This window comes from Cinclus cinclus, chromosome 1, assembly GCF_963662255.1.
Source record: "Cinclus cinclus chromosome 1, bCinCin1.1, whole genome shotgun sequence".
Lineage (NCBI taxonomy): Eukaryota > Metazoa > Chordata > Aves > Passeriformes > Cinclidae > Cinclus > Cinclus cinclus.
The window spans coordinates 123,602,282-123,674,370 of NC_085046.1; the positions used below are offsets into that span (position 1 = coordinate 123,602,282).

The 72,089-nt window shown below is 40.5% G+C and overlaps 1 protein-coding gene across 1 annotated transcript; it reads right to left on the reverse strand.

Annotated features, from left to right (window-relative positions):
• Positions 1-2,424: 2,424 nt before the first annotated feature.
• Positions 2,425-16,132, reverse strand: PAG1 (phosphoprotein membrane anchor with glycosphingolipid microdomains 1). Its single transcript, XM_062502646.1, has 6 exons — positions 16,008-16,132; positions 13,287-13,338; positions 12,662-12,758; positions 9,362-9,951; positions 4,830-4,889; positions 2,425-2,775 (listed from the first exon to the last, which is right to left on the reverse strand). Exons 1-6 carry the CDS (start codon positions 16,130-16,132, stop codon positions 2,425-2,427), a joined length of 1,275 nt encoding a protein of 424 aa, XP_062358630.1.
• Positions 16,133-72,089: the final 55,957 nt, after the last annotated feature.

The following is a 72,089-nucleotide window of genomic DNA, read 5'->3' on the forward strand; positions in this document are numbered from 1 at the left end:
ATTTGGGAATTTCAGGAGTTGAGGTACGCCTGCCACTAAGCTGCAGGAGTCAGACTGAGGACTGCACATACAAACTGGTACCCCTGAGCAAGGAACAGACTGCAAACACATTCTTAAAAGACAAAAGAAATTCTCCAGACTTAGCACAACAAATCTTCTGAAAAATGGTGTATCTTATCTTTGGCCTTAGTGTGAAGTAGGAGAGAACATTCAAAGGTGAACTTTAAGAATTCACATTGGAGGAAACAGAAACAAAAACTTTTATAAAGGAAAACTCCAGAAAGCAAAACCACAGTCATCCTTAAAAAGCGTGAAGTGGAAGCAAAGGGTTTGCTGCAGCTGTCAGAACATGGCAGCATGGCCAAGACCACGATGGATGTAGAGTGGTCTGAACTGCTTCTCCTCCAAGGAAGAGTTATAGACCGAGCGTGCTGCACGGTTGCACAAGGTCAGGATCCACCAAGTTTGAACCACCCCATGGGCAGAGGCTGACTGCACAATTGCACTGCTCGTCAGAGCTGTACTACTTACAGGTAAAGCCTGTAAATCAGTAACTTCTTTCAGTTACGAAGCTATTTCTAATAAATGTGTGTAACCAGATCTGTATTTGCTCTTCATAGTACCAAGTCATATTGAGCAATGAACAAGGATCCAAGTAGGGCTCAACTGTCAAAACCCAGTACCAATTGAGCTGAAAGTAAACCTGTTTTGTTTACTGCAGAATAAGCCAACCTCAGTTTATGTACTGTTTATTTTGAATTAAAAATAAACTGTTCTTCAAGCACATGCCAGATATTATGTATGTGAATGTTGCCAAGTTTGAACTATAACTCACACTTGTGTCCAAATTACAAGTGTATGGTTATATACATGGGGGCTATGTGCACATGCATGTCACACAATGCTAGTTCTTTACTGTTGGACTATTCTTGTACCATTGTACTATTTATTGTATTATTGTTGAAGAAAAAAGTACCAATCCAGTACCTGCTCATTTCATACAAGCACACTGTTTTTCACAGTAACAGATTAACTCACCATTTTTGAAAAGCCAGTGGCTTTCAAACTGTTTGTCAGAGGCCTGAGAAGGTCTTGGTTGCTCTCCTGCTCCTTTTAGCAGAAGAACAAGGAGGACCAGTGGCTATGCCTGACTAAATCCCACTATCTCTTGCCTCTTTTTTGCCCTTTGGCAGTGTTCTTTTACATAGACTCCACGGTTTTAGCTTAAAAACTGCAAAGCATGTTCCATATCCCTGCTAAAGGAGGCAGAAAAAGCCAACAAAACAACCCCAAAGCAATTCTCATGTATCTACTTTTGAAGTAGGAAAAAAAAAATAAAAAAATAAAGCCCAAATAAAGAATGGGATTCTTCCTGTTACAAACCCCAGTAAGTTAATCTACAAAAACACCGATGATGAAAAATATGTTGTAAAAAATAAAAATATTATCCATTCAACACAGTACATATTTTTTCCCATATAAGAAACTAGACAAACGTATTCTGTAAGTCTTTAAAAAGGGCAAAGTTCTGCTAAAAAATTACTCAGCATTACTAAGGTTAGACTACACATTATGCCAATGCATTCATTTGCACAACTTTTTGCAACAGGACAATGGTCTGGGGTGTGTATATGTAGGTGTTTATGTCCATTTGAGGGAAACAGTGCAAGAATGCTAGGAGTGACTGTTGCCATTTTAAAGGGACATTTCAGAAATAATCAAACAAAACCCCTACAAATACCAGTACACATCTGAAATACTGCAAATCATACTCTACAGCCCTTGACATTAAAAAAAAACAAACAAACAAAAAAACCCCCAAAAATCCAGCAGAATTAATTCAAGTACATTTGGAGTCGGTCCCTTGCAAATACTGTTGTTTTGCACTTGAGTTGCAGTGAATGTGGACAGAGCTCCCCAAAAGATGCAGAAGTGAGTGCATCTTCCCCAGCCCTGCAGAGTAAGTCTGAGTTGAGGTACAATTACCCATTGTTTGCTCAACATTGCAGACGCCAAAACTTGAATGAAAAATGATGCTTGAAAACACTTTGAAGAAAGTTACATAAAATAATATCTTAAAATGAGAAGCTAGTTTTGTGTAAAGGTAGTCTTTTTGGTACTTAATCCTATCAGGACAACAAGCATGGCGCTCCTTCCCAAATTATGTTTGCCTTGGAGTTAATAATAATAAAGAAACCTCTACGTTGTCCGTGTCATCATTCTGACCTGGCGTACCCTCTCCCATGAGCCTTGATCCACCACCCAGAAAAACCAGTGGGTATCACACCCTGGCTCAAATGTACATTGCTTCTTCTCAATTTGTGTTCCATACTTAGCTTTGTTCCTCAAAAGGAAAAGCACTTCCATCTCCATCTTTCACTTGTCCTTTGAAAATAACAATGGGGAAATCTGCTGCCACAGTGGTTAAAGTCTAGTGAATTCCCTGTGATGCTGCAAGTCCCCTATGCTCTCATAGTCATTCTCTCCTGAAAGAGCAGTGTGGTTTGTATGAGGCACGGACAAGGTCCTGTCTTCTTCTTGGCTCACTGACTGGATAGCTTCATAGTCCGGCTCCAGCTCCCCGTTTGGTCTGTCTGCTGGCTGAGGCACAGTGGTAGAATTTAGGGTGTTTTCAAAGTCCTTCACACTTGCATAGAGGCCACTGCAAATAGATGGGGACCTCTGAGATGCAATTTCTTGAATGCAGGTGTAAGGAGAATCCAGTGCCTTGACGGCCTGTCCTGGCTTGCTCACTGATGAGTACATGGCTGAGATCTAGGAAAAGGAGACACCTGCTGAGTATGAAGCATGGCATAAAGCTTGTGCACCAGTCTGTACCCTTATACTACAAGGATGGTGGTTATTTAAGAAGAGGCAGGATCTTCTGATAAAAGATATCCTTTCTAAAAGGATATGATTTTTTCCTTGAAAAAAACATAAAAATGACTTCTTACAAATCCTTCCTTTTCTGGCATGCATTTATAAATCGGGTTTTCTTTCAAGAAAAGAATGCTATAATGTTATAAAATAAGTTTAAAAATGTAAAACCTCCTTGAATATAAAACCCTGGCAAGAAAGTTAGAACTGGGCAAAAGGGAATTGCTTTGTGAGCAGGAGCTCTTGCAAGTTTTGCTGTGGTCCTGGAGAAAATTTGGACTCAACAGGGAGAGAAGAATCAAAGGGCGGATCAGACTGAACTGCTGTAATGTTGTAGAAGGATGCTGTCTGATCCTTAGGGCATTTAAAATTATTATTGTTACTATTTTTAATGGTAGTGGCTACTTTTCTGCTTTTAGAGACACTGCAAAAGAAAAAAAAAGTGAATTGTTTTTACAGGCAGAACTAAATAAGCACCAACACATGTAAAGACAACATTAAAAATCTGAAGGTAAGTTACACCAGATAACAGCAAATAGTGCCAAAACTGATATGCAAAGTCTGCTCTGTTGACTATACTCTGCCTACAAAGAGCTGCTTCTCAGGCATTGACTGTGTGAACTTTGGACTGGAAACTGAAACCTCTCAGCTGTAAATAGCAGAAAAGGGGCCAGCATTTCATTCCTAACTAAAAATTCCCTCTGGTGAGGTGGTACGCTTCAACAAGTTCATGGAAGTGGCCCTTCATGAAAAAGTGAGGAGAAGCCCACATCCACACGTCTCTCTGCTCAAGGATTACCTGGGCTGATGCCAAGCACAGGAATCAAATCTTAATTCCCCCTCCCAGGCCAAATGGATACTAGCCCTTGCACAGGACAGATGGCTGAATTGCCCTGCAGGGCTTCTCTGGTACAATATAACACAGTGCAACATTGCTCTTCTATTACATTTAAAGTCTTTCCCAAGCATGCAACACCACTCTGGGTTTGTATAAATCCAGTTGAAAGACTACACTGACATGAAAATGTCCATTACCATTAGGCAACACAGACTGAAGCAGATGAACCAGGTCACTTCTGATAATTCTGGGATTTTTCTGGGGGGCTGTGGATGGGGGTGGAGTTGGTTGGTTGGTTGGGGTTTTTTTGGTTTTGGTTTGGTTTGGGTTTTTTGGGGATGGTTGGTTGGTTGGTTGTTTGTTTTAGAGGAACATCGACTTGGAGATGTCAATACTTCCTACTTTTTACTGATCCCAGCTAACCAAACAAAAAATGGCTTTTCTTCTCATTTATACTTCAACTCTTCTCAGTATTAGATTACATCAACCCAGTTCAAGATCAGGTTATTCATTAATGTCTGGGAATGCTTCTCCCAGCAGAAAGCAGTAGCTCACTTAGCTCATTGCCAAGTTTGGGTTTACTTAGATCCAGAGAACGTATTTATAAATGGCATGGGTGTATGGAGATGATCACAAACAGCCTTATTTATGTTTAACTTCTGTCTTTGTTTAACTCTCATCCATTTATCTGTCCAACATTTTAAAAAAACAGTTTATGTTCCAGTGCTTTTATTGAGCTTCAGTTTACTTACCAGGGCCCCAAACACTTTGCATAGGGAAGGTGGAGCATATATTTCAAAAAGCTGATGTTTATTCTTCTTGAGAAGGTCTTGTCATCCAAATCAAGAAATTACCCTAACAATCAACTAATTGTGGCCTCCTATTATTTTCTGTCACAATTTTTAATCTATGGGCCTGATACAGCCATATATTAGAATACTTCTGATTTTAGGAACGTGGCAATAGAAACTATGTGCAGAGAATCTTGGGCTTTCATTTTCCTTTCACACAAGTTTCACTTTTTTAGATTTTGCTTAATCACACAGATCTTATGCTAATTTCTGCCTAAAAATTGGTCTCTAGTTATTTACTGAATTTCATGCAAGAAACCTACCTCATCTTCTGTAAGAGATGGATCTTCCTCTCGAGACTTGTAAGACACTGAACTAAGCCTCTGTAATAAAGGAAGAAAGAAAGAAAATAGAAGGCTCATTACCCATCAACAGTGTGAAATCTATAACAAAACCCTCCCATTATAATCAATATATTAAATTTTATGGTCATTTGCTCTCAAATTCCATTATACATAGCTAATATCCCCACTATTCAGAGTACTTCTCTGGAGGTAACAGCCCTGAGGTTAGTAAAGCTTTTTAATGTATCTGCTCTTGTCCTGAGCTGAAAAGGGTAAAAATAATGTAATGGTTAAAACAAACTCTGCACCACTGGATCCCTGCCTTTACACTTCTTATGAAGTGTCTGCAGAAGCTTCTGAACAATCTGAAGTCAGCTGTTGTGATACACCATTTGCCCTTTCACAGGATTTTCAGATACGCTTGTAGGTGACAAAAGAACAGTACTCAGCTGACACCTTCTGGATGATTGTTATCCTTCATTCTGTAGATCCTGGACCTGCTGCATGGGAGAGCTGTGTCCTCCACCCCCGGAAAGGAGCCCCTGTGCAGAGGTGCTCAGCAGCCTGGTCTCACAACCACTCAGACCTACTGCAGCCCACCCAGAGCTGGAGCCAGGTGACACAGCAGAGTCACTGAAGGATGGAGGGCTGGGTTTGGTATCAAGTCAAATTTCAAGCATCTGCTCTGTGTAAAACAGGTCATGAAACATTGGGGGAAAAGCATTTTGCTCTTATGATTGTTGTAAATGCCTGTGGACATTTACAACAACAAAGATCCTGCTGCTACACAGCAGCTGTGGGACGCCTCCTCCCTGGGGAGGAGGGCTTTGCTGGACTCCTGCTCCACAGGGATTCAGAGGGAGACTTCTAGCACTGTGTAAGGCTGTATTTTGAACTTTCACACTTCAACTAAAAATACTTCATACCACCTCCAGTGCAAGCCACCATGGAAGACTAGAACTACTTTTAGCACAGCCAATAAAATACCACTTCCAGGCACACAGAACTTGGGTTTTGTTTGTTTGTTTTTGTCTGTTTTTTTTCCCTTCAGAGGCTCACTGTGATTCTTTCCTCCTTCCATTTTCTTGTGGTTTTTACTTCTTGTAAATACCAAACTTCAGGTTCCTGGGCACTACTGGCAGACCCTGGCCCAAAGCACACCAAAGTTCTGCCTGTTGCTCCTGAAGTGCTTCCCTCACACTGCCAAACTCTCTCACTTCTTTCTCACAGACTGGAGAACAGTGCTCTTTAACCTGTGGCTTGTTTACTTAAAAAAAAAAAAAAAAAAAGAAAAAGTTCAAATACATTTTGGTTTTGTTAGATCTGCTTCATTACAGCAACTTAGTTTAGTCTTAGTCCTATATGCCACATTATTTTTTGTGCTGGGAGTAAGCTACTAATTTCATGTTCACACATTAAAACAAGCATGTGCTCATAAAATTCTTCAGTGATTTTTCTGTCATCAGTGTGTCTATAAGCACCATGTGTCAGGACCCCTTCTACAGTTTCCCACTCAAGTACTGATAAATACCCCAGGGTGTTTGACATACTGTGCTGTTCCCCTGGATACAGCATTCTTTCTTCTAAATGTGAAGCTTGTGGTGCATCAGTTTTTGGAGGATATTGTTATAGAGGAAACTTAAAAAATCCCACTTGCCCTAAACATTTTGCACCTAGCAACATTTTAAACTATGCAGAAACCTCAACAGTAGCAACACAAAAGTGTTCTTATTTGCCTTCCCCTTTCCTTTCCTTCCTTGACAGCACTTGATTTTTTTGCTCTTTGGCTCAGCTGCTGCTCCTGACTTGGGCACAAGAACAAGAAGAACATTGTCCTCTGGTGCATTAGTAAGAGATGCTTTGCCTATCCTCAAGGCTGAAATCAGATGGCAGCAGCCAGATGGAGACACAGAGAGCATTTCTACCGGTGCTTACTCTGGAAAGATCTGGGTCAAAAAGGACATACACACTTCCTTTTTAAAATAAAAGAAAGAACTAAAGAAATATTTTCTGCTTATCCAGTATTATTAGAAGAACTATTCTCAAGGTATTGCAGGTGACAGAGGCCTGTAAGAGGCCTTGTGCTATTAAAGGTGTCTTTACTTCAGCAAGTCTTTCCAAAGGATTTGGCTGGTTCGCAGCCAAAAAACAGTTTAGGTAAATTTTCATCCATTATTGCACATCTGGCTCTTAAAAGGATGCTCTGTCATTTTCATGCTGTTATGTATGGGAATGGTCACCAAATTGGTCCACCTAGTTGTCTCCCAAACTTGAGTGCTTCAGGAACTGGCAATGGGCTGGCGACCACCCTGACTGCCTTCTTTTAGACAGTGAGACTCAAACAGCTGGGAGACACTCTGCACCTGTTGGCAGGTACAAGCCTTGGTTACAGAGGTGCCTCCCTGCCTGTCCCTTCTTTGTGTTCTCATTACAGTGAGGGACACTTGCATGATGTACACACATCTTCTGTCTTCATCAGGGCCAGGGAAGAAGGTTGAAGAATTTGGAAGATCCAGATGTCATGCTAAACACAGTAGCTAAGTAGACTCAGAGAAGAGGAAACAAAACCAGAAACAGCTATGGGGCTCTACTAAAAGAGTTATCAGTGTAACATACATTTCCATTAACATCTTGGATTCCACTGCCACATTGAAAAAAACCAGGCACTGCTCTGCATTGCTTGAAGCAGCAAAATAAAGAGAAAAATTATCATCATCACAACAGAAAAACAATAGCACAGCCACCTCCCCACACAATGCCAACAATAATGACATTTATATATTCCATCAATTACCATCTCCAGCTCTGCTGCGGCTGTAGCTCCCAAGGACAGGACAGGCACACACCTCGATGCATAATGCATGTACCCAGCAGCGAGCACGGGAATGATCCGATGCTGCCCAAGATTTAACTCGGGGCGGCTTCAGCTCCGAATACATTTTAATTAGACAAATACCTTTTTTCCTGGCACTTAGGGGACTGCATGTGTCATCTCTTGATTAATCCTTCAAAACCTGAACCATTTTAATCAATTCCCACTCCTTGCAGTTACTGACACTGCATACACAGTCTGCTAGGGAGCTACAGAGCAGCAAAGGCTTTTCCTTTGTATTGGTGCCTGGGAAATACAATTACTTACTGCTAGTCTTTTCACACCTGGTAGGAAAACTGTCACTGTTACACAAAGCTGTTTATCTAAAAGTTTAATTAGAAATTACTTACGGCTGGAATGTGGGAGGGGGGAATGTTGCTGGATTATTGTTGACAATCACATCTTAGTTTTTTACTTAACGAGCTCATTATTTGTAAAAATGTGCACTGAAGAGTCTAGGTAAACAATTTTTATACTGCAAGAAGTTTATTCATTTGGACTATACTGTGCTTTACAAGTTACATGGTTAGTTATTTATTTAACAAGATACTCTTCTTCCTTCTTCCTGGATTACTGAAATTCTTCAAATAAGAGAACAACCAGAAACAATAACAATACTTCAGCTCAGCTGTGATTTGTCATGTAAATGTTTACATTAAAAAGTCACATTCCATCTTAAGAATTTTTTAAAAATTTTCATCAATACCTATGTAATATTATTTGATGATTCAAACACCAAAAATCTGCTAAACCTACAGTTCTTTCATTCACAATTAACAGGAAGATATAAAAAAATTCTGAAAAATGCAAATTCAACAGTTTATGAAAAGTCTCTGCTATGATCTGAAAGCATCCTTATAATGACTTCTGATAAAAAACTAGAAATGGGAAAATAAACTGTTGAAAATGTCATAATTCTATTTTTCAAGGAATTCACCACAACTCATTCCTAGGGAAGAAGCATAAGCTGCTGAGAAAACTTAACATTTGGCTGTGATTTCGGCACTCAGAAATTCCTTAAGCTCTGTTTATATGTGACATATGAAATTTGACAAATATAAAAGCTGCAATCAGCTTTACAGATGCAATCTCTCTTTCTTTCCATCCCTCTCTCCTACAGCAAAAGACAAAGTGAGTCATTTTGAGCAGGTGCCTAACATTTGCTCAGCTAAGTCAAGGTGGCCCAACCTTGAGGCACATCTAAAGTAAGGACACCCACCAAGGATGGATCCCCCCCTCTTTTTTGTGAGTTGGAGTTTCATTAGAAAAAGAGGGGGCATCAGAACAAGATATAAATGCTGATAGAGACACTGGATGCCTTTTGTAATAGCTTCCACAAGTGTAATACCTTCAAACAAAGAAGCAGAGGCCTCCTATGCAATTCCTGGGTTGGGAATATGGGAAAAACCTTTTGTAGTGTATAGCTGCAACAATCAAAAATACAGGTGGGAACAGAATGAGCCTATGCCTGTAATGCAAAGATCATACCATACATTATCATATGTCCATTTACAGTCTTGCTTCATCTTGAATGGTGGGGTTTTTTTTGTTATTTTTTGATACTGTTACCTCTCCCACCCCCCTATGTTCTCTATCATTATTTGGCTGTTTGGTGAGGACAAATATTTGCAGTATTTACCTTTTCTGGTTTACTTGCTCCCTCTGTCACTTCTTCCACTTCTTTTTCTTGCACATTCTCATTTTCATCAAGAAGTTTTATGGGTACTGGAGGGGGAAGCTCATCTTCTACATCTGGTATATTGTCAAGAGGACTTTCTGAATTCGCACTTTGGCGACTTTTCTTATTTCGATCAACAGATGCATATTCTGCTGACTCAATTCTGCACTCAGGAATTTGATTCTGACCTTCAGAAACTGTCAGTGAAGCCTTTGATTTGCTGTTAGAATTCCTTTCCATGATGATTACTGCTCCAACATCTTTAATTTCCTTCACAGTTTCATACAAGCAGTCTTCCACTATGTTCTCCTGAGAGGAGCTGTCTTTCAAGACTTCATAAGGCCCTTCCATTCCAAGACCTTGATAATTTTCTGCATTTCTAGATGAGATGATAGTTTCCATGGGGTTGTTAGGGGGAATACTGGGTAGTTCCCGGCTCTGGTGACATTTTATAGACTTTCCAAGACTATCCTGTTGATCTAGAAGATCAGTAGATGTCTGTACTTCTTCGTAAGGCTGGATACAGGCAGCTGTACTGTCCTCAGAAAGAACTAAAGAAAAGGACAGAGAAGTATTACAAACAATGGCATAACTAAAAGGTGTGCTCTGGTACTCTCTACATCACTTTGCTTTTGTGACATGCTGAAAAGGATAAATGATACTAACGCCTGGAAATGCCTAGTGATTAGCATGCTTTTTGCTTATCAAAAGGTTTCAGTTACAGATATTTCTGCACTCTACTAGTAAAATATCTTTCTCACAGCATCTAAAATAGTCTGTACACCCCCAAGTCACATTATATGGCAACAGCATTCACTGTCAGAACAGGGGGTGGGAGGTTAGTTGTGCATGGATATTCAGCTACTTTGTACTCAGTTTCACTCAATGATTACAGAGTGCTCAGTAGTCTCAGATGGGAAGCAGGTGGGAGGCCACAAACCAAGTGCCTTAAAAATCCTTGTTAGATTTCCCTCTTTGCATTTCCTCATTCTTTGGAATCAAAAGGAAAGCGTTCCTTCTTCCTCCCTACCATGCCTCAGCTTGTTTAACATGCTGGCCAGATTCTCGTTGGAACTGCACTTCACTGAGCCCTCCCTGCACACTACACCATAAGCTCCTCACCGAAGGCTGAGCCATACTTCTCTTAGTCTAGCAGCACATAATGTAGGCTGACAACCTACTAACGAGCTGGCCATATGCACAAGAGAGAAGACTAGACTTCAGAAGGTAGTGTTAGGCAGAACATGTTGTTTTAGGTCCCAGAAGTGGGCCACATGCCATTGTCACTGGAGGGTATTAGGGACTGGAATGTCTGGGGCTGCTCATCTTAGGCCCCTTGCCCCTTGTGTGACACTTGCATGCATTCATGGGCATATACAAGCATGTTTCAAGCATGGTAGGTAACTTTACCTCACACTACTTCTTTAAAAAATCACTTCTGAACAGCTTTACTTTTCCTAGTACAGTTCCTAAAACACTATCTCAACAAAAACAACCCATTCTTCTGTGTCCTTCAGTGTGTTTGGCATTGTGAGAGAAGTGTTGCCAAAACAGTCAATGCTTCATAGTGGTTGCCATGGACATTGCTTTCTCTTGTGTTCAGGGCATGCAAACACAGTCAGCACCTGCAGGGAGACATACCCTGACTGCAAAACTCAGGACAGAACTGGAGGTGTAAGATGGTAATCACTGTCTGAACAAGAGATGGGAGTTCTGCCTTTCTGGTCCTTGATTCTAGGGATTTCTGTGCTGTGCTGATCACCCTTACAGAACCCAGGAAGCACACATCCCACTCAGGCTGGAGGGGATAATAAAAAACAATGAGAGCTCAAGTTTTTGTGCTTCTGTAGTTATGGGTGCTAGCACAGAAGGGTTCAGTGTAGCTGAAGGGTTGGCATAGAGAAGACAATGCCTGCAGGTTGGGTGAATGAAAAAAACACAGCATTTGATGATTCTGCTTCCATAGCCTTGTCTCTGCTAAAAAAGCTAGCAGAAACAGTAATAAAAAGAACTATTAACAAAAGTGCATACAGTATAAGCAAGAAATTAAAGCACAGGGGGTTTCTGTTATTCAGAAGGGTTGTTATGCAGAGTGTAAGCTGAGTATAATATCAGCAATCTGAAAACTGTCTGCTGGTTGACAGCACACCTTTTAGCAGCAGCTCTGACAGCTGCACGTGTGGTGACTCATGGCAGAGAGAAATCCTTCCATTCTGCAGGGCCTTGCTCTGCACATCGAGTCCCTCAGGGAACCACACTCCTACATACACAACAAGGCAATGGATGAGAACAGCAATTAGCTGCAAAAACAAAGTTTAAAAATTACTTTGGATACTTGTCTCTAAGAGGTAAAGTCTGAATAGCTTAGCCTCTGGTTGCAGGGATGAGGAGAGAGATTAAGCTGGAGTGGAGCCCCTGGTGTTGGTGTTAGTGTGAAGACAACAGTTGGCTCCCAGTGGCTCTGAGCTGAGAGTAAGTTTATTTTTAGTGCAGAGGAGTAAAATATTTTCCAGTGATACTTCAGGGTGAATCATTTTGAGTGTTCAGCAAAGCAAAGACTAAGGGAAAAAAAGGAAGCCTATTTATGTTGCCTATTTTCTAAAATACAAAAATATAAGTGACAGGACAGCACAGGACTGCGATCCAAAGTTGTAATCCCTGGAGGAGGACCTGAAATACTTCCACAGCCTCCTGGAGCACTTTTGAAACTCTAAGGTGCAACTTCACTTTCTGGTTTTATCCCAGTTCCATAGTTTACCAAGATTAGGGGAAGTGCCATTCTCTGCCTGATGACCTGGTCAATCTGCAGGTATGGCTTTGAGACCCAGACCTGGCAGCCCAGGAGAGGACCTCAGCACCTCCCAGTGCTGTCTGGCATGGAGAACTCGGAGCAGGGGCATAGGGTTGTGCCAGAGCACACCCAGTAGTGGAGATGCAGCCTAAACCACCTGAATCTCCATGAGATTATCATGTCCATTGACTTCCCAGCAAGGCAAAGGACTTTGTGGCATTTTTTGGACTTGGTTTTAAGTTCTGTGTTATCTGGTGTCAGACCTGCAGAGGTGTGCAGAGCATTCTGACAAATGCTTGCATGTGTTCTTGGAAAGCTGATGGCTGGAAACCTGACACCTGAGGGATCACCAGCCCGGGACACCCAGGGACACCAGGATCACTGGAGGGATCCCACCTAAGGTGGGACCTGAGTACTGGGATGGTGCTGCCTGCTCATCCCACCTGCAGGAAGGGGCTGTCACTACTCACCATCACCATTGCTGAGGGCTCCGTTCTGTTCACTGTTTGGGGGAGGCTCTGTAGCTGAACTTGTGATGGAATGGCTGAAAACCTCCTTCTCGGAAGGCTGCAACACAAATTGGTGACCACTGGATCAGAATAAATGTTCACATGAATACACATGCAACAAATTTCATTCTCATCTCCAGAGCTCTGACCCACAGGTATTACTGCCAGGAGAACCAAACCATGCCAACTAGATTCAAAGATTTAAGTGCCTGTATTTACAGATGTTAAAAAGAAATAACTGCAAAGATGTCCGGAGTGACATCCTTTTCAAGCTTTATGGTAACAGATATTACTATGGCTTTAACCTGTGAGAAGACAGCAGATGGCAAAGGGCACACTGCCCTTGGGCTGCAGATGGAGTGAAGGAAAAGCTGGAGTACAGCTGTGGCAGAAAGGGCTCTGAAAAAGTGCAGGTTATCAGGATCTACACAAGTTTTCCTCCTCTTCCTGTTCTGCAACTTTTAAAGTTTCCCTTGCTCAACCATTTCAAAATTACTGAGCTATTTTCTAATCTGTTATATTTTGCAAGGAGCTTGGTACAAACCAACCACAAGACAGACACAAGCTGCCAGAAATAAATACTTACCACATTCATCAGATTTTCATGGTCTCCATTCTGATTTTTGGCCTTCTTTTCCCTTAATGAAAAAGGCACATAAATTGTTACTAAAAATTATGCTAATATACAAATGCTAATCATTCATAGACCTTACACTCCTGCAGGGAACAGAACTATGATCCAAAATAATACTGAAAACTGAATAACTGAAAATTATTACAGGAATTGGTATGACCTCTGTGTAAAAACATCATTAAGGCAGAATGGTGATAAACATAACTGAAGAGGTACAACAAACATACAAAACCCTTCTACTCACTCATTGGAAATTCACAGTGAGAAGTGACTGATGGTAATTACAATATAATGTAAATAATTATGTAGAGGCAGGACATGGGGGAATGGCATCAACTGAAAGGGAGTAGGTTTAGGTTAAATATTAGGAAAAAATTCTTTACTGTGAGGGTGATGAGACAGTGGAACAAGGTGCTCTAAGAAGCAACTCCTTGTGGATGCTGCATCCCTGGCAGTGTTCAAGGCCAGGCTGGATGGGGCTCTGAGCAACCTAGTCTAGTGTCCCTGCCCATGACAGGGAACTAGATGATCTTTAAAGTCTCTTCCAACCCAGGCCATTCTATAATTCTATGATGATAAAAATACTACTCTTCAATTTAATTGTATCTGAAATTCTCAGATATACATTGTGGTGACAGACTACTTAGGAAGTCCCTTGAAATGTGTCCGTAAAAAATGTGTATCCCATGGGGAATTAAAGAAGGCCAACAAAATCCAGATAACTTCCACTAAAAATGCTAGTAAAATTGATAATAAGCACGAGCAGTTCAAAAAGATGTACAAATTTCATAGCAGCAGGGGCCTGCATTTTTTAAGGAATCCTGCTTCCTTGGGTCCTTCAAAGGAGTCTAAGCACAGATCACATTTCTAGTTTTTTACCATTTGGGAAATACAGCTCTTATTTAGAAAAACTGCAATAAACTATGAGCTTAAAATAATGTTAGTTCTTCCCCTAGATGAAAAGTCAAATAAAAAGGTGAGAAAATATTGACAATATGAAATTTTTGCTTCTTCTAAAGTCTGCAGTGAACTGTACTTCCAAATTAGCAACTGCTAAAATTCTGTCTAATTGGGAAATAACAAAACAGCAAGTGAACATGCACCAATGCAGAGCAGAGAAAGCTAAAAGCTAAAGTTCCTCTCTGGAAGTTTTTCTGACTCTGATATTTTAGAAAGAGCAAATTTTATTCAGTTTTCTATGTCCTCATTCATTTTTGAAGAGTAAGCCAGGAAGAAATTCTGCACAATTGCTTTATGCATAAACAACCTGCCCTACAGAATGACCTGGAACAAAAGATACTACGTCCAAACCAGCAACACAAGAATTTATTAAAAAAATTACCAGAATATTTCAGGCAATGTATCTCTGTAACTGCAAAGATTACTCAGTGGTTTGACCCACCTTTCTAGAGAAGTTTCAAGGATTGTTGTGTTATAAAACAAAACACAGAATTATAGAACCATTTGGGTTGGAAAAGGCCTCAAAGACGATACAAAAAGTACCTAAAAGTACCATGTTTGTGGGCTACAGAATATTTAAAATAGGCTTTTTACTTTTAAATATTTTTTTAAAAAATTCTACTGTTTTTTACACAGATATCACAGGAAACTGTGAAAATAAGAAGATACTGAAGTGTCAACTTACAGTTCACAAAAATGTTTTTCCTGAATCACATGAAATTGCATGTTCCAACTTAGGCTTCTTAGGGTTTCAATCAACTTTGGGACCTCTTTTTGCCCACAACTGTTTTTTGCATGGTGGGCATTAGATAAATCCTGCTGAAAAACAGGGCCTTCCACCACAGACACATCTTGTGCCAATACAGTGCATTTTATGGTTGCACAATTCCCTCAATGTTCTCAGAGCTGAAGGGGTGAAAGCACATGCTCCTTATAGGCACATTCATCCAAACTGAAGATTGTGCTGGATTTTTTTTCCCCCATAGACTTGGCTGATTCAGCTGTGCTTGCAAAATATAGCAACAGCAGTATGGACCACAGCAGTGCCACTCCTCACAGCAAAGGGTCTGACTGGTCTGGCTGGGGAAGGGCACCATGGACAGACTGCAGGCTGCCCAGCTTCCCTGTGCAGTCAGCAGGGCTCAGCTCACATGCCACGAAGGAGCCTTGAAACATGCATAAACAAAGCCAGTAGAAGTGCCTGTACTGATGAAATTGAATCCTCTTCTGGAGAAGAAAATAAGGATGAAGTATAAGGCATTAATTAGTACCACTATTTGATCCTTACTCATTTTTGCTTGAAAGTTAGGATCAATACTATATTCCCTATACCTCAAGAATGGCCACAGCAAAGCTCAAGTACATAATCACTTCCCTTTCCTTTTACCTGTACTTTTTTTTGTCCTGTTTAGCCCACCTAATGTTCTCAGTTTCAGCTTAGGGGTGTGATCTGCTAACACTCAGTGTCTGCCTGTGCTCCAGGGGAAACCACGGAACAAGCACAACTGTGTACTTCCTTCACAGCAAAAGAAAAATACAATTAGATTTTAGAATGAATAGAACTGTTCAAATGGAAGTTTGCTCTGAAGACCGTACCTTTTTTTAAATTTTTTAAAAATTTCTGTACCTCAGTCTTCAGTATTTCCTGCTAAATACTTTTACATGAAGCCATATCCAAAGTGAATCAAGAACCATTAAGCCTTGGAGCCTTACCCATTGCAGCTGGAGCAAAGGAAGATGAGGAAGGTAAGGAACAAGAGCGTTGTCATGGCTGCCAAACTTCCCCACAGGATTACATGGATCTGCCCACTGCCTAAAAAAACCCCCTCTAGCCCCATGGTACTAGCAGGAGCTGGTATCACTTGGGATGGAAGAAGTTACTCCTTGAAGAAGACTGACATCTGTGCTGCACGCACCTTTTGTTTCTGCGGAAGGAAAAACACTGTCAGAGGTTAAGAGAAATTTTGAAGATAATGAATCTGACAGCTAAAAGTCTGGCAGGAGAGATTTTCAAGTCCAGATCTTATGAAAAGCAGTTTCAAGTACAAGCCAGACAGCCAAAGGGATTTTCAGCTACATTTCTGACAGTAACATAGAACACATTTGTCAAATATTAACGCAAGCTGTTACCTATCTACAATCTCAATGTGAATAAAAGGTAGTACAGCATCTCTGTGCTTGTATTTTCAGGAAAAGATATAAAAATGCACTTTGAGGGACAGAGTAATCTATTTTGTGGTTATGTATGTAAATTTCATTGAAAAGTGAGCTTTTGAAAGCAGCTATAACTTCTGCAAAGTTAACAAGCCAAAAAGGGAGCTGCAGCAAGTGTTCACCTCCTTCTATCTCAGTCTCTCTGGCCTGCACGTGATTTGAGGCTTAAAGTGCAGTGACAAGTAAGCTAGGAAAGTCTTTGAAAGGAATACCACAAAAGCCTTTCTCACAGCAGACAAGATCCAGCCTTATTTCTGTGTGACAGGCTTATTTTCTTAGTAGTGTGCCTGGAGAGCAACAATACATAACTTTCTTTTTTAGCTTCTCCCCACCTGAGTCTGAGAAAACAACAGAGCAAAGTAAACAAGGTGTTTTTTTTAAGAACTTGAATAAACACAACTTTTGCTGCAGCACAGCAGCCCATGGGGAAGACTCCTGGGTAAATCATATTTGTGACATGTGTTTTGGTATACAATTCATTTAATGCAACACATTGTTGACATAGCAAAATTAAAAAGAATTTATTAATTCTTCACTGCTGAAGGTATCAATTCCTCCAAAATTTGGGAACAGGTTATGAAAAGCCTATTCACAGGCCTTCAGCCTGACTTGATTGATAAAAACTGAAATAGAATACAATGGCTAAGAAATGTGCAGATACATTTTGGGAACAAAAAAGTAGCAGAAATGTAAGTTTGACAATGTCTAAAGACACTAATGACTTACTTTAATGCATATAATTTCATAGATTTTTTTTTTTTGTATAGAAAATATGTACGTACATATATTTATTTATTTGCAACAGAAGCACCCTTTGTAAAAACAAATTCATTTAGGTACTAATATCATACTTTATACAAAAACATATCACCATTTTGTTATTAAAATCTTACAAGAAAAGAAGATTTATTTCCAGAAAAAGGCCTTTCAGATCAAAGAAAATCTGGTGAATTAGAGAGGTACTTAGTTACACATAACAATTAAATTATGTGACTGGGTAGCTCTTACAAATAACATTTTTGTTCCTGCATAAAACAGACTCATTAATTTCAACCATGCAGGATCAGACTTCTGAACACCTTCCAAGAACCTCCCTTCTTTATCCACAGTGGATGAAAGCTTTTTCAAAAACCATTTTCCTTTAGATAATAATGGCATTGATATAAATTGAAATGGGAAGAAACAAACAAAAGATGGAAAAAGTTGGTTATCCTGAAAAAACCAGTTTCAAGGTGTAGTTAAATATTTTGAGTTTGGGCAAGAAAGAAGAAAGCCAGACATTATCTAACTTCTCCAAACTCCTAAATCCACAGGAAGAACAGGTGCCACACACCTTGGCAAAGCACATACATCTTACTGGTATTCTTGAGCATTGACACCCCAGAGCCACCACTCCTCAGCAATGACCATTGCCAAGCAGTGTGCCTCTCTGGTTACCTTGGCAGAGCCTGAAAAATTAAACGTTTAAAAGCAGTGTCACACCACTCTAAAAAATTACGTACACAGCAGATGACACAGCCCTGCCTCATCCCTATTTTAAAGCCCAGGTTGGTTTACTTCTACACTGAGTCACAGTCATTGCACTGACTGTGAAATGGAGAGACCTGAAGGGAAACTGAATCAGATTTACTCAGGAGACAACTTGGTGTAATGCCCACAGAGACCTCCACAGTGTCATGCAAAGGCACTGTGCAATGGTGTGGATTCCTGTAAAGGTGATGGACTGTCCTCATCTAGAAAACATTACAAAACACACTGTGCTGGCTGCCTTAACTAGCTCCAAACACTTGTTAAGACAGTTGAATAGAAAGTATTTCCCTTTAAAACTTTCCTTTTCTTTCTTTCTTTCTTTCTTTGTGGATTTTCAGACATTTTCTGCCCTGCTAAAAATTAGAAAAAAAAATCTTAAAAAATATTTTAGTTTCTTTTGTGCAATCCTTTTGCCTTCAAAACAACGTAATTTTCTTTTTTCCTTTGAAAAAATGATGAAATGAAAATGGAATGCATAAACAAAGGAAACTGAACAAAATCTTTTTTCAGCATTCCGTTGGCTTTTCTTCCTTGGTTTTCCCAAGAAATAAAAAGAATGCAAATGAAAAAAAAAATTTTTTTCAAATATTGAAATAATGAGGAAGGAAGGAAGGAAGGAAGGAAGGAAGGAAGGAAGGAAGGAAGGAAGGAAGGAAGGAAGGAAGGAAGGAAGGAAGGAAGGAAGGAAGGAAGGAAGGAAGGAAAAAAGAAAGAAAGAAAGAAAGAAAGAAAGAAAGAAACAAACAAACAAACAGAGAGAGAGAAAAGGGATTTAAAATATTTTTCTTAAAACAGAAACACATTTTTATTTTCTTTTAGAGCAGACACAGACCTGTCTTGAAAGACATTTAAATTATTTCTACTACCAAATTCATAATTTTGTATCTACTTTGAAGAAGGATACCATACTCTCAGAAGACTAAGTAATGTAACTTGAGCTAATACTGTAAGAAAAGAGTGGGTTCTTTTTTCCTCTAAATATATATTCTTAAGGTTCCAGGACTTTAAATAAAGATAATATTTGACTAAGGAAAGCTAATGATACATGGGGAGCAGCCCCATGGAAAAGCTGTGTCTTTGAAGGCTTCTGCACAGAGTTAGGAAGTGCTGGGATGAGTTCAGACTGAACTTCAAAAGGAGGGAGATTAGAAACAGTCAGACAAGGAAGAATTCTACGTGTGATGTCAGGAGTGAAGCACAAGACTGATGCTACACATGAGGCAGACCACCTCAGGCAGAAATCAAAACAGCAAAGGGAATGACCAAGGCCAGAAGATGTAGTTAATTTACAGGAAAACAGCACAAAATGCTTTGACTATATGCTGAGAGAAAGAGGTCAGAGGAGGACAGAAAAGCACAGTGACACTTGAACCAGGGGAGGTGACTGCTGCAGACGCCTGTGCATGCAGAACAGAGAAATAACTAGGAACAGACTGACAACAGGGGAAGCCCTGAATGAAGGAAGCTGAACAGGCAAAATGTGACCAGTGATTCCTCCTAGCTCCTTGAATGGCAGTTTAGCATGACTGCTAAAGGACCTAGAATCTGCTCAGCACACATGACAGCCAAAAGAAAATACAGTTATAACCCAAAACATCTCAGCCTTCCAGTACCTAAAGGGCATCTACAAGAAAACTAGTGAGGGGCTTTTTTAAAGGGCAAGTAGTGATAGAACAAGGGTGAGTGGCTTTAAACTGAGAGTACATTTAGATTAGATCTCAGGATGAATTTTTTTTTTACCCACAGTGAGGGTGGTGAGTCACTGGAGCAGAGAAGTTGTGGATGTCCTGTCCCTGGAAGTGTTCAACACCAGCCTGGATGGAGCTCTGAGCAACCTTGTCTAGTGAAGAGTCCCTGCTCTGGCAGGTTGGTTGGAACTGGATGACCTTTAATATCCTTTCCAACCAAAGCCATTCTATGATTCTGTGGTTCACCCTCTGTGAACCCTTATCATGTAGTGACATCAGACAGCTTACTCCTTCTGTTTAATGCCTCCCAAAAAAGGAGGCTGAAATAATATTCACCCAGGCTGGTGCCTTTAACACGGGAGAGTTTCTGGAATGCTTGAAGCTGGATCAGCACCCATCAGCTGCCCCTACCAGCCCGGGACAGAAATCTGGCAAAGACATACATTGAAAACTCAACTGCCTGGACTCCCTCTGCTTCCACTATATGAATCCCTGGACATTAAAACATCAATACCTTGGATTTAGAAGATGCTCCAGAGGCTAGCTTTAAAGAGAAACTTATTTGAAATCATAACAATGGAACAATAAGCACCTAATTTCTACGAGCTCTCTTGACAGCTGAAATGATGAACTCCTGCTTTTACAATAGAAAGTGATATTGTGCTGCCCTCTGGTGCATCTCTCCATTTGGGGACTGGGATTTGTGGCTCTTAAGAGGGAACTTCAGAGCTCAGTGCAAACTCTGCTGCTACAGAAGGAGTTCACATGGGACTCTTTATCTGTCAGGCTCAAAACAGTTCTACCTGTACCCCTGGAAGTCTGTCAGACACTGGCTGAAACATAATAGTGGTCAATGAACTGTTCAGGGTTTTAGAAATTGTGAAACTCCTTTGAAGATGAAGATTTCTTCCACTGTACCCTTTCCACAGAACTCTCCACACAAGTTGTTTGGGATGCTGAACTCTGTCAGAGAGTAACAGGGAAAGGCCTGGAACTCGCTGGTAAGAAGGCTGGTTATTTCATCTGTGGCAAAATTTAAACAAGTCTGCATTCACATTTCAAAGTCAATACCAGTTCAGAAAACCAATCTTTACACTATACTGGATGAAATTTCTTCTTCTTCTTGTGGGAACTTCTTGCTTTTTAGACATCAATATTTACCATTACAGAAATCCATATGATAAATGATACCTGTAGCCATTCCTCAAAATTGCACTTAAATGCCCAATGATATTTGTGGTTTCAGAATGACAGATATTTTGTTGCATAACCCACACTTTTATGGTGAATAATGTGTTATTTCTGCTTGTGGCTGTTTCAGGGATAAAACAGAGCTGAGGCAGTTCAGCCTGATGTGATGATGAGGAGAATGCAATTTTGGTTCCAAAGGACCTGTATCTGGAGTGAAGCAGACAGACAGACAGACTGCAACTCTGGGAGCACACGAAGCATACATTTTAACTGGTGGGGAAGCTGCTGCAGAAGTTTGGAGTGAGACCCGAACACCTTTGAAGACTAGCATCCAAAAGACCCAGTGCAGCTCAGGTCCAGGATCTGGACAGGATTTTCTGAGCAAAGTCCTGCCTGAGCTTATGGTGGTACATGTAAAGGCAGATGCCACGCTTCGGTGTCCCTGGCAGGAGATGGCAGCGTGTCCCTCTCCCACCCCTTCCCCTTGGCTTCTGGGTTTAGAGCAGTTTCATTCATGTCCTGCTGCAAACAACGCTCAGCTCACGCCTTCCAGAAGGAAAAGAGTGGGAAATGTCAACAGCATCACCTCTCTGGATTTCTTAATGAATTATAGATGGAGCCTAGGCAAGAGATGAAATTGTTCTGACAGCTGAACGACTTTGAACGTGAGAAGGCAAACGCGACAGGACAGGAGGGACTCACAGAGGCTGTGGGGATTGTGGCTCCCTGTCCGGGGCTGTCAGGCTGTGTCGGGCTAAAGGGGGCACTGCTCAGGTGCTTCATGTGCTCACCCCAAGCTCTGTCACAGGACTCCTTGTGAACTGCTCAGTCTCCTACTGCTCTCTTCCCCCTGCCACCCCTCTGGCTCCAGTGCTTTCAGTTATCCACCGTTAAACTGCAAACCAGATCAGGGTGATGAGACGGTTCGGAAGATCCCCTCCACCCCATGGCACAGCCTGGCAAGGAGTGGGGAGAGTGGGAGAGAAGGTTAGAATTTGTATATGAGACTTTTATTACTCTGGAAGCAATCCCCCAGAGAGCTGTATTAAACCAGAAAATAGGGAGGTACAAACTGAGACAGGAGCTGAGAAGTATGAAGCAAATGTCCTCTTGTCAACATCCAGCTGCAAATGCTGTCATTCAGCCACAAAACCAGACCAGAAACCTGGGCTGCAACAAATAGGCAACAGCAGAAATTGTTCTCCATGTGTGACTAACACCTTTCAATGTTTTCATCTTCTGTCCTCCAAATCCTGAAAATACACTTTCTCTATGAAGATAGCATCCTGTAGGAGATCTGAGGACTCACCCTACTCTTGCTCCAGAAAATTCCCTCTGCAACTTCATACCCAGCTCAGGCACCAGCAGGCAGAGTGTATCTCCAAGGGCCCAAACACTGAGCACACCTCTTGTATATGACACCCTCAAGGCTACCCTAAAGAAAGCATCTGAAGTCAGGCAATCCATGACTCCTGTACCCACAACAGCTCACACCAAACTAAGCACCTCATTTAGAGAAGGGGAAGGACATGGCAGATGCACTTTGTTGAATCCATAACCATTTCCATGTCAGGACTGTTCTCTGCATGCAAATACCATGGCACTGGCAGGAAAATGCCATTCTTGCTCCTGAAATGACCCTTAAGTGTAGCACTATGCTGACATATGTTAAAATGAAATCAAAGCACCCTTCCTTCACCCAAAAAAACCTTCCTTTAAACATCTTGATTTAAAATTAAATGTGTTTTCTGACTTTTTCCACTATGTGGCCTAACCAGGCTTTAATTGCAGAATAGCTGAGAGTCTTCTTCCTGTAACTTGCCACAGTTGGTGGATTCCTGACAGCATAATCCAATAAGGCATTACACACCTATTTTATGACATCATCAGGGCTGCATTTGTTCTTGTGTGGGCAAAATCCTTGGGTCAAACTTTTCATAGGTATCTCCTACTGCAAGTCCTGCTTTGGAGCCTGTCTGCAGAACCTGGTGGGAGTTGTGCTTTGAACATGAAGGTTGGGTCCATTGCAGTAAACTAAACATTTTGGAGATAATTGTCTTGTACAGCCCACGCCCACAATCTTATATTTTCTTCTTCTCCACAGAATGGTGGTTGTATTATCTTCCAGAAGTGGTCCCTGACCAGAGCTAACTCCTGAGAGGTACATGGGATTGGTTTTGGGAAAGAGCCTTTTGACTGCAGCCAAAATTATGCTTCAGGTTGTTCTAACTTGGTAAAACCCCATCTTTTTTGTTTTAGACTGGGCATGATGACAGTGGGTCCTTTGGACCTTAATCCCCCTGTACTAGAGATCTCTCCTCTCCTCTCCTCTCCTCTCCTCTCCTCTCCTCTCCTCTCCTCTCCTCTCCTCTCCTCTCCTCTCCTCTCCTCTCCTCTCCTCTCCTCTCCTCTCCTCTCCTCTCCTCTCCTCTCCTCTCCTCTCCTCTCCTCTCCTCTCCTCTCCTCTCCTCTCCTCTCCTCTCCTCTCCTCTCCTCTCTCTCTTCTCTTTTCTCGACTTCTCCACCACAGGACATCTTTGCCTCTCAGTTCCCAGTCCTGTTTGCTGCCTGAGGCAACCACCTCTGCTACAGGTGACAAAGACTTACATTAAGATATAAAAATAGGAAGAAGTGTGTATGAGAACCTAATAAAATAAATACAAATATGGCAAAATTTTATCAAAATGAGACATTTCAGATAATTCTCAGGTATTGCCACATTAAAACAGACGATACTGTGGAACAGCCCGAATACACAAACATGATCCTTGCTTTACATTCCTATTAAGTGAATAAGAGCAATTGCAATTAAATGCTTCTGGAGACAGTATGTGACAGGATTGCTATTTGGACTGAGGTGCTGCTTGGCAGAACGTCTCCTAACACTGCAGTGTTACTGGAGTCAAGATTGTGAAGTTTCTTTAAAGGCACTTAAGAAAGTTCTAAAACATATTTGTAATTGATGAAATTGCTGTTTCTTCATCTACAATTTTAGCTTCTAGCTGTCTAAATGTAGATCCAATACTGAACTACACAAACCTTAAGACCAAGATTGCTGTTCTCATGCAGTACCTAGTGCATTTTGCTTTTAGGGTTCCCATGCACTAAATCAGGACAAATCTTCTCCTACAACAGATTAAAGCTCTTCTGGTGCAGTTGTGTTTTGACCTGCTTGGCTTGGCAGCACCCATTTATGAGAACAGCTCAAGACAGACACATCTTATTCCAAGCAGTGAAGACCAGATGTGCACATAATTAAGGCCCGGTCCTGAAAGCCTGATGCTGGAAGGAATTACTGACATGGACGGAGCTGCTCTCGCAGGCTGTCAGATGAGCTTTGCACAGACTGTGCATGCTATAAGCCTTCAAAATAGTTCATGTTTCTGCTTTGCAAAGCAGCAGAATAATGAGGTTCTGATCTAATGTGCCTTCTTCAGAAATCATGGCTGGTTTATCAAAGAATGTGTGTGCTCTGTAATGCAAAAACAGATCTAAGACAAAATTGAACAGTGCCAAAACCAGTGGTCACATTTATGCTTTAACATCTTCTAGAGAGAAATAAAGTCTCTCTGAACCCATCCATCTGTGGCACTGCAGAAAAATTAAAAAGCCTCTTGCAGCAGTAAAGGCTGATCTATGCCTCAATCTGCATTCATAGTCCAAGCAACTCATTCATGCCTTGTCAGACCACGTCACCTCAAGGTTAACATATTCAAAGTTGACCTGACTTCTCCTGCCACTTTTTCCTTTCTATTCCTACTAGAATTCTAGTAAGTCTATACAAGCCTGCATTGCAGGGCCTCTCCTCAGAAAGAATGAAATTTCGGCAAGTGGAAAGAGTCAGAAGAGTTGTATGAACAATTAAGCATGTGAATTTGAGAGCCTGCTTCAAGACAGTGGAATAGTTTTCTTAAAATGGTGGAGAATTTCAGAAGATAAGAGATGTCACTAGAATGGTTTCATAGCAGGCTGTAAAACAAGATTTTCAAAGGAAGGTGAGCTTAATTGCATGTGAACGTGATTATGTCCTCATGAAACACAGTCTGCATCGTGGGGTTAATACACATGCATAATTATGCACCTAACCTGTCACAGAGCTATCACATTTACTTCCCACATTCACAAGGTCTTTCTGTGTATAAACCATACACTCACAAATCTCTGCCAAATGCAGCTTCCATTATAAATCAGGCCCTGAGCAAAGAGGTTTGTAACCAAAAACTTAAAGCTCACAAATTCATTCCAGAGTGGCTATTAAGGCCATTACACTGCCAGCAGAACAAACCTTCCCAAGCACAAATAGGGAGAAGGGGAGTGCTGAGGCCACAGCTCTCAAATGCAGAGAGCACTGGCTGGGCTTGGCCAGCTGCTGAGGAAGAAATCCATAATGAAGCCTCTGTGCAACAGCTCCTAAGAACAGCACCACATATTTTCCCCAGGTTTTAGGAGCCAAATAATGACAGTCTCGAATGCGACAGCAGAAAAGCTTTATCTGCTGAGTGACCATGCCAAAGATTACAGCTTAATTGCAGCATTATTATGTTCTTTCCCACACCCCCACAATATCCCATATTGCTTTCTGGCTGCAGTGAGGTAATTAGACCACGATTACTGCATACTTTAGAGCATATAGAAATGAAAGCTGTCTTTGTGCTTTCCAGTTCTGACACAACTACTCCTGATAGCTTTGCTTTTCCTGGAACTAGATGCTCTTTCATATTAAAAAATGTCTGCTTATAATTGCACTTTGCTGTTTATGTAATTCTACCATGCCAAATCCCCTTTCAGTTTTTGCAGTGCAGCCACATTTCGGGCAACCCTTTTGCAAACTCTGGTAATGCTAACGGAAACTGAGAAATTCCCCCTAACCTGGGAAGTAGGCACACACAGAGTTTGTCTCAGTCATCTGACCTAAAAGACCTCTGAAATCCATGGCAATTGTACTTGTTCTCAAACTGGTGCTTGAATCAGGCCCATGAAACACAACAAATAGATGGTGCTTTTCCAGAGCCTATTTCCAATCTCCAAAGCACCCTAACCATATAAAATCAGAAAAGACTGCAAAATATGCAGCAGCAAAACACAATGCTTTGATTGTCCCCAATGAAATATAGCTTTATTTATTTATTTTTTTAAAAAAAAGAGACTCCTACTTAGAATGAGATTCTACTTCTGTCTGTTTACACTTCTACAACAGGGTTTGGTTTACTCAGATGCTATCTACAGGGTCCTACCTGTGAGATCTCACCCTTGTTGCCATTACAGGAGAAGACTAAATGACTTTTACTAATACTAAACTTTCAGATTGTTCAAATTTTATTACTTATGGTAAGAACAACTCTACCTGAAATGAGAAATTAAAAAAAATGTCTTGTATTCAACTGTCAGGATGCTACAGCCTTCTAATGTGCCTTGAGTGAGATGCATCTCCAAAATTAAGCACATGAAGATCATCCCATTAAAAAAGAAATATTAAATCGAAACCAGTCCAGATTACTGAGTACCAATGCTATCATAAAATCTATGGATACAAATGTCTGGAAGACAGGAATGTTCCAGGGAAGCTAAGTGATGGTCCTTGGAGGTAGAATACAAATTAAATTAGAAGGGCCTCTATAATGTTGTATTTGACAGTAAGTAATCTTGAAACAAAAGGAATTAGTGAGAATTGAGGTGTGATATCCCACAGCAAGAGAGGCAGCAGTGATTGAACTTGGTGACAGATCCATCTGAAGACAACAGTGTTCACCTTACAATGTGCTTTGCATAGGCATAGAGCTGCTTCAAGCCCAAATTTCATTTCACTTTAATTGATTCAAGAAAATAATTTTTAACTTGTATCTTATTAGGAATGCCAGCTTTTCTTAAGTATTTGGTGCATATATTCATTGCTGGAGATGGTCCCTGTCTTGAAGAGTTTACTTTTTGTCAAGATAAGACCAAGACAGCACAAGGGAGAAGCCCTGTCTAAACAACTTCCTTTTCATGAAAGAATGTCCAAGAAAAAGATGAATTTGGTGTGTTTTGAAGAGTTCTTGCTTATCTTATCCTAATACCTGGTGTCCCCATCAGTGCTGCCTCTCCATGATCTTTGTTTTCTCTGAGTTGGAAACACAGCCATGTGTTCCTTGAGGGAAGGTGCCACCTTAACTTCAATCTTGTAAAAATAATCTAAACTGGCTGCCTGTATGATCTGCATGATCAATAGACTCCTTCCTGTGGAGAGAGGGGTACCTTCAAAGTTAGCTGTAAAGGTCATTCCTCATCTCCTCTGACACACCAGTGAACTTCCAGACACCTAGAATTAGGAGAGGAGATATCTATAAATCACGGACAAAACCAGGGGAGGTTAAAGTGTGCTGAGCCACTGGGAAGGGCCCCAGATGTACTGGTCTGAGCTGACCTCCTTGGCTGACCCATCAGACCAGACAATGTGGATAACTAAGCCTTGGGCAGCAGGAGCAGCCCTGACAGACCACACCTTTTCACAGCCTCACACTGTGGCACAACTTCATTGCAATTTCTCCCTGAGACCAGCATAATGACATCATCATGCCCTTTCAATTGGAAGCAGAGCTGGGGTAAATGAAAACATCACTTGCTTCTGACAGTCCAGAATATCCTGTGGCTCCACCCCCCCACTGAGCCACAGGCAGTGTCCTGCTTGGCACCTGCAGCAGCGTGGAGCAGGGAGGCAAAATAAACCCAACTCTGTCCTCCCCTCCCACCAAGGTTGTGACATGTGGAGCATTTTATCTACTTTCTCTCCTGGAGAAAGGAAATATAAAACCCTGGGCTTGATCCTAACAGACCTAGGCAGCAGAAATCAATCATGAGTCCTGCAGGAGTGATCTACGAGCTAGGTACCACCCTCTGCAACACACCCAAACCCTTTACTGCCTCATGCTGACACACAGCAAATACAATTATAAGATCTAATCAACTGCAACTAATGTAATTCTGAAAGTCTTCACAGCCAATGAAAACCAGGTCTTTCCCTTCTCGATTTAATTGAGTTGTTTGGTTCACACACCGTGGAAAAGAAACCCTTCATAAAGCTATGCATGAATATTGCATTTACATATCCAGCCCGTCACAGTACTGGGCTCTTTTTCCTATCTGTTGGATATTACATGGTAGGAAACTATCTATGTAGGGAAATGGACTTCAGAAAATAAACAGTTTCTCCTGTTGTTTCAAGGGAAATCTCCAGTCTGAATGTCATCTACAATCTACCACTCTGTAGTCTGAGCTTGGCATAAAAAAAGCATTTCCTTTACATTAATAAATCCTGATCCCTAGTAAAAATACCCTCCTTTTGCATTAAAGCAAGAATCAGAATACAGAATTCGGCCTATAGCTTGTAAACTCAAATTTGTTGAATAACAAATGACTATAGAAAATCCCTCCTCAAGTGTATTCTTCTTATTGCCTGCTGGCATCAGTTTTTTTGCAGTTTAAGCACCACTAATGTTTTGAGACTTCCCCTGCCTCTGTGCTTTCCTGTGTTATCATTAGCATTATTTTCACAGGAAGCTCTACAATATGGGCAGCACTGCAGAGAGAAAGATAAATACATCACGCCTCCTGTAAAGAGTTTTGCTACTACCTTGAGTTACGAGCTGCCAAAGCATGGTGACAGAGAAGCAATGGCTGGTAGGCAGGATAAGAAGAGCATCACATCACTTCATGCAATCAATAATCAGCTGAGCTTTGCTTCTTCCAGGTTTCTCTTCTGTGCTGGCCCAAATCATTACTTTTTCCCCATAGAATGTAGTCTTGCTAAGGTTTTGAAAGAGAAGACTGAGATTTGATGATAGCCTGTCAGGATACAGGATAACTGCTCTCCAGGGACAGGAGAGACAGTCAAGACAGAGCAGGTAAGAACAGTCTTTCACCAGTGATGTACAAGGGAAGAGCAGATAGCAAGCTCAAAACCTCTGTAGGACTAACCAGCAAGCAGTAAGCACGTGTCATTCCCACAGAAGCTGGGAGACTCTTCCAGCTGTGCAGATGTGACCACTGCAGGGACGTGCACATGCACTGGAGACGTGGGTCCACATCCACATGCACGCTCACTACAAAAGCAGGTGCTGCCTCCACTCCTGCATGGCCAGGAAGCCTCCACCTCTGTTATCCTGCACCTTCACCCACCCTCTGCAATCCACGGAACCTTGTTCTTCCTCCACAACTGCCTCCTCTTTTCAACAGGCCACACCAGTATTGCCACAGGTTTTCCAATGAAACCATTTATAAGTCAAGAGAGTGACCATTACTTATTGAAAGCTGAAACATTTACAGGTTGATTTGATGGCAGTAGCAGTAAATTAATTTTTCCTTTTGCTGAAAATTTTTCTTTACTGCAATGAATGCCTGGAAAAGTGCCTGAAGAACAAAGGTCATCTAGCTCTGCATTTACTTAGATTCAATATCAAATTTATGTGCTACTTTCAGAAAAATAACCATGTCATCCTTTTAGAGGGTCCTTTTTGAATTTTTATCTGACTTGAAACATATGATTGCAGACGTTAGTTTGGGGCAGCTGCTAAACTACTAAATACATGCTTTGCTATGTATTTCCATGAGTTATTCAACCAACAGGAGAATTGCAAGACTTAGCTCATCTGGAAGAAAGCAAAAAAAAAAACAACAGAAAGACTCATCACGCTACCCCAGTTTCACAAGTATAAAAATAGCAGAAGGTGCTAACAGATATTATGTGGGTAAGAATGAGAACTAGATTGGCGTTGGAGAATTTATTCTTAGAAAACCCCTCCTTTTGGAATTGTTACAGGAGTGCACTGACCCAAATAGATCATGGCTCCTATCATTCCCTAGTGCTTGTGAACAGATAAAATGCTGACATGCATCAAAAAGGTTTGGGGCAAAAAAAAGCAAGCACAATCTGCACAGAAACTGCCAGAAAAAGAAAAAGCACAGCAGCTGGTACACAATTGCTAATAGGCAAAGACAGCACTGCTGGCAAATGCAGGTGAAGCAAAGGAAAGGAAAAGGCAAAATTATGTTGGGAAATGATGTCAGCCCAAAGAGATGGAGAAAACAAGCCAGTTTCCACTGGGTGCCTTCTGCTGTCTCAGAGGGACAGTCATTTCAGCCATTTCAGGATACACAAGTTATTCCACTGAGCTGGTGCTGCCCAGTGATCAAGCCTCGAGGCCACTGACGTCCCCCTAGTGCAGCTTTCTGACTTGGTTTGCCTGCCCAGTGGCTGTTTTGTGGCTATGCAGATAAGGCAGGAGGACTGGGAGACCAAAGATCAAGTCCACAGTGGGTCTCACCAGCTGAGTTACAGAGCACAGCACAGCAGCAACATGTGCAGAACTACAGTCTTCTCTTCTTCCTTCCTCAGCCCTTCCATAGTTTCTTTATTTTCTCCCAACAAAGTCCCGGGCAGCTGTGCAGGCTCAGTGAGGTGTCACACTTGTGACAGGATGTGTGGGACTCAGCCACTGTGAGATGCCCAAATGTGTCTATGTGTGACTGATGTGTCTGAGCTCCTGTGTTTCCAGGAGCACATTCCAGGCAATAGACCCTCACAAAAAATGCAGATAACCGACCCAGGGGGATGCCATTTAGTTGTCTAAACACTGGCAGCTAGAAGCACCTGAGATGCCCAAAGGCATCCAGGATGTCTGGATGTTTATGCAGATAAGTCCACAGAGATTAACAACTTGATGTATGAACTGCAGGAGATCTGTATCCCTCTGGAGTGGACAGATGGAGGCCAAAGGGCACAGTTTATGGCATTTCAAACACCATTGAATTCCTTCTCTTTAGGCAGATGAAACCTGCACCTGGATGAGGTCAGCAGACATGGCACAGGACCAGCTCTCACGCTTCTCATATAGATATTAAGAAACTACAAAAAATGTACCAGGGCACCTCATATGGCACTAGCTGCTTCTGCATGAGCGGCTGAAGGGGGCTCTGATTGCCACTGACTATAAAGGGGCCTGAAGGTGCCTTGCAGATACTTGCCTAAATTTAGTAGGAGTTTTCAGTTGCACTTGAATCTCACACCAGTAATGCCATGCTTTACTATTACACAGGCACAAACATCTTCCTCTAAAATAATTTCCTACATAAAGCTGAATGCCCTTAGCGCCAAATCCTTCTCAAAAAGCCATAAGGATTTATTCAGGGATGAAACGTTTTAGTGTAGTATCAGAAAAACACTTTTCTCCAAGTAAAACAATGCCAGAGTGTCACACTCCTTCCAGCTGGCAGGACACAAAATTAATGTCCAGACTTTCAGAAACATTCACTATCACAGACCCTGTAATGTTTAGTTATCTGATGGTGCCTAGGACTTTGGGTCCTAGAAAAGAAAAGAAGCAAATAAACCAACACAAATCTAGTCATCATATGAATATTTAAGACCCCTCTGCTGGAGCATCAATGTGTGGGCTCATATCTACATTGTGTTTAATGTCCCTATGCAGCTACTGAACACATGTGTAAGCATAAAATTAGCAAACAACTATCAAAAGACATCTATTCAGGCAAAAAAAGAAGTTCTTTTCCCTTTATGAACATTTTTAAACAAAGTATTTTTTTTTCCTGTAATTTTTACCCATTAAAATTTTATGGTACTGCGAAGAGATAGAAGACGGGAAACTTCTAGCCCAATTTTGTTCCCAATTGCTTTTGTATGGTAACTGGAGGCAGAATTTTGTTCTCTCTGTAGAATTACATGCAACTGTAGATTTCCTTTTATTTACTGCAACATTAGCATACAGATATACAGACTCAAATACTGAAACTAAATAGCAGGCAACACTTTTCCAATTAGCTCATATAAAAGTAGAATATATAATTAAGCCTCTTACTCTCCAGTTAAAGAGACCAGCAACAATTCTAAAGATACAGGAAAATGCAGAGATGTTAAGGAAAAGAAAATTATTTATGCTGCAACAGAAATTTTCCAGGAATCTCAAAAATTTGAAGTCCAGTCACGGATTTCTTTCATAGGCTACTCTTGCTTTGTGTTTAATACTCGTGTGCTGTTACTAACGAAATAGCCAAGTGTCCTGCAGTTAGTGCTGAGGACTAGTTACTATTTTCTGGAAATGAGTTACAACTGGAAATGTCATCCTTCAAAGTAAATCCGCCAAGATCTAGTCTCTTCCCAGAGTAAATCTATTACATGTCAGTAAATAGATGAGATATAAATAACGCAGGAGCTCTGTGGAGTGTAAATCAGGCACTGCCACCATATTAAGAGGCTTATGGCAATGTTACTTAGCAGTATTTGTTTTAAAGTCTCAGCAGGCTTGTCCTGCTGAATGCTTTGTGTAAAACCATCTGCTGAACAGACAGAATCGATCTCCAAGTGTATCCTGCTTGGTTTGTAAATTTACCTACTGTGACTAAGTACATAACTCATTATTAAAAACAGTCAGACCTGGTCTTTCCTGAGGGTAAACTAATGTTTCTCATCATCCTTAAAAAAACAACACGCACCATGAGATAAGGAATCAGCAAGGCATTTACATAAGAGCTGTTATTTGAAAGACTCACTCCCGTGGCCTGAATCAACATGCAAACGTGGACTCCCAATCATCTTCAGAAGATAATTATAATTCATAATTGGCACTTTAAAGCGTTCTCTTGGAGCTGTGCAAATATTGACTAATTAGCCACACCAGAATCCTGTAGGGCGGGCAAGCAGGTACCCTAATCCTCTTTTTTATCTGAGTGAATTGCTGGGGAATAAAACCCAAAGCCTCACCTGCTGCAGGGGATGAGAAAGTGGGGAGGTTTCCAGCCCCATTCCCTTCACCCAGCCCCCACTGCTCCCACCACTGACATTCTTCCTCATCTAGAGAGGGTGTGCGATGGGCTCTATCCTGGCAGAGCTCTGGAAATAGTGGGCAAACCTCAGTTCTTAGCTAAAGTCCTGTCAAGCAAAAGTTCTAGATATTCAAATGTCAAAATAAAGCCTGAGGATTTGATACAAGTACATGAAGTATTTATATGAGGATGGTAGCCTCTTCTGCCAAGGAACACTTAAACAACAATGTGCAGCACAATTATGGCTTAGTCCTGGAAATAAAATCTTACACTGGTACTTGCAACTAAATAGTAGGAAAAGAGCTCTATATGTATGGAGTAAGACACTTCTTTACTTAATATTCAGGGAAATATTATTAGTGTGTGCCCAAGTGTGAACAAAGTGTGGAATCCTGTTATAGCCTCTAGAAGGCTCTACCTTCACCATGCAATAAAATGTACCAGGCAAAGAGTATCTTCAAGATAGGTCTAAAAACGGACTGAAGATCCTGGAGGCCACAGCAGCTAGAAATGGATACTGAATACATTCTCCATTAAATCCAGCTCTTTAATTAAACTGCCTGTAGGAAAGCAATGACTAGTCATTAGTGTCTCAGGTTTTCTGGTTTAAACCAGCAAACACTAATGATGGCTTTGTTCTAGAGCTTTGTTACGAATCACCACATTCAGGGGCACAAACAGGTCTTTTCCAAATAACTGTATTACTGCAAGCTTACAAAGCACACAAGATATGCAACAAGAACCATTTTTATTTGGTGTAATCCTGCTTTGTCTATTGAAACAACTGGTCATATGTTGTGTCTAATTTCAGCCACAATCTCTTTAGGGCAAAGATTGTGTCCCTGTGGTTTTGTAAAGCCTCATTCACAGTTATAATGGTGTATAAATTAAATAAATAACGAGAAATTATGAACTATGGGAATTTATTCTGCTTTTATCAGGAATTCACAAGTGATGATTTACATATGTTTTTTAAATGGATTTTTTTAAAGATCTTCCAGAGATCTGGTTCTCTTCTCTCTTTCAGAAGATGCTGAAAGATGCTTTTCAACTGCAGCTACTATTTAGGTAAGAATAATAACAGGAAAGAACAGTTTAGTGTGGCGACTGGTTGAATAATAAATCCAGGGTTATTCCACTCTGAAGCAAATTCTTCTGCATGGTTCATGCATAACAGCTTCTGAGACAATCAGGTTTTCATCCATGGTAAAGAGCATTAAGATGATGGCATTTTAACTACTGCATTAATTATCAACTCTGAGCAAGACTAGATGAAACACATACTAGGAATAGAAAATAACTGGATGCCTTAGTGAGCAAAATTAATTTAAAAATGCCCAAACCAGAAGAGTAGGATTAGGTGGCTTGGGCTGCAATATGATAAAAAGCTTCTGTGCTCAGAAGGTTTGGAGAATTGTGAAACAGTTCAACAAATATTTGTATTTTATATATCTGGCACTTCTAGCCAGTCATCCTGCACGAGTCCCCGAAATGCTGGAACAGGGGCTGTGGGATCTTGGCCACAGCAAGAAACACACTCTCAGCAGTAACAAGCCAGTCTTAAGCCAAAGCAAGTCTATGCTAAAGCTCAGTATGCTGTACCATTCTGTGTGTGTGTGTGTGTGTACGTGCACTCTCTTTTTTCCTTTTCAGGAGGAAGAGAAGGGTGGGAAAGCAAGAATTTTTATCTTAGTAAAGAAGTATGTTCATGCAAAGAAGCATTCAGCTTGCTCTGGGGATTCAATGAGCAGCTCAAAGGACCTCAGGATTCTGTTGGGCTCCTGCACAAGGACCTGGCAAGTTAGTGGGAACACAGGGTGACTTGGGTCTGTAAGAATAAAAGACAAACACTAGAGTAAGTGCCTCTTTCCAGGTACTCCAGTGTATATCTACAGTAGGTAAAGCACAGCAATACAGTAAAATATGTCGGCTGTGTTATTAGAAATGTTAATTGTCCTGGCTGGCCTTTTGCCCTTAAAGACCTGCAACTTCACAAGCTTGTAAGGTGAGAGGTCTGGTCCCCACAGCCTGAGCATGTAATTACAGATGGACATGCCCCATCCTTCAAGATGCCAACCCAAATTCATCAAATGCATAATTTTCCTCATTTTTCTTTTTGGTTAACAGAACTAAAACCTGCAAAGGGAACAGCATGTGAAGTCAACTGTGTACACTAGGATGGAAAATGCACTGATTTGCACAGAGTTAATAACATGCCCTAAAATGGCCATTCACCCTCAAAAGACATTAGCATGTAACAGCAGCTGCTTGTTCTCTGAGTGCAGATGAATATTGGAAAGAGGTGCTGAGAGGCTTTGTCCTAGAATTACATGCCACTGGCTTAAACATGATGTGTGGAAATTATTTAAATTGCTCATATTAGTCCAGGGCTGAAACGGTCTAGTATTGTTAGGAGTGGTGCAAATGCCCTTCTCTGGTCAGGGTGTTGTTTGAGAAGAACATGTACCTACCTGAATGTCTAGAAAGCTTCACCACAACACGAAACTAAAAACCAAAAAATCACCCCAATAAAATAGCTTTGAAAAATATTAGCTAGTTAACAGCAGTTTTTGACTGTCTTACATATAAAGATCCAATTTCTTGCAAGTATGAGCACTGAAAGAGCAAGAACTGGTATTTCTCAGATAAATGTTACAGTTCAAATGTCACTGACTACATTACAGACATTCACAATTGGCTGTGAAATTTAGGAAAAAAAAACAAAACAAAACAAACAACTTACACTGTTGTATGAAGGTTGGCAATGATCACAGCGCTAATGACCATGAGAAAAATACGAGATTTTTATTTTTTTTAAGCATCATTATCTAGTGGCCTTGAGTGCTAATCAAAACACTGACTATAATGCCTGCTTTAATGGAGTTTGACTCAGTAATGTTCCTAAATGGAATATACTATATAAAATCCAGACAAGCTGCAAAGAGAGACAAATGACAAAACAATACACTGAAAACTTAAAAATTCTTTTAATCTAGTATTAACTGAGTTACCATCCATCACAGTCACAGTAAACTGTGTTTTTTTTAATCCATTTTACAACTTTTGAATTTTACAACTAAAATAGAAATGTTGTTGTCCTTCTGTTTCAAACAACAGACTAAATAAGGCCCAAATCAACCCACAAAATGGCCTGGCAAAGACTGTACTAGAACAGGCGGCATGTCTATTTTCTTGTTTAAAATTCAGGAAAGCAGCTTTTCTTGAGTTTTTTCTCAAGGTAGAGGGAATCTGACCCCACTGAGGTAGAGGCAGTCCTGCACATAAACTGAGCCTCTGAGCATCACAAGAAGGATGCCCTGGGAAGACAAAGGGCCCCACACCCTCCCTCACTGACCCAGTGCTGAAGGGACAGACAGAAACTGATACCCACAGTCTGTGGGTCATCCTCCTAATGTTTACAGGAAGAGGCAGTGAGTGCCAGGAAGATGAATTCATCTCCATCCTCATCCTCTGCCTTGTTCCTTTGGCCTTGCACATCCCTTCCCTGCATATGCAAGACCAAATGCACAGACATGTTGAATTTCTTCAGCTTGATACCTCAGAGGATCAGATACATTTGAATTCCTCAAAAGGAAGTAAATGGGTTTTCTGATGCATCTATTTTTCTGTATTTCTCACACTGTGATGGAAGGATGTGTAGCAGCTGAGGGGGAATGCAGACTATAGCATTTTGGGCAGATCCTTCAGGAAGAGGTGATGATTTGCTGAGAAAATGACAGCCAAGGTATAGTGGTAGTGACACTTTTATGTTCATTTAGATGAAGAGTGAAATATTTCAAGTGGTCCAGTTTTAAAAGGATGGACTAGCTCTTTGTTCATTGTGTACATAAAAAGTATGATCATGCATCTTATCTTGAGGAAATTTTCAATAAAGATCTTTACAAACTGAAGCTGTAGCTTAGGGAACATAAAATTCATTCTGTAATTAATGAATTCCCCCCAGTATGGCAGGGAAAAAAATCCTGTGGTTTTACTGCTTTTGTAAAATGCTTGCTCTCCAGCTCTGAAGGGACTGCAAAAGGTCAGAGGTGTTGAATATACATGATTTATAAAGTCCTCTGGGATGAGATGTGCTGTGTAAATATAAAATATTATTAGAGCATACTCTCTTTAATTCACATACACTGAAATGGAATTGGCTGTGCCACAAGACCAAAACTAAGAACCAAAGTCAGTCTGATGACAGCCGATTGTCCAAGGCTACTGACAGTCCGAACAGCACAAGGATAAATTCATTTCTCAGACATATTTACCTAATGCTGAGAGTTACTGCTATTCATCTGGAAGTAGCTATATGCGAATATTAATGTGAAGACTGTGTTACATAGAAATGACTGAGCAGGCAAAGATCGTGGACTGCTCTTTACCATAAAGAAAAAGGAGCTTCTGACAAAGCTGTAGGCACAGGAGCAGCTCCATGTAGCCCATCCACCTTGTGCAGAAACTCTGCCTTACACAAGTCTGTTCTCAAGCGTATGCCAGAGATGCCTGGGATGCCGTGGTCCTCATGTGCTTTGTAAAGTCACACTCAGATGGCACTTTCAGCCTCAAAATATGCATCCTATTTACCCCTGGCTTTGATGGAGGCTTCCTAGTTTCCCTTGCAGACTGGAATCTTGAGATTTGTTCGCCTCCAGCTATATCCATCTGAAGAGGCTTCCTAAAAAAACAGTCTCTCAGAGAACTGGGTTGGAATGAGCTGAACTGGATTAGCAGTCCCATTCCCTCTCAGGGAAGCATAAATTATACTTTCAGCCCACTTTTTGGGATTGATTCCAATTTCTCTTTTTCTTCTCTTCACAATAATCTATACTTCGACACTGCAATAAATAATCAGTTTGAAGTAGATTTCAAAATATTTTAACAGCTGGAGCAATGACATTCTTACTTGACTTTACTGCAAATGGAAAAATTCCCATTCCCTCCCTTCAAGACAGAGATTGCAGATCATATTCTATATTATTTTCAAAATCTTGGCCAAAAGGTATCACCAGCACAGTCTGTTCCTCTTCACATTATTATTCCCACTTTCACAGATTCTTTTTTCTAAGTTGTTTCTGCCCCGAAGTCTACAATCACCTTCCAAAATTTTTTCAACTGCATTTCCGTTCTCTTAAATTCCCTCTCTCATGAGCTTTCAAATAATTGACTTTATTTTAGAAAAATGATGCTATGAATTCAGCACTACAGAGCAATCTGCTCCTTTTTCCCTGTGCTAAAACACAGAACCTAATTTTAAATATTTTTTTTAATGTAAGAAGGCACAATACAGCTCTTTAGCAAAAGTACATGAACTTCTTGCTCATAAAGAATAAAGTTAAGTTCTTACTTTCAACTGTATTAATGCTTTCCCATGAAAATGGATACATCTGTCTGGAAAATAAAGGAGATTTGGATTATCTGCATTCAAGAGAATAATTAAAAGAAGTTACTGCACAAAATGATTAGATTTTCTAGCAACACAAGTCTGATTCTGTGATAATGTTCAAGTTATTCTCATCTATGAAGAACACTTCTCATCCAAACAAGAGGGGCTCTTAATTTCCTCTGTACTGAAAAGACACTGTATTTTCTCTTCACTGATGATGTTTAGTATTTGATTTCTTCTACTTTCTTTAGATAATTTAATAGATAGATTTGCTCATTTGGCTATAGCTAAATTGCTGTAGTAGTGGCAGACAATGACACTTTTAAGGCTACACTACACGTGATTAATCTTTGCTCCAACTGAGAGCATTTATCATCTCGGGGCTACCTTTCCTGTTTATCTTTTCCTTGTGTTTTCAGTTCTCCTTTCCTATCAAGGAGAACAATAAAAATAATTATGGGTTTTTAACCTAGGGAATGACATTTTTAGCTCCAAGGCCTATATGCAAATGTAAATTTCCAGCTGTTAGAGCAAAGAAATAGCAAATGTGAGGCAGATGTTAATATATTATCCATTGTTGGTAATACAAGCAAAAATCAACCTCGAAAAATCCCCCAGCTATTCCAGTAAAGAAAGCTCACTCACTCGGGCATTTACACGTACCTGTGCCTTCAGAAGTAAGATCTAACTAGTTTCTTGCAATCCATGGAGTCTAGACAAATCCCCTGTGTAGTTTCTTCCTCTTCTGGTGTTAATAATTCAAGGGCTAGAACATACAGCCAATGAAATAATCTCCAGATATTTCTTCTGCTTTCTTCTTCAGTGATCTGACGAACGCCCTAAGACCATTTACTGCACAATGCAGTCAAGTGGGACCTGGGAGGATTCCGTATCCTATACTGTTTTTCAGGACCATATTCAGTACCAAAAGTTAAACCACATGTTTGGTTTCTATCAAGCACCACTTGAACGTAACTCTTCACATACTTATGAAGCCACCTCTGGCAGAATGGATGAGCAACCACTCGGACCTAACAACTCTGCTTTCCTTTGAATCCACCAGCTGAAAAACCACAGCACACCTGTGAATGCAGTAAGGTGCATTTGCTACTTCTACCATCTTCTAACCATTGAAAACTTCTGAACTGACTGTCCTGGCATGGTGAACACAACTCATAGTCAGTGTCATGGAGAAGCACAGACATTCAGAGCATACTTACAAGTTTACATTTCCCTCCAGAGAGGGTCCAGCCTTTGTTTAGCCCTCACCATAATACATCTCTCATCATCCTATCTCTCTCATTTCCCATCACCCTCCCTACAGACCTTGGATCCCCAAGAATTCTGAAAAGTCCTTCATTCTAGCATTAATACAGCAGCAACTTCCAAATGCCTGGTGTCAGCATATTTGTGTTTGTAATTCCTTTCACACTAGGCAGTTCATTAAGGGCTCTGTTTTGATTACCAAAATGTGTGAACACAATTTTGTATCTCATCTATACAGGGTCACTCTTATGTCAGCTCATTTCTGACTGTGACAGTCTTTTCCCATCCTAAAGGCAAAACAGTGTTTACATTTGGTTAGTTAAAATATTTACATTACACATTCAAATGATGCATTTTCCCAGTGACAGGGCTCTCCCTGGTATTTCCTCCTGTACCTAATATGCAGCGGAAATGATTAAGATGAATATTCTGGGTGTCTCTAAACAAGCAGATTAGGGAAACATGCAGCACAGCTGTACTATACTAACACTGCTAGATTTTGTAATATGAATGCAGGCTGTGTTAACTGCCTGGCATGAAAGCCTGTCTTTTAGGACCCCAAATCAGAAGAGTTCCACATTTCCTCATTGATTTATTTCAAATAGATTCTTCATTTATTGACAAATTATTTGGTCACTCAGTGCATGAGGAAGAGTAAAACAGGCCCTGGGAGAGGAGGTGAGAATTGTGCTGTTTGTTGATCATCAGCCTGCCTGCAGATAAAAGCCTTGAGTCTGCAGCGGAAAAGAGATGATGGGGACTGCTACCCAGACAGAGAAGAGTGTAGAAGGAAAGGTGACACTAAAACTTGCAGGGGAAGGCCACAAAGTGACAGTATTTCTGGGAAACAGAAAACACGCTGCACACACCTGTTTAATGTAGCATTACCAAGCTGAAGAGTGATCACTGTGAATGATGCTGCACGAAGAGGTTCTCCAGACATACAGCATGTGCCTCTCCCCAAAGGCACAGCTTGAGCCTCATAGGAGAAAAACTGAAATTCAACATCATTTAAGACATATCTTCATCATCTACACTGAAAACCGTTTAGCCTTGCTCATTTATTTGTTACTACCAAACAATGGAGAACGACGTGCAAGTCTCTCTGAGAAGAAATTAAGAGTGTAGCAACTTCTCACACAGAAACTCCGTAGCAATGCAAAATTAACAAGTTCAAGAACACACCTAAGGTGTATTTCTTACCTTACAACATAATCCACACAGGACTTCATACAGGCTCTCCCAATGAGGAAGCAGAAGCTTCTGGGCTGAAAAAACAATGAAGCACCAGTTAAGACTTTATCTCAAAACCCCTGCCTGTGCTTATATCCAAACTCTGCTCCATCTTTTTGTTTACAGAAACATATACAAAAGACTGAAGTCGACTTCATAAGCAAAAGCTATTTATTTTAAATTGACCCTGCCCACTTAGTGTGATATACTCTGAAGGAAATGGGTTATAAAAGTCTCTGTATAAGTGAGGCACACAACATCTAGCAAACAAATATTACGTGGGATTATTTTGTGAGGGACATGTATTTACTCCACTTTTTTAAAGAGCAAATGAAATTTTGTTTGCCGCTTAAAACCAATCATTAAAAGAAAAGTAACAGGCTTTACACTAGTATAAGGCAGTGTACTCAAAATGATAAAAAACAAATTTGATTTAACCAAAAAGCCTGCGTGAAGGGAGTAAGCAGGCTCACTGCCTGCCTGCCTGGTGCCCAACCAGCCCCACCACCAAGCAGCCTGAGGGGTGTGTAGGGATTAGTGTGCAGGACACTCCTGCAGAAAGGGGATGCCAGCAATCCCCAGGCAGAGGAGGCCAGGATAAACACAGATTCTGCATTTTGAGCCAGCAGCTAGGAGCCTCACAGTTTTAATTCAGCACTTTTGAAATGCGATTTCCTTTGGCCATCCTCGGGAATACAGGGTTTGCAGCTCCCAGCCTTTGGCTGGCCAGCTCACAAAGCCCCACCGTTTCTGGCAGAGGAACATCCAGGATGATGGGCAGCGGCTGCCGCTGTCACTAGCAGGATGTTTTCTGGAGTTTCTCCTGCAAGGCAATATGTTTATTCTTTGAAACAGTTGCTCCCAAAAGATTAAAACTGAACAGAAGCACAAAAGCAGCGTGTGCCCTCTGGGGCTGCTATGTGCCATCAGGCAAACAGGAGGTACAAGCTGTGTTCTCCCAAATTACACAGAACAAACGGTGCTGCACTGGCAGAACTGAGTAAAGTTCTTCAGTACACAAACTGCACTCTCCTCATTTTAACCTCTTCTTAGAAAAAAAAATAAATTTCCAACACCACTTGTATTATTAAGAGCTCCAGATTTAGAGATTTAGAGTTGGGGGAGGGGGTCTTCAATGCAGCTGAGCCCCTTCACCACAAAAGCATGACAACCTCGGCACAAAAAATGAGCAACAGCCACAAGGCTTGTGCTTTTAAGACCATGCTTGTTATTGTCCCCAAATAGCAGTACACACTCTCAAAAACAGACTTAACAACCATAAAGAACAGACAGCAATAGGAACAGCAAATTCGGACAAAATATATCTTTACTTAGAAACTAGAAAAAAAAATACTCATTTAAAAAACACTGGAATACAATTGAAGCACTAAAAGCACATGAGAAATACTGGCACAACAATGAAAAATCTGTTTGGCACAGTCTGCGTAATCATAGTTATTGCAAAGTAGCTGAAAAAATAAATGCAACAATGGTTTTTCTTTCTACTGAGGTATGTGCAACAAATGTTATTTTTTTTTTACCACTCTACAGGATGCATTGTACTCCAGGGAGTACCTTGAAGGGTGAGGAACTGTCTCCGGTAATCAGAAGTATTTACCCTGCCTAATGGCTATACATCAACATAATTCTACTACCAGAACTAATTTAATATTGCATATGGTAACTTTTGGCTTAAAAAATAAGATGAAGAAGGAAACGAAACAGTCTTTTCTTCCCCTGATGGGAACACAAACAGATTTTCTTACTCCTGGTAAGGCAAACTAAGCCCACATAAAGGGGAATAGACAAACTACAATAACCCTCAGCATGATGCCACCATGGAGCTTTATTCTCCCACGGAATACAGAGGACTTCTTAACTTTCCTCCCTGTTGTATCGCTCTTATTTTAATAAACAACCAAACAGCAGCGATGGCCACTAGCTTATGCTACTCTAAAGATAAAAATATTACCTTTGATTACCAAGGACTCCTGATGCTAGACCCTCTTTGCATTGTGCAGAAGACACGAGGAGCAGCTGTTTTAGCAGCGCTCAGCTCTGCTCAGCCCCGTCCCTGGGCTCTCACCGATCCGTACGCAGGGAGCAGATCCCGCTGCCAAGCGGGATTCCGGCTGGCGAGCGGGCACAGCCCGCGAACAATGCCGCCTCTGTCAGCCAGCAGGGGCACAAAGACACGCTCGGCCGCAGCCCCGGACCTCTCTTCTTCTTCTTGGCGTACGGGGTGATGAGAAGGAACGGGAGAGAAACGCTTGTGTGTTTGTGATCAGCAAAGCTCCGCTGTGCCCGGGAGCGGGACAGCAGCGGCGGCGCACGACGGGCGCCTGGAGAGGAGATGGAATCTGCGCTGCCGAGAGCGCTCCCTGCCTCGCTTCGCACATTTTTGTTTCGGATCCGTGGGTGGTTGCATGAGCAAGCAGCCGGAATAGGGGAGGAGTTAGACAAAATGCATTTTTGGACTTGGAAGGCTTGTCCGCCTTTTCGAGAGGCGAAATCGCAGCGCACCAACAGAGCAGCGTGTCCTTCCCAGCCCGCCTGCTGCCACCTGCCCCTCCGAACTTCCCGGGAAAGCGCCGCTCCCCGCCCGGCCGGGAGGGATCCCTCCCCGCGACAGAGCAGCTGCTCTCGACCCCGGTAACCACACCCAAGGGCCTCTGAGCACGCTGCCTCTTCCCTCCTGCCCCACAGCATCCCCAGAATAATTTTCAAGGAGGCATGATGCTTCATGATCTTCATGAGCAACTAGAGGATGAAACAATAAACGACATCCTCAGCAGATGTTTCCAGCGGTCACTAGGCAGAGGAGGAGACAGCAGCAGCTTAAATCTCAGTTTTCTGCAAAGCTTTCCTTGGAAATTGGAGAGGCAAAGCCAAAAGCCCTTTTCAAATCAGATGTCCATAGTATTCTTTTTTGAAAGGACTATTGTGTGCACGTATTTCATGCAACTTCAGCTCTGTTTTCCTTCCTATGAGAAAATGAGAAGCAATGTCTGGCTCAAGATGAGACACTGATGATTCCTGCTGAAACCAAATAGAGTATTACAGTTTAACTCAAATATTCCCAGGCCAAGATCTATGATAGATGTGAGATGTTTCACGTTCCTCCACATTAATTACAGATCAGATCTTAAAACATTGCAAGTGAATAGAGCAGCAAGCAACACTGTGTTTTCTTACTGAAGTAAATACCAAGGAACACAAAGCCCTTGGGTACAGCACAGCTATGAACTCATTCCAGTCCCTCATGAAGCACTGCAGCCCTACAGTATTTTCCCATGCAATTAGTATTAATTGGTGACTTGCTGGCAATCTCCCAGGGGCCCTATCTCACCCTTTTAGCCAGTCCTATCTGATCAGCCTTGAGATGATCATCAGGGCTAGGCAGACATCCTACTGTCCCACCTCTCAGGGGCTCTTCCTTGCTCTTGTATTTTTGGGGACTTTGGCAAGGGTTATCTTAAGTAACGAACAATCAAAGTTAAGACTCTTCCAAATTAATGTATTTGAGTTTGGAACATGAGACAGCAAAGTAAGAGGGTGACTTCTATAGGGAATTTATAAGCACTTTTAAAAAGTATGTTGCTTCGAAGCATTTCTCTGAAGCTAAACGCCAAAATAATTTTCAGAAGAACTGAGAGGCAGTGCTCAATTCAGTGTCTGGATAGTAACAGACCTGCAAAACTCTTCATCTTGTACTCAAAATTAAGCTGATACAGGACAGCTGTAAATGAGCAATCATCTATTCTAATTTTATTATTTAATAACAATTCTTAAGGATTTCCTTTTATCTCTTAATAAGATAATATTTGTCTTAAGCATCGTGACAAATGGACTTAAGCAGGTTCAAGAATGTTTTATATAAGCAGAGCCCCACAACTCCATTGCAATAAATAAAATCAGATGTTCTCTGACTGAACATTGTAAACATCTAGAAGACAGAGTAACTTCCAGGGTCATTTCCACAGTATGAATCTCTTTTTGCAGAATTACATAAGTAATCTCAAAACTTTAAAAACCGGTGCTGAGGTGGTTATTCAGAGTCAAAAGGATGCCTGAAAAGAGAACTGAGCAGGGGACAGCCTATACACACCACTCAAGACCTAGTAAAGGATGCAACAATTAATGGTAAAATCCATTAGAAAATGCTTGCCAGAGGCAAGCAGAACTAATTCAACTAAAACCTAAAACCTAAAAGGTCAAGCATAATCAAAAGCAATGTCCCAGAGGTCAGCTTTATTCCTTCTCCTAAGTTTCCAGTCCCCATAAATCAGTGGTCCTTGCTGTTACTCATATCACTTTTGCCTCTTACTATACAACATTTAGAAACCACAACATAACATAAATAGATGCCTAAAAATGGTGTATTTTGGCTTGGAAGTAGTTATGAACACTAAAGAGGATTATTTCTCTTGGAAATTTTGAGTCTGGAGTAGAGGAGCCTGCATTTGCCATCTCACTTCATCTCTAACAAGTTGTACCTTCAGATTTTACTTAAGGGATCACATATTTAGTGTACATAAACTCAAATGTGAAAGCCAACATTCAGTCTTTAGAGAGATTTATCATTTACATATAAATTGCTTATTTTACATGGTTTATTGATTTTTTTTTTGGAGAAGCTTCTCTTTATGAATAATTGTGATCCTACTTGATTTCCATTTTTTAAAGACCTTAGTGTCTTCCCTCCCCCCACCATCTATGCAAGTAAAGATCCAGATATTATTTATCAGGGCCCCATAACAAATGAATACTTTCAGACTATTCTCACAAATACTTTGGAAGTACAGAAGAAAACTTCACTTTCACTGGTGTTAATTTCCCAGCAATTCCATTAACTTGCAGTATCTTTGGATGTAGACCATCAATCTCAGATAGCCCTCACCTCTATCTCACACATCCTTAGCTCTCAACGTGTATAAAACCACGAGGATATTACTCAAGGCAGCTTAGGTGGCAGGAGAATTCTGTCATTCTATGATGGGATGAATTAAGGAACCACACAATAAAAATTTCAGAGAGCTCCATAAAATTGTGCAAGAGGAATGAGCACAGCACACATCCTCTGGCATAGACAGGAATCTGCCATACATGTCTTTGGAGGGGTAGAAAACTATCAGATTTCTTAGTATGTTGCTATTCTGAAAAATCTGGTTTGCTTACAGGATTTTAAAATACACACATGTTCAGACTACCACTTCACAACTACAACTAAGAGGGAATCAGCATTCAGTTTTCTGAAAACATGAGGCCAAGAGATTCTTTCTCCAAAAATGTATGCCAAGACTTAGTCACTACCACTCTAACACCCTGATAGCAAATTCAATCTTTACAAATGGAAAGCAAACATCTTTAAACAAATTATGAACGTCTCTGCCCATGCAGATAAGACTTACACTTGTAAATTACTTCTCTAAATAGGTGTTACATGAAATCTCCACTGAGTCCAGGATAGATGTGTTCAGCTTGCATTAGGTGATAATGAAGCCTGAACCCGAGTGATCTTAGTTAAATTTGGATTAGCTGTTGATGAAAACCAATTTGATAACACTGCTTACTGTAGACTTCCTTCAATTTTTCCACTTCCCTACAGTTTTTCCAGTCAAACTTGTCCCTGCTATCCCTTCTTTCCAAGAGCATTACTTTCAGTGACTTTTATTTGTAGTGTTATGTGGTATTGGTACATGTACCTCATCAAGTCCTTCTACTTGCCTGAGACAAATGCTGGATTGTACCAGGTCCTCTCCATCCACGGGAGACTAAACACAAAATGACACTTAATCAAGCATCACCTCTGGCTGGGAGCCTGTCAGAGCAGGGAAGTGTGGATCTCCTACACATGCTGAAGGCAAATACACACCAGACTGCCCCCACTGCTAAGAGGTCTGCATTTCATTTTGAGCTATTGAAAAAATGGAAGTGTTTTACTTGAGCACAGATCATTTGGGTCTATGCTCTGTTCTCCGCTGAAAACTCTTTAACTCTTGACTAACTCAGGTCATGTGGACTTCCAGCTTGGCATAACTTGCCTGTGTCCAAAGCCCCTTCTCAGAGCAGTCAAGTCAAAGCCTTACAAAGACCTGACATCTACCAATATAATCTAAGTCTAATATTCTGTACTACAAGAATGCAAATACATTTATTGAATAATTTTTCTTATGGAAGTTTGTTTGTAACATTACAGTACTTACAAACTACCACACATCCAGCTAAGTATTTAATAATAACTAATGTAATTTGCAAATTCATTTCTCACCTGTCTGATAAGCACTCATAGTGGAACTGAAACTTTCACCTCATCTGAGGTGAAAGCATCGGAGCATGGCTCTTTGGTTTCCCTTTGTAGTAACCAGAATTTCCAACTGTTTTTGCACCCATGTATTTGATAGATTTGGGCTTGCTTCCTGCAGACAAGACCAAATGTACTCAATCTGTTACAGTCAAGACTAAATACTTACATATGGCTTCCTAATGTTACTCATTAGGACATAGATGGCTACAAATGTGCTTCCTTTGACTTCAGCTGTCTTTTATTCTTCCCCACAGCTTGCTCATTTTTGTTAAGAATGAAGAAAGGAATCAAATTACTAAGTTTTCACTTTCCAGTCTTCCTAATTTTCAAATTTATGCCATTTTTAAGGCCCAACTATTCTATGACAAGAGTTTTTTACACCATTTAACAGGACCAAAATCCTGAAGGAACACGATTCCTTTTTTTTTTGTTTAATCCCCTCCTGCATCCACCCACTTTTCTTGTTTTCCACTACTTAATTAAATTTCAGGTCAAAGATCTTTCTGACTCGAAATATCCAAATGTTTTCAGATTTGTCTGAAAAATTCTGCAACTCCATTATCCTATTCTGTCATATCTAATCAGGATAAACTCTCCTGAATTATTTGAATATATGGACAAGATCTGATTATCTAAATCAAATTGCGAAACTCTAATGAACAAGGGAATATAACTATTTTTTTTAAAATGTTGAATATGATTTCAGTATGCTCAAAATAATTGATCAGATTGTAACACACTAGTGGGCAGAGGTTCTGGAAATGGAAGTGACACCACTTTAATAAACAAAAAACAAACAAACAAAAACCAAAACCAAAACCAAACCACAAAAAAATCTCACCAAACAAACAAAAAACAACCAGACACCAGAAGATATAAATCTATTTACAAGGGTTTCATTTTGAGATTATAAGTGCAAGAGGCAAAAAATTACATCCTCCTGTCATTTGTTGACAAGCTGTCATAGAGAGAAGCTTTGTCACTACATCACCATCCATGGCTGCTCTGCATCTCGCCTCCAGTGGCTGGCTTGCATTTCTGAGTCCTGATCCTGTCAGACCTGTTTGAATTATCCTAGTTTTTCTGCCATGAATGGTGGCATGCTACTCAGCAAAAGCAGACCAGATAAAATTGTGCTGAGGAAATTGCATTATATGAAAAGTAATTATTAAGATATGATTTTCTCTGTACAAGCATTTGCACAAACTATATAAGTCCTCTTACCATAGCCACTGCCAAGTAGAAACTGTGGAAGCACATTTAAGAATTGCATCAGTGATAAAAGGGTCCAGAGCATTTATTTATTCATAAAAAATGGAACATAAAAATGAAAAAAAAACCACCCCAAAACCACGAAAACAAACAAACCCCCTCCCATTCTTAGGAACCTTTATGTAACCACAGTGAACTGAGATAGTGTTAATACTCAAAGTTTAGTTTCAGGAAAACCAGCATGGGATGCAGACTGTCAGCTAACCGTTCTTGCTCTCTTTGATTATCACTTTGTCTTTCAGAGTGAAAACTGGTTTAAAAATCAGGAAAAACAAGATAGACAACCTTACACCAAATCCAAACAAAAAGCTGGTTAATTACATCAAACATTTCTTAATGCAACTCAAGCTCTTTGTGCTGTCCTCCTAAGTACCCACAGGACAGAACAGTGAGCTGGCTGCCCCTGCACCTGCTTCATGTGACACTAGACAAAAATCTATCAGTGCTGACCAGAGTTTGACCTGTGTTTCTGGTATAAAAGAAAAAATAAAATCCTAAAGGATCTGCTGACCTCGCAGATTCAAACAGCTTTTGAAGCAGGTGAACAACAGATCAGTAAGAGATGGTGTTTCCACCTTCTTTCTGCTATTGTTGTGGGGTTTTATGCTTTTTGCTTGGACTCCACATTACCTGGCTTTTTTAAATCTAATATTGTCCTTCAGTGCTTTGTTCTCCCTTGGAGATACCTGTCATGGATGGACGGAGGCATATCTGGAAGCCTCACCCAAGCTTGGTTCACAAGACTGAACTGAAAGAATTTAGAGAGTAATTAAAAAGGAATTTGAAAGAGCAAATCTTTCAAGTGTCAGATAAAGAGTCTTGAGCAAGGGTGCTGAGAAACTGGGCCCTGCCCTGACTTTAAAGTATACTTTAAACAATCACTTCTGAGAGTCAAGTGGCACAATAAGCCAGAGGTGTTTGTCCACCAGGGGAGATCCATAAAACCTCTCAAACTATCTGCAAGTAAAGGCTTTGCCCTGGTCACACAGCAAGGCTGTGACAGAAGCCGATTGTCTTAGGTTTTTTAAAATAACTAATATCAACATAATGAAAGCTATCGTAGGCATCAAGAATACATTCCAGCTAGCAAGCAGAGGCCCAGCTTTTGGCATGCCCCTAGTCCAGCAGCCTTTGGTACAAGAAAGTCCCCTGCAAGGGAGACTCGAGCCTGTAACATCAAGGCTCTACAGGAGCATGGCTCAATGAAGCAGGTGCTGCCAAATGGAAGATGCTGAGGTAGAGCACCCTTGGCCAGCCTTCCCCTCCATTTCAGTGGATGAGTTTTGCAGATAGCTGATAGCTGTCTTTTGGGTGCTACCACCTACCATCCTCCTCCCATGCACCGGAGGTGACACGTGGAGTGGATTGATGGACAGAGAATGCAGAGCACAACTGCTCTGACCAGTGTCCCGATAAGGAGGACTTCCCAGAATATTTGTATGTCTCTCTCTTTTGAAAATGACCTTTTAAATCACTCTGAGAACGAGAGCGAGAACGGAACATGATGTTTAAAGGAAACCTGCAGTAACCTGTGGATGATAAGATTTTTTTAAAAACTCTTTGAATGTGACTTCTTCATTTACATGAGTGGCTGAGACAGCCAGAGTGTTAGTGTGCATATTCACCACCTCCAGACTCCACGCTGGACTAAATGCACTGGAGAAGACAGTAAACAGAATTTCCTATGCCAACTCATTGAACTGGGAGAGATACTAGCATGAAACCCTAAATTCCAGAAATGGGATTTGCTTAATCAAACAAGCTTTGCCACAAGATGTAATCACACACCACATAAGATTACATTAGCCTTTTAGAAAAAAACCCACACTCAACCAACTCCTGAAATTCTGCTTTGGTATTTGCATTAAATCCATGCAAATTTTATGGGCTTCAGCATGTGTTTTCTCCCACACCAAAGCAGCCAGATGGACAGCCAGGGATGTGAGAAAAGTATTTTCTGCTAAGCCTAAGTGGAGATGAACAAGAAAAGAAGCCCCCATGTGCTTCTCCCAAGTCCAGCACATACATCCCATCCCCCCATACTGTGAGCCTTCTATTCCCAGAGATCCCTTCCTCTGACTGGAGAAAGCAGTGGCCTGGGCAGCCAGTGGGCAGTACTCCTGTCAGCACCTCAACCACAGCCTGCAAGTGCACCTGGGGTGCTTTGTGCTCTGTCAGAGCAGGAAAAAGTCTGGGCATCCCCACCTTCACTGCCCTGCCAGCCCTGGGAAGAGGGGTGACGCTGTCACACAGCCATCAGTTATTGTAACACATAAGGTGGCTTTGTATAAATAGCTTTTGTTCCACAAAAATTCATTTCCACAAGCTTGCTTCCTTCCTAACAGTTGTTAATGGATTTCATTACAGTTTTTCTCCTTTTTCATGTGCATTCCTCCCTCCACAAAGAAGGCATGGGAGCAGCTGCAGCCAGCTGTGAGCTTCCCCACTGGGACCCTGACTACTGCCTCTGAGACACCAGTGACAGTCCCGTGATGATGGAAAGCATCTGAACTGCACACAAGATTGCTTGCTGCCACCGTGGGAATCCTAGCAGCAAAGTGCTGCTCACATTCCAGCCAGGGACAAGATGAGTGGGTCTTACACACTGAAAGAAGGAGAAGCACTTCATTTGAATTCAGTGGGGCAGAAGAAACAAATTCATCATGTAGAATGTTTAGGAAAGCCTCAGCCCCTCTGAAGTGTTTCAGGAATAATGTTCAACAAATGGTAATTGTACCCTCCCCATCTTTGCTTTTAACAACTAAGGAAAGGAAAGACAAAACATTCATTCTATTTTCCAACATTTTTAAAATCCAATCTTTGGGTGGCTATTAGCATCCTCTCTGCATTAGATACCAGAATCCATGAGTCAAAGCCTGAATATCTTTGCTTGGACAAATCTTCTAGGAACATCAGCTTGGAAAGCATGCCCTGGGAAACAAATCAGTACTTCCTGACACAGGAAGAATCTCAGCCAATAATCCCAACTAAAGTGGATCTCTTGTTTTACTTTCCTAATTTTATAGAACAAAAAGAAAGTACTCTCAGATAAGGGTATTTCACATGTGCATGTCTGGTATCACACATGTGCAGCCACTTCAAAACTAAAACTCAGACGTTAAGAACATGAAATACTTGACATATACAGATATTCTCCAAGAAATCCTATTAGGACAGATATAACTGGGCTGGCAGACACACTTTCAAAAATTACAGGTCTTGCACACACAGAGATATCTTCTTGCCTCTCTCCAATCAAGCAGCTTTTACTGCTTGGTTAGTAGGTTTTTTTAAGTTCAGTCTTTTAATTAACTCCAAATACTGATAAAATAAAACTTATTTTGCTTGATCATAAGCTCATATAGCACAAGAAGAAGAGCTTAATGCAAAAATGTGAATAAGTTAAGCAGTCACTTAGGTATTTGCTCATTTAAACGGGGGCATTCTTTGCAGTAATTTAATGTCATCAAGCAAGCATGGGAAGCATCAAATGCTTTGGCTTTTATGTTGCTCCTTACTGATATAATAATAATTGCCAATAGGTCCTTTTAAAAAATCACAACAAAATAACAGTCACCATACTGAAAAAAACATTTGAGGTTTTATAACAATATTTAATAGAGGGGAGAGCATAAAAGGATAAGGGCCTGAAGTCATGCCTCCAGGCAAAGAACTTATTTACCACCCACTATAAATGACGTGCAAAACCACTGTTCATGGATACAGAGACAAGACCAGTCATTCAAGGTCTGCTGTTACCTGTGACCTACCTTCTCTGAATTCTGCTCCTTGCTCCTGTTCTTCAGCCATCCCTTTGCTGCAGCTGCATCCCTGTCCTTCCCCTGCCTACTGCTCGAGCCCCTCTCCTCTCAGTGTTAGCAGTATGTCTCACAGCACTGCATACTGCCTACTTGATTCATCACTGAATCAACACAACATAAATCCCCCAGGAACACCAAAGCACTGCTACTTTAATGCTTCATCTATGCTGCAAGAGCATCTTTTAAAATGCTTAGAAAATTGTTTTACCATGGTTTTGTTCTTGCAGCACTCTAACTGGGAAGTGGTTAAAACAAGGGCAAAAAATCACAGCAAATAATCTGAAAGACTGTATTCCCATCATGTTTGCCACTTCCAATCCTATTTTTTCCTATACAAGTCTTTGTGCAGTTGCTCTGTTGAAATCATTAGGAAGGCTCTGGCTTTCTGCAGGTGGGAGAACCTGATCCTGTGTGCAGGAGCAACACCTCTTCACTCACCGTGAGCCTGCAGGGATGCATCAGTCCTTTATTTCTCCAGACACGCCTGCTTAGGAAGAAGCTTTTCCAAGAATTGTTTTAAATACATTCTGTCCCACACAAGCATGCAGCCAAAAAAGTTTAAAGCCTGCTCTTGACATAGTCTTTTTCAATACAGATGGGAGTTCCCAGGAACCATTTGTCTTTCACATTCGTGTTTTCAGCTTTACAATTTCCATTTTCTCAAGAACCTCTTGTCACATCTCATTTTTACTTTTGCGCTAGCCCTAAAGGAGCTACAGAGATGATCATTTTGACTCAGCATCATCCTCCTATCCTCAATTTGCCTTCACATAAAAAAGACAAAAGAAAAAGCCCTACCCCTCCATATAATTTTATATTCTCAATAACAGTGAGAGTAGGTAAATTTGTGAAAACAAAACAGAACTGCATGTGTGAGAGGGGAAGGATTCTTATCACTGTTAAGAGCCCATCTTCTGCTTTTTCCTGACTCAGCAGTAAACTAGAGACGCTCCCAAATGGTGACAATGAGCAAGGAAGTTTGCTTTGCAAACAATTCCCCTTAAAAAAGCCTTGCAATGAACTATTTGATAAAGTTTTTGTCCCTTAAACATACAATTTTCTACTGAAAGCAGATAAGTAAAGTACTGGAAAATCAAGTGTGTAGGATTTTACACAGTCAGTTAGGCTTTCTCTAAAGAAACACTACACAGACCCTTTACAGCCTGTGAAGCTGAGTTTCTAGAAGCCAAAAGAAGCAGTGTGGAGCAACTGAAAGCTGGTGTCAAAGGACAGCAGCAGGCAGGACCCCACACAATGGATCTGCATTACAACCACACTCATACCCTCCCATAAAAGGGAAGGAGCAATAAATAGGAATTAAAGGGAAGATTAATTCCCAGTGGGTCTTACAGCTAAGAGGCATATTATTGAGGCAGCAACACCAGACATGAAGTTTTGATCCCAATGGCTAACTTGGTCACCACTCCAAACCAGATCTTGACTGTGTGACACCTCAAGCAGGACACCCTGTGAACTCTGCAGGTGAGGAGGCTTCCAAGAGCTAACGTGGAAAACGTGTAACAGAGCATGCCTTGTTCGAATAACCTCATTCGTGGCTTTAGATGTTAAAAGGGACAAAAATAAAACCAAAGGAATGACACTAGCCATCATTGTCAAGAAGTGGAATCTACTATATAAGCTGAGAAATTATAAATACAGGAGTTTAGTAGTGCAGAAAGAACTACGTGAAATCAGAGAAAAAATGTGTCTTGCAACAACATTATGAAGAGAGTAACAAATAGAACTGACAAAAATACTGGTACTTTCAAAAAATAAAACTATATAAAGCATCAAGTTCGAATTAAAACTACTTAGCTACAGGTATGACAAGAAATACACCTATAAGGAAGAAAATAAAGCAAAATGGACTTAACAAGATATGTTATTTCAGCTATGCTAAAATAAAGCCATATTAAATTCTGCGCAAGATTTTTTGCCTTATTTTGTGTGTGTGTGTTAAATAGAAGAGCTTGCCATCTGTTTGTGGACAGCATACAACAAGAGTCCTGAAGCCCTGAAAAAACCAGAAACCTCCATGCTCACTGTGGTATCCCATAGCACAGCCACACCAAGTTCAGCTCTCCGTATGTCGTTTAAATGGTTTCCAAGCAAACCAAGCAGCTCCGCGGGGAGACCCACGGGATCCCTGAAGAGCTCCGTGTCTCCACCAGCATCAGGCTCCTCCCAAACCCCAGCACTCAAAGAATAAATCTTTTTGGCACTTAGCTCACCTAGGGCCTTAACAACACCATCCACTCTGTCCCGTAGCAATGGATTCAATGGTCCCACGTGGTGTGACCCCATGGCGTGGTGTCCCATGCACAGCCCTGCCTCGGGAGGCTGACTGCCTGGGAGGGGAAATGCCAGAACACACAGAGAAACTGAGAAGGAACAAAAGTTCCTTCCTAATTCTTCCCTGTGCAAGGACCTAAACCTTCAGCTTTTATGGCAAATAATCACCTTTCAATTTTCTATCCTCTCCAGCGCAAGCACTGCTACTGTGAGCACTTCCAGGCTGAGGAGACTGCCACCACATCAATATTCATCAAGGAGATCCTGAAGAAAGTTCATTTATTTTTCAGAATTATTACAGTTAATTGGAAACATCTGCTACAACTATCAGTACGCCAGAAGCATTCCAATCTACTAGGCAGTCTCTGCAGGAATACCCACCCTGTCCTTTCTGGGTAGGTTTTGCCAACGGCATCTTTATTGTCAAAGAAAAGACACCATAAGACTAATCGGCCAAATGCAGAGTTTAAATTGTCTCTGCTCATTTTCACACAAAGTAGTAACATATGTTGTGCTGTCACAGCTGTGAAAGATATTTTCATCTCTATGTGGGCTTTTAACTGCTTTCTTGCAGTGAACCAGGTCAAAGAGTTTTGGGAACAGCGCTCCCCTCTGATGCTCAGTAGCATCCTTAACCTAATAGAGTGCTGCAGTGAGAATATCCAAGCACAAGCAATCAACATTTTACATTTGTATTGACATTAATCTCAATATATTACTTGAATGTAAGTACACTATTTAATGTAATGTGAGTGTTGAACATTTGTTGAAGTATTTATGGGAATAAAGGATAACTTTGAATGTCCAGTGGAAAAATGTTCCTGTGGGGATAGTATACAGCCTAACTATGAAGTACTTGCAAATTCCAATAAATATTCACTGAGACCTAGTGAAAATCTGGGCTGGAACTTACAAACATAGAATTTCTAAACAGGTTGTCAATCATAATGAAAAATGCATGTGCAGACTGGACTTCCTAAGCCTTCTGTCTAAATTCATTGTAATTTTGTTTTTATAAGGCTGAAATGTGAGGCATGATCATTTTTAGAAAAAGATACTGTCAAAATGGTGAATTATTAATGGAAATCACAATGTCAATTTTTTTTTTAAGGAAGAAGATGAACAAGACTTTAATATTAAGGAGTGAAGCATGGTTGTATCTCTAATGAAGTGAGATGAATGTTTATACTACAGACCTTGCCCATAACAGCTGGAGGCTTTTTACTCTCTGTATAAGGCAGCATGATGGAAAAAATTGTTAAAAAGGTAAGGAGTAATAACTCAGAACCTCCAAAGACATCTTTGAAGCAGATGCTCTTCCCTGAGATAGCAGACTAGAAAACCTTACTCAGAGAGAGAAAAAAAAGATGAAAGCACTGATATTTTGAGGCAATTTTTTTTAAATTAAATTGCTATGGGTAAAATTTTCACACAGATGGTCACTATGAATTCTCATCCCAAACCAGATTAGAAATAGATTTTCTTTTTACATGAAGAGCAGAAATCAATCTTCTGTAATGTAATCCTCTTAGGTCCTTGCCTACCCCAAGGGTAGGAAGAACCACAAATTTCTTGTTTAACAGTGTGGGCATGTACAATTGTTTGTTGACACCATTAAGAAGTTTCAAATCATGGTGAAAGAACTTGCATACATCAACAGACAGAAAAAATGAACTGTGAAAGCAAGAAGACCATGTAATGTCTGGACATGTATTTTCATTTGGCAGAACTGTGATGCTGATAGCAATAATGCAAAAATAATAAGGCCTCTGACTGAAAGAGCAAGTATTCCCTTATTGCCCAGAACAGAATAGTTCCCACACTATATTGTAACTGCAGCAGTAATTAAGATGTGAACTTCTGGTCCAATTTTCTTCCTTTTATGTAATAAGGTTATAAGGACCTTAATAACTTCATCTCATCTGTTTGAACAAACAGGTTTGTATTTTTTTTCTGCCTTCTTCAAGAAGAGATAGTGATAAGGCAGGCAGTGATTATCAGTGAATATCAAGAGATATTAAGTGAATAAACTCATGAATCTCAGTGTTCAGGTTAAAGTTCAGTATCAGTTAAGAAGTATTCTTGAACCTTCACGATACTGATATGTAAAAATAATGCAACTGCTCTGCAATTTTAAGGCATAATCAAATAGAAAATTACAGAGTGAAGTGTATGGTCCCTAAGCACATTCACAGGTCTTTATGCCACAAAAAATAAAATCCGTTCACTCATTTGGACTGTGAAGCAGCTTTTTCTCAGACAAGCAATGCCACAGCTTCCTCTGTCCCCTTGGGGAAAGCCCTGATCAAACTTTTCTGGATTCACTGCAGAAATGCAGAAGCTGTACTCACAGGGAAGTGGGAGATGTGCCATTTCTGTTGGTATTAAACAGAACTAGATGACGGAAAGAAAAATCACACATTCTTGTCTGTAGCATCAAGTCACTCTTGATTCTCATGTTTGTTGGCTTGCCATGCTGCATGTCTGACACAAAAGACAATCTTACTCTCAAAGCACAGTAAATCAGCAAGTAAAATTCTTGGACTAACAACACTGAAATCTGTCCAATACTTTCCTAAAAATGCGTATTAAATCTGCTTCAGCCATGAAAACTTGATTAATGTTTAATATATTTAGAAAAAATAATCATTCATGTCAAGGCTAAACAATGCAAGCATGTAAACTGGGTGAGAATAATATGAAGAGGATTAAAAAAAAAAGCAGCAGACGCTTCAGGATACAATCCCACTACCAATAACCATTGTCATGGCTAATCCAAAAAGCAATATACCCTAAGAGGAGTAAACTGTCATCTCCACTGTGTGTTAAGGCAAAACGAGCATCAGCATAGAAATAAATGAAACTAATGGCTGGAATTTTCTGTGAAATCTTAAATTCTGTTTTTTCACGATTAGGGAGAACAGAAATAGTGACACATGCCTTCTTCTGAAACCCACAGAGCCCAACAAACCTCAAAGGAACACATGCAAGGAGGGAAGATGACCAGCCACAAGAGTGGGGAAGAAGCAGCACCTGCTGCCAACGCAAGCACCACAAGCTCAGCTGCAGGCTTATCCTGGGGCCCAGCAACCCCTTACCACATCCTCCTCTGACACTCAGGCTCCCTCCTCAGTGCACCAAGGTCTCCTCCCAATGGCAGTATCCAAGCAGCAGAGAAACCATGCTTTGGCCAGAGCACAGTGGTGGTACCTAAGGGTACCTGTACACGCCTGCCCTTGGCATCATGTGCTGCTGGAAGGTGGCACAACAGAGCTCATACTTACCATAGCTCATACTTACCCTGGCATGGAAAGTCAATTCGACCAAACAACCAATTTAAGAGCTCCAGCCTACCTTTGGGAACTGCAAAAACGTGGGATGTGGAACTTATCATCAGGACATGTCTCTCTTTTTTCTTCTGAGAGCAAAACTTAGGTGCTGCAAAAAGGGATTTTTTCTATTTCTCTGCAGGCAGGCCATTATTTCAGTTGTGCTTATGAGCAGTGATGGCTGATCATCCAAAGAGGAGCAGAAACCCAGCACATTCCCACAGCAGCAAAGGGCCTGGGATAAGAGGGTGTGACTGACATCCATCCCTCCAGGAGTGGCAGAGTTTGCTCTCTTAAGTCTCCCCCTTTACTGCTGTGCTGCAGCTGCGTGCACAAGAACACATCATCCTTCCTGCTGCTCACAGTGCAGACACTGACACCACTGGGGAATGCTTCAAACACATGGAAGCAGCTAGCAATTTAATTAAAACATCCACACACAGAGAGGCACACGTACATCCCATTCCTCAAGAGAAACACCTCAAATAAATACAGGAGCACAGGACAGCAAGGAAAATCATGAGTCCCTTCTATGAACTCCATGATGCTTCATCCTAAAGCTGCTCTTTCTTTTTTACCTCTGCTATACCTGAAAAAGTGTGTTAACGAACCTCAGAGATAATCACGGACTGTTTATTATTTCCAGGCCTCCCTTTATTCACAGTAAAAAGCATGGCCTTGCACTTTGCACCATTACATTTTATGCTATATCTATCACACCAACTCAGAAGAAAACATAATCCTTGTATGATGCTATGATCATCTTCTAAAATGCTAGTGACTCTTACCTGTGAGTCACCTATAAATTCCTAAGAATTCTGTCACCTGTCAAATACATAAGCATACAAAAAATGGCTTTCCACGGAGGAACAAAAATGCTTTTTAGAAGTAAAATCTGATGACCTCTCACTGCAAGCCTCTGGAAAAGAAGTGATGGATATAGTTTCTCTGCCTGGTCCCTGAAACTGCACTGCTGTTTTTATGTTGCACTACACTAGTTTTCTTCAATAGCTAATATGGGAAACGTGATTCCTTTTAAAGAGGACTCCCAAATCAAACATAAAATCAGATATCTCCCCATAACTTAATGGGTTAAAAAGGTCAAGAGTGTCTTCACCACCAAAGTACTTGTCCAATTCTCAATAGGAAATTTAATTTCTGTCATCTGGAGCAAACGTGTATAATGCAAATGGCATTCAGGCACTCTATTGCACTTTGAAACTAAACCCACTTTTTGCAGCTGCTGCTTTAAACACCATCAGAGTCTAGAAATGAATCAAAGCCTTGTCTCACTGACATATTCCTGCATTAACATGAACTCCAACAAGTGAGTTCAGTGGGTTTGGCCACCAACTGTGGAACTCTGCTGTACATTCCTGTACAGGTTACACTGTACATTAGTCTAACCTAATTAAAAGCCCTGCAAATATTCCAGATATCTGCTAATATTATGCACAAAGACGTAATTAGAAGTGTGTGTGAACACACACAGTTCGAAAAAAAAAAGAGAACAAATTTGCTGCTCCAACTGGTATCATTATTAACTCGTTCTCAGTGGCAGTATCATGCACCAGGTTAGTGTAAGGTTAATGCATACCCCACACTGTGACCTTTCAGACTGAATTTAATTGCATCCCTACCAACGATATAGCAAAATGATAAGGTGCATCCTGATTGATTTTCTTCCTTGCAGACCACAAGAGCTCACTTCAACCAAATCCTGCCATTAGATTTACAGCACAACTGAAAAGGAGTTCTAAATTATATACACCCTAATCTAATATTTGAAACTGTTATATCAAAGACTCTCTTCATTATAAGCTGCAAGATCCCTATTTGCCTCTTCTGTAAACCTGCTACACCACGTACAGTATTATCCTTCAATTGTTAGCGTGCTTAAAATGTGTGTCTAACACTGTCAGTGCCACGCTGTCAAGCATTAAAGAGCACTTTTAGGCATTCTGCTCCTGTAATCCTTGGGGACTTCAGTAACTACAAGTCAGGGGAAAAATCAAAGTAAAGAGAAAAGACAGGTCATCATGAACCTAAGAGAAATGTAATCTCGTGATAGACATTTCTAGTCTACATGCACAACACATTTAGGTTCTACAAGATTTTTACCATCCCTACTTCAGTAAAGCTGGGACGAGTATCTTTGTTAACATACCAGTGCATAGTGAACTACCTGAACTGGAATATTTTGTCAGAACATTTTATACACTGTGATTACTGTATAAAATGTTATATGCTTCATTACAGCAGGGCTTATTCAAGACTTAGTGTCTTTTGTTTGATAACAACTTAAGATTTTTTGTAAATTTTTCATTATTCTTTCAAATAAATTTTTGGTGATATTTTCAGATATTCAATATTAAGACTATATTCTGCATTAAAAATTACCATGGGGAACTCTGAGATATGTGTCTGTTTCAAGCAGTTTCCACTCAGAGTAGATAAAAGTAACAGCCAACCACGCTGGGATTTCAGGGCTTTTTTTAAGGAGGTGATGGCAGGCATATTCTGTAATTACTGTTTAGGAGTTTTAGCTATTGCACTCATCATCACGGTCAGAACGGCTCATCTGCATTAAAGTTCTGAAGAGCACTGTGCACAGCTGAACCTTCACTTAGATCACTTGCATTTAGAGGAACAGAAACTTGGACGAGTCCCAAATTATGGCAGACCTAACGTCTCATTTGCCAGCAAATCATCTGTATCAGAAATTACTTTAAATGACAACACTAAAATTGAATTTGTCCCATGTTTAACATGCCCATTAAAAGGAAATCCTTCAATGCCATTCACTGAGGCTCAGATGCAGGGAGTCAAATGACCATATGGTCATGGCCACAGCCCTCCCTCAGCAATATCCCTGACTTTGATAACCTGCAAATGCTCTGGAGTCAAGGAGGAACTTCCCACTCAAAAACTCTCACCTTTACAGCTGCTCTACTTTAATGAGTCTCTGATGCAACACTTACTGAGAGTGCTATGATAGTCTGGCCTACAAGAGTTTGTCACTTTACCACGACTCAGTTTTAATTTCACAGCAAGGCCATACCCAAAGCCAGGTTGGAGCCTCCTGAAGCCTTCAACCACCCCTAGCTTCCCTTGGATGACCCTCAGGAAAGAGCACACAGTGGCACCAGAAGGTTGGGGTGGACCTGAGGCTGGGTGAGTTTTGCAGAGCTTTGAGCAAAGTCAGTGCTCCAACAAAGCTCCTGAGAGCCCACTGTGAACCTAAATGCCGAATTTCTCATTCAATTCATCAGAATGCAAGTGCAGTATGAACAACTCCACCAAGGCAAAGACAGAATTAGCCTCATCAGACATGCAGCAGCATATGTCTCTTTCAACATGCAGTGCAAAATAGATACTGAATGGAAAACAGATGATTTTAACTTCCTATTCTGTCTACTGGTAAAAAAAGAGTTCTCAAAATCCTGCACATCTTCATGAAAATTACTGTATTGCAAAGATAAATATCAAAGTTATTCAAGATGCTAGATAAGTAGAGAGACTTAAAAGAACAAGGAAGAAATAAAAACACCTACAAAGACTCCAAAGACAAAAAATAAACAACAGTTTATTTGTGTTCCCAGGAAAGTCCAAAGCCAAATATTAGCATTTTCTTCTGGAGGCAACTTTTTGTGTATTGAGAGCCAGCTTAAATAAACGGCTGACTATTCTCAGAATATTTGGGGAGTCTGCAAATTTTTTCTCCTTTGAGAAAATAAATATGAAAAACAATGCAGGAACAACTTCACACAGGAGTAGTAAAGAAATTCAAATACCTAGTTAGAAGTAAAATTTTGGCCGTGTAAAATGCATATGAAATGCTGTCAGGTGGAATGTTTGCTAGCCATTCTTCCAAGCATCAATCACAGAAATCTACAGAAATCTTTGTCACCTCCTTGCTGATCTCCTTTCCTCATGCTTAATTTATGCATTTTATGTGTTTTTCTAGTTTTATTCCCATATTTCTCTCTTAGTCTTACCTTAGCCCATACCCTGCTAGATCTCCAGGTTCTTCTTTGGTATCCCAGAATCTCAGCTGAGGACTTGCTGGTATCTAACATTAGAGGCTCAGTGGCTCCAGTCAGCTTTAAGCCTCAGTAATTTTTTCTACTCTGTAAAGCCTGAAGGGATAGTACCTTCCCTTCCTTGCTAAACAGTAAACATTCCCCTTCCAGTGGGTAAACAAATTATCTTCTGTTGTTTGTAAAGTCACTCAAACAATACCCTTGTTTACGTTTATAAATGTCTTTGTGCTATCCCTAGTCTAGCTCAGGGAACTGAGCTGAAGGTGGTGCAGCTGGCAGACAGCACGCAGGAGTAAATGCCTGAACACCCAGAGAAATCTCTGCCCAGAAAAGCACAGAAACACTCACTCTTGAAGTCTGAGTTTGGGCTAAGACAGCAGCAGCAAACTGGATCTCAAGACAGTAAGTATCTTTAGTAAGCAAATTAATTTTGCTCATCAACTCAGCAGAAGCATGGTTTTCTGCCTCCAGGGAAGGGTGCAACTTGTACTCAGTAATGACTGTTTATTCAGATCAACACCACCGCTGTATAAATTCCCCAACACCACCACCACCAGCTTACAAGAGGCATTTCATGATCAAAGTATTGAAATCAACACTGCCAAAGAAACATGATTTGAACAGTCAAGTTAAGCACAGGCACGTTTGAAGATCAGAACTTAATGAGGTTTTTTGGTTGTTTTTCTTGGCATGAATACAACAAACACTTCAACACAAACATAACTCTGCCCATGCAAAGTACAGAGGTCTGCTCATGCAATTAGCATCTACAAGCACAAATAACTATTTGTAAGAATCAAACAAGTCACTCAATATTATTAGTTTATTTCATAAACTAATTACTTCTGAAATAGCTGTTTTCTTAAACTACCAATATGTAATATTATATAATATTATTTATGAAACTACCAATACATATGTGGTCCATATGTAATCTGTTAACCTTCATTTACCAGTTTTCATTTAACTGAATCCTACAAATCTGACCCAACTTCATTAAAACCAACAAATGTCACACAAATCTTTGCACATGGAACTCAACGCATCCAAATGAAAACCAGTCTACTGCTGACAAAAAGGCTGAGACTACTGCTGACAAAAAGGCTGAGAGTAAACTAGTACTTCCATCTCAGTCATCACAAGCTCAACTGTGTGATGTGCATCAGCTTATACCTTAGAAAAAGTTAAGTCTGTTAACTCATTAGGGTCCTTCTGAAAATGTGAACACCACCAGTGCTCAACACTGCTTCGTTTAAAAGCTGGTTCTAAATTTGTCAAATACAGTTTAGAACTGAAGGTGACTGAAATGTTTTGCACAACTATGTCACTTCCTAAGAAAGCTGGCTGCTTGGTTAGAAATATTTCCCAGATGTGGGTTAAGACTTCCAGATGAACAGAGAGAGCAGGCGAAAGCAGGAGATGTGGGCTCCTGACCAAAAACCACTGACAGTCTGCATTAAACAGCATTTGCCCAGGATGTTTCAGACAAGAGACCTGAGGCTGGGTTCCTGTTGTTACAGGAAAGTGCCTGGCCAAAATACACTTGGCTGCTCTGGCAAGAGTTTCTCTCCGTATCGTTTCATTAATGTTTCCAAAAGGTCCAGTTTTGCTTCTGTATGAAAAAAACCTCAACCCTGTAAGTTTCCACCAAAACAAACTGTGGGGTTTGACCAGCCACAGACAACCAGACTTCCAGAGCAGCTCCTGAACTATCAGTGCACAACAGAAACTTAATATGAACTTTCCATAGCATTTAATGAAAAAAGAAACTTACCTAAATATCTCTTCCAAACTCTGATTAGTATCTGCCACACTTAGATTGCTTTTGGGTTTTTTTCTGTGCATTTTCCACATTCAGAAACATTTTTATGGTTTTGGGGGTTTTTATGGCATCAGTCAGCTATATGAGGAATTAGACAGACAAAACAAAAGTAAAACAAAAGGTCTCTAAAACATGCTGCAACATTGTCATCAACAGACAGCAACTACAGAAACATCATGGAAAAAATATAGGCAATAAATTGAAGCTATGTGAATATTTATTTTTATTTTCAAGACAACTCCTGAAATTATGAGATCAATTTGGCCTTGTTTTTCTCTCATCACTTTTCAGACTTGTCAGAAGGAAGTGTAAAAACGCTGCAATCAATACCATCTCTCTCTCTCTAGCTAGCCTGGATTAATAGATTTATGTTAATTGCAGACATCTACATAAAAATACCTCTTCTTCCACAGGACCTGTACTGAGGATGAAATTCTGACCACACAAAGAAATTTTTTACTTTATTTTTTTTAAAGGAAAATTTCCCTTGGAGCACATTTCCAGCAAATGTCACGAAAAGGTCTGATTGCTTCCAAAGGCTTTGATGTCGCTATCATGCAGCAGCTCCTGACTGAAACAAGTGACCTCGGGGAGACTCTGAGGGAATGGGGATCATTCAACTTAGAAACAGTCTCCTCACATCAGACATGCTTTCTCATACTCTATTTACTTCCAGGCTGGACTGCATGAAGTACCAAATCTCTGCAGCTCCAGCTAATGGGATGGGAGCCATCAGCTCCTCCAAGGCTCACCCATCTCACCTGTGGACAGGATGGCAGGACACCTGCTCCCCCTGGGACCTGCTGAGTCTGGTGGGGTGGGGCTGAGCTTCACCTCGGGTCTCTGAAGAACATCCAACAGTGAAGTAACAGGACAACCAGCCAGCATCCATCACTCACAGCTTTCAGACAGGGAGAAAACCAGCAAGAAAAAGCCTTAGCCAATGTATGGGGATTTTGCAGAATTTGACATTTCTTTCAATTGCATGAACTAAGACCCAGTAAGCATCAAGTGAAGAATGAGTTGCTTGTCCTGGCTAAGAACTGAACTTAGCGGGATAGAAACTAACAAGAAAAATCATTGAAAATGTAGCATCTGTTGACATTTTCCAGCATGCACTGACTTTTCCAGTACCATTACATTTGGCTTTGCAGCACAATTAGTTTCAGCTTTATGTATCGATAAGACCCTCATTATCTGAATTCTATCAAAATCTTTACAATTCTCGAGAGAACAAAGGTCTGTCTGAAACAATATTCAGTTCAGTGACACCACAAAGACCCACACTCAGCTGCTGGAGTTAATTGTTCATACCACTGCACTGTAACCTAGCCAGGTAAGTAGAGGGAAGAGGGTGACAACTATTGTGAGGATGATCCCTCATGACAATGACAATAGTAGGCAGCTAAAGAGCACAAAATGCAATATTCAAGGACAGAGCCTAGAAAATGACCCTTGCAATCACAAGCCCTCCTGCAAACCAGAAACCATTTCATGGTATGTGAGAAGATTACAAATTTGCCACTCTGACCTCAGAACCCCATACTATCCCTTGTTTAAGTCAATTTAGGAGATTATAATGGCTAGTTTTGTTTCCAGTAAATCTACAAACCTGCTTTCCTTCACTTTTCCTCCTCCACTTGTTTCATATGCAAAGATAATGCATTTTATTAGAGAAATAAAGAAGATCTACATTAAGTCATGTCTGCTTCAGAACTCAGTTTACTCCCCACCAGCTGGAATCTATTATTTGATTAAAAATGTTGTTGTGCCAGCTGCCATGCAGCACGTTTCACTACTCTGATTCCAGGTGGAATTAAATCCATACTGAAAATGAAGTCTAGCATGAATCAGCCTCTTCTCAATATTAATATTGCGAATGCCTGGGAAAATAAAGCATTTAAAAAACACAAACCTAGTCTTCCTAGACCTGGCCACCCCAATCTCTAAAGCAGAAGGTGTTCAGTGGGGAAGAACTTCAAATTACATATATTATAAGGCAGCAATTTCATAAAGCAATATCCTAATTATACCCTCAGGTTTCTTTTTAAAGTGGTATTTCTTACCATTAAAAAAACCCCAACTTCTCTTCCAACAGAACCAGTCCTGGAATTAAAGACAGTTGCTGAGTTAAAAAAATTAAAAGCTTTTGTATCTCCCTGATACAGTGAAGTATTTACTAGTGGAGGGTAATTATTACAGAATGTGCCCAGAGTAAGAAATAATTTATAGTTAAGTCTGTTGCTGCTAATTTAGTTAGAATGAGAGATGGTATTGGGCAAAAAGCCCATTTAATTCAAGGGGGATTTCTGCCTGTTGTGGATTTCAGGAATACATGCCAGGAGTACATACTGGGAATAAGCACTGAAAATGTTGCTTAGCCTCTTGCAGTGCAAGACCATTAAAAGCTTTAAGGCAATTATTTGCAATGACATACTTACAAGGCCTCTCAGCAGAAATACAGTGATGGCATACTGATAGGTCTGATTCTTACTATTCTCTTTTTCTGTTTCCTCAAAGCAAGTTGCAGACTACAGCTTCAGTAGCTCTGAAGAAAGTCCATTGTTAGCTCTGAAGAAAGTTTATATTCAATGGATGTTTGCAGCTTTCTCTGTTCAATGGATGGTGAGAACGTTAAAAAAGGTTTTGATGTCTTCAGACAAGATACAGTCTCTTAATATGCAGGCATAAGAACATGCAGAGGGTAAGGCTGAAAGCTGAAGCCCACACCCATTCCTGGCAGTGTCAAGGCAGAGAGAGACAGTGCTCAATACTTTATTTAGAAGAACTAGGTAAATATCATGGGGGTATTTCACTGATTAAATTGATAAACCAAAGTCAATCTAAATTCCAAGTGGCAGTTATGCCATATATGAAATAGCTGACAGAGAAAACAGTAGGCTCTAGTCACAGCACTGAACATAAGTGAGGGGTCAAATCACTGCTGACCCAAGCTGCTGAGACTTGATGTTTGCTTAAACTGAACAGAGGCTCTGAGAAGGGCAGAGTACCCAGTGTGAGCACTACAGAAAGTGCCATCGTGATGGGCAGCCTTGCTGACAGTGTCTGCAGGGAACTGAGTTCCTGCAGCTGAACCCCACAGACACTGAACTCCTCTTCAACCCTGAATATGGATACCCAAATTCCAACCCTCCAGAGAAACAAAAATAAGTGAAATTTGTTGCATCTTAGAGATCTTCCTTTCAAATATATTTTCATTCCGTTTGGGAAAGCCTGACCTCATACTTCTTATTTTGTGGGTTTAAACTATTTCCATTTCCAGACCAACTATATGACTTCCTCAATAAGCAAGAAATGTATTATCCAACCTATTTTTAAAGAGTGAGCTTTATGCGTTCTAACTTTTCATTCTACATCCTCTTTCAACCCAGTACAAAGTATCAGAGTGTAGCCCTTTCCATGCTTGTTCAAGCACCAATTAGAAATGCAGTATGTGTGCACATAGTGACAAGCACCCCACAAATACAGAAGACATGAAACTAATGTTAATGCACTCCTCCCATTCACTAGCTTTCCTGGCAGCATAAGCCAGCAACCTCAATCCAACATCATCATATGAGTCAACTCACCATTGATGCATTGCTCTCATCTGTCATGAAAAATGGAGATGTTCACCATGACAAAGACACAAGCTTTCAACAGGTTTGTTTGTTTTTTGTTTTTATTTGTTAAAGCTTTCCTGCTTTACTGAGTCATTCAGAGATATGACTAAGAGGATTTACACCACTAGAAAGGAACTTTAGTTTCTCCTGGGTATACTTGTTTCAAAAGTGTCACAGACAGTGACATTTAAAATCATGATGCTCGTATATACATAAAAAAACATATATAGAGATTTAGCCTGATATCAAGAAGAGAGCACTATATAATAGGAGTACAAGTCCCAGATTTGCTAACAGCAAAGTTAAAAAATTGATTCAATGGCAATTACAATATTTCTATCCCAAATAGTAGCTAAAACTTTAGGCCACCATACACTGGCATGTATTGTGTGTAGGCCTTACATTTCAATAAAAGGAAGCAAATGCTTTTAACGGCACATTACAGAGTATACAATCTACAGGAAGGCTTTTATACCTCAATAAATATTTGATGACTAAATATACTATTTCAGTTAATATAACCCTTATTGAAATAAAAAAATATACTCGAATTTAACTAAATTAAAAAAACTACTGAGTAGTAACATCTGTGTTTTATGTAAAAAACCCCCATATACTTATATATTTCTATTTATAGTTCAACACCACTGTAAATGTCCCATCCATACTCAAACCTCCATTTCCCAATCTCCTGATGTGCAGCAGTGCTGAACCTGCAAATGGAAGCTCCAAGAGATCTGAAATACTAAGGAATGCCACAAGACCTTATTTTCTTTTTTCTAAAAAAGGAGATATTTGTATTTCAGTTTAGATATTTCATAATTATTAGAAATCTTTAAGAACATTCCTTACTAAGGACATATGCCACCATTTTCACCTTTACCATACGATAATGTTTGTTTTCCTCACATGGTGCTGTAAAAGAAGTCTGCGTCAGCTGTGAAGCACTGAGCCATCACAGCTATATTCTCTTCACTGTGTTTTGGTAACATGGAATCACAGAATGATAGAATGGCCTGGGTTGGAAGAGACCTTAAAGATTATCTAGCTCCAGTCCCCTGCCATGGGCAGGGACACCACTCACTCCACCAGGCTGCTCAGAGCCCCCTCCAGCATGGCCTTGGATACTTCCAGGGATGAGGCATCACAACTTCTCCGGGCAACCTCTTTCAGTGTGTCATCCCCAGAGTAAAGAATTTTTGCCTGATATTTAATCTAAACCTACTCTCTTCCAGTTTGAAGCAATTCCCCCTTGTCCTACCAGAGTTTACATGCTCTTGTAAAAAAAATACCTCTGCATCTTTTTTGCAGGCTCCCTTAAAGTACTGGAAGACCACAATTAAGTCACTCTGAAGCTTTCTCTTTTACAGGCTGAATAATCCCAATTCTCTCAGCTTCCCCTCCTAGGATAGGTGCTTCATCTCCCTAATCAACTTGGTGGCCCTTGTGCTGGGGACCCAGAAGTCCCAGGCAGGTAGAAGCACACTGGGGGCTGTGCTCAGTGAGAACAAAAAAAGGTAATTCTCGCCCAGAAAGCCACATTTAAACATTAAGAAAGGTCCAGTAAGTGGATATGGATTACTGACAAGTAGGGGGAAATGAAGAAACCACATCAGTCAACACAAGAGCCAGTGGCTGTAACACATCACTAACCACTTTTCCTTTTTTCCCAGGGATTACGGCAGAGGAGACTCGAAGAAGGGATTTAAAAGGAGAAACTGAGGTTAAGCGTGTTGATGTCTGTCCACAGCTCATCCTTAATTTCAGTGTAGCAATGAATAAAGCCTGCAGATGCTGTTTTGAATACACAGCAGGTCAGTGACAAAGCCGGTATTACAAATGAACTGGAGGGCTGTGTGGATAGATGGGCCAGAGGGGCTTTGGATATGAAATCAGACTGTTTCTTTCTGCCATTACTATGAGAGAAATACATGAATGCTACAGAAACACTCACAAGAAAACAAATTTATTTTAACAGCAGGTTTGAACAAGGTAAAAGTTACATAAGCTGTATGAGGACCATGCTTGACAGTGGACTGAAGGATGGCATTGCTTCATGGCCACAGGCATTCCCAGGGCTGGCTCCTGAACATGTCTCAGTCACAGACATCTCTGGAGAAAAAGAACACCTTATTCAAAACTTTTCATGGTTCATTTTTTAAGATCAGGACATCATTAACCATGTGGGTTGTTACAAGGAGTTACTATCTTCTAATGACTCCTAAAATATCTGTACATAACAGCTGGAAACTTCTACATTCCATAACTAATTTGGTCTTTTATAAGTGATTTACAAATGTATTTGCTATTTAATCCTGCTAGAAAATATTTAAGGTATTATTTTTTTCTGTCACCTCCTTAGACATTTACCAATTCAAAAGAGCAGTAGCTAAGGGGCCCATTTGAGGAAGGTAGCAAACCTTGATCTTAAAACACCTTTGCCTCTCAGCAGATGACAGTCTCAACAGCAGTGCAGCCCTTTATCCAACTGACTCATGAGGTGAACTGGTGTCTGCCATCCTCTTAGTATGCCTCTGAAAACACCTGCTTGTTTGGTAAGGCTAGGTGTTTTACCAAAGATACGTTAACGTTAGGTAAATTATTGTCACATTAGGTAAATTACTGAAACAAGAAGGTAAAAAACCAGAAAACTGCAGCAGACATCATCTTCCCATAAAAGGCCTTTTTAACAGTGGTTTACAAATGAACCACTTTTCATCAAAGGTTCCAACAAAGCATGAGAAGAAAGCGATTTTAGGAATACAACAATATCACAAAGTTAAGAAAATCCTTTCTGCTGTGCTGCACTGTATTCATGCAAACCTTAACAAAATGCCTGTTAAAAATGTGGCCTATCTTTGATTATTTTACTTAGTGCTCTTCACTATTTAAAAACTAGTAATCAGCACCCAAAAGAAAGCTGGGAGGTGACATACTAACTAGCTATGTATCACTGTCACAAATCACTGTAGATTGGAAAAGCACACCAGCTGTAGTTCCAGCATCCTGATAACACCAATACAGCCCAGTCTTTCACCCACTGTGAGGGATTCCACCAAGCTGAGCTTTTCTTAGGGAGACCAGCAGTGCTTTCCAGGCTCTGCCAGACACAGGGATGACATTCCCACTGACTCCAAGGGAGATGATAGCTCACATGAAGACACTGATGCTCAGAAAGGAACTCAGCATGTGTGTAGTAGCCTGAAACTGAACTCCACCCCACAACTGTGTCCTTACACTGCGACTACAGCATCCTGTACAGTTTTTATTAGATACAACTCAGCATACAATAAAATAAGCCTGCAAAATATGTTAAATGAACCATGTCCTAAGAGCAGCCACTTCCCAGCAGTGACTAGAGCAGGACCTTGGGTGAACAGCTCTGGTGCACACATCCTCTGCCTGACTGTCCTGAAGAGCACTCCAGGCCAGTGAAGCAGAAAATGCATATATTCATGTTTTAGTGCTTTATCTGGGGTGGGTAATCCTCTGCTGTCAAAAGCCAAGAGTCATGTTCCTGACAACAGGAAAGGCAGGACTAAATCAAGAAAAGAGTTCAGAGAGGCAGAGAAATGCAGTTGAGCTTTTCATGAGCAAAACTCATTAACTGACTGGCTATCAGCTATCCAAATAGATTTAAAGAATTATTATTACAGCTGTAGTTTAACAGTTTGGAAAAGTGACATTTAAAAGTCACTACATAACACTGTCACCTGTAATACTACGTTGTAAACTTGTTATTCACAGCCTACTTGCAAATATGCAGTAACCCTTGCAAGTTATTGGCAGCATTCAAAAGTACTGGCAAGAGCAAATAAAAATTAATCCATTTTGGGGAAATTAAGTATTCTTATGACTTCATGTTCTCATCAAATAGCAAGCATTAAAAATACACTCACTGCAATGTGTACAATAGCCCAGAAAAATGCTGGGTTTGCTACACTTTCTTCAGATTAAGTCAACTGAAATTAGGTTTTCAAATCCACGAAAGACAGGCAAACACTGTAATGCTTTCCCAATGTCATCATATGTCTGAACACTGCATGTGAAAGTTCATGCATTGGATTTCCTAGAAGATACCACTTTTTCCTTCTTTTCAAAACTATACCATTTCCCAGGGAAAAAGTACAAATGCATGCATATTTCAGACACTCTTACTTGTTGTGGATGGACTCAGATTATGCTGTCCCTGTTGAGTGATTTAAAATTGTATTTATCACGATTGCTCATGATTGAAGAGGTCAAAGCCTTCCTCAGGGAAAAAAAATATAAGGTGTTCTGCAGACCAGTTTAAGGAATATATGTGAACTTCTTAGCTTCACAAGGTTAATGTGTGTCTTGGTTTCACTGTAAGTATCACAATCTTATTGTTAACCACAAGAAAGACAATAATTTTCATGTCTACAGAGTAGAAATGAATTGCTTTCTTACATTTCCCCTCTCCCCTCAAAAGTATGCAAAGCAAATGTTGAAATTCCCAATTCAATCTATATCAAAGAAGAAAAAGGTTCAAAATCAAGTCCTAGAAAGTCAAGAAACGCCAGAACAAATTTAGTTCAGCTACCCTGTGCTCATACATCAAGACGAAATATTTAATTACACGATGACATGCTATTTTTTGACTGGATTATCTGTTTTAAAGAAAAAGAAACAAATTCCACAGTGGCCTGATGGGACCAGATGCTTAGATGTTTCATTGCATTTCAAATATAATACTTCAGTAGTTATTTATCTTACTGAGAGAGGTATAAGGTCAGATTAAAATTCTAAGATTATCTGATAGTTTGATATTTTTTCAGTAGAAAAAACATTATTGGAAATAAAATATATCTTCCACCATCAAATACTGTCTCATAGTATGCTGTGATCTAGTTTTGAATGAACAAAACCAGAACAAATCTCATTTGGCCTGATGTGTTTTTTTTCAAACAGGTCTATCACAATGACTAACTTATCAAAAT

Coding starts and splice junctions, on each gene's coding strand:
- PAG1 (XM_062502646.1), bottom strand. CDS start 16,132: ATGGGGCTAGAGGGGGTTTTTTTAGGCAGTGGGCAGATCCATGTAATC. Junction 13,339..16,007: donor CTTTGCTCCAGCTGCAATGG/GTAAGGCTCCAA, acceptor TTTTTCATTAAG/GGAAAAGAAGGCCAAAAATC. Junction 12,759..13,286: donor ATGAAAATCTGATGAATGTG/GTAAGTATTTAT, acceptor TTTGTGTTGCAG/CCTTCCGAGAAGGAGGTTTT.